We start from the raw sequence: 63,850 nt of genomic DNA on the forward strand, positions 1-63,850 counted from the left end.
GGAGAAGGGTAAAGGAACTGTTAGATTTGTTAAAGCTTTTTAATGGCTTATTACATGACTTGTGAAGGAAATAAGACACGGGCTGGCAGCGCAATCCTAGGAAATTTGTTTCCTTAACAAAGCTTGCCTGAAAACTTAGATAAGTGGAAGTGAAAGGGTTTTTAGAAGTTCACCTCCTATATTTAGTACCCTAAGGCAGGATCAGCTACTCATAGGAGATAGTTGTTTAACCTGTGTGGCTATGCACCTAATGATGGAGCTTCTGTGCCAACCTCAGGCACTGTGGTAACGTCACTCTTCTTAACAAAGTTTTCCTAATTTGACTATTCCTTGATGGGATTTAAATCCATTATTTCTTTTCAGCTCATTACAGACACGAAGAATTTATTCCCTTTGTCTTTGCTGAAGTCTTTTATGTATTTGAAGATTTGCATACATTCCTTGTTTCTCTCTCTCAATTGACCAGACCCTGTTCATTCGTTCTTTCCCTGTGGCCTCCGAGTCTGTGAATCATCATAAACCCAGAGATCACCTCCATCAGATCTTTTCTCGGCGCTTCCTAGCTCTATGTTTGTGGGGTTTTTTTTTGTTGGTGGTGTTGGTTTTTTGGGTTTTTTTTGGTTGGTTGTTTTTTAACCTGGAAGCAAAAGTGAAGTGATCTGAACCTTGGAAGTTCAGATCCGGAAGAGAAAATCCAAAGTCTTTGATATCTAAAGAATAAACCTTTACTCACAAGGCTGAATGTAAGGACAAGAGAGTGAGGAGGAAGGAGCAGCAGAGACAATGTGTAATGAACTGACCACAACCTCCATTCCCAGTCCACCTGTGCTGCTTGGGGGTAGGAGGTAGAGAAATCGGGAGTAAAGTTAAGCCCGGGAAGAAGGGAGGGGTTGGGGGAAGGTGGTTTAAGATTTGGTTTTATTTCTCATTATCCTACTCTGAGTTGATTGGCAATAAATTAAATTAATTTCCCCAAGTCGAGTCTGGTTTGCCTGTGATGGTAATTAGTGAGTGTCCTTATCTCGACCCCATGAGCCTTTCATCATATTTTTTTTTTTCTCCCCCATCCAGTTGAGGAGGGGGAGTGATAGAGCAGCTTGGTGGGCACCTGGTGTCCAGCCAAGGTCAACCCGTCACACTGTTCTTTTGAGAAGAGAGTTTTCTAGGAGTCCTGCCGAATCTGAAATCTCCATGTACCACAAATTTCTTCCTAAAGCAGTTGGTAGCGCAAGGCTTCTTTTTCAACTCTATACACGAATGCAGTGGTAGGTTCAGCGACAATTTTTAACCTAAACATTACAAGAAGTGGATTCATATAGCTGTCTTGTTCTACGCCATTGACTTTATAAAATATCTAACAAACTAATCTCATTTCATCCTGCAATGTGTTAAATTATTTTAAGTATAGATACCATTGAAATAGGATGGGCAGAATATTATCATAAAGTATATTATTTCAGCATCTTGCTTTACTACAAAAATTCTTCTGTATTACTTTTTCTTTATGTTCCACTTTATTGACAGAGATGTTATCTGACAAGTTTTATATGAGCTATCAACCTCCACTACATACAATTACATGGAATTATGATACTAAATTTGGTCAACAGTGTATACATCTGTATACACACAGCTCCTGAGACACACAGTAATCAATTAAATCCCAAATTTAGGAATCTGAAGATGGAATTTCCATATATTTTAGTCAACTTCACCTCAGAGCTTCTGTGTCCGGTAAAGGTGTAAATCTGAAAAGAAAAGCAAATTTGGGTAACAGGACTTGATGCAATCAGAGTGAAGGACAGTTGCAAAGAAATGGATTTCAAAGCAGATTCAAGAAATGTATGTTTGGAATAGGGAGACGAAGCACGATTCTATCATCTCATGACTAACAAAGCAACAGCAAACGCATCGATCAAAGGATGCTTTACAAGCATTACCAGTTATCGATGGGTGGTTCAAGAGCATGGGCGTTTTGTAGCATTCATTTGCAAACATTTGCATGTCATTATTTCAGTGCCGTTGAAGAAAGAGACCAACTGGCAACTAAAACACGGGAGGGAAATGGTCAAAAGCAAATAAGCCCTGCTTTGCGATTTACCTGCTTGCAAATCAAGAGAGTGCTATAAAGAGACTGAACCTGTTCAGCCCAGTAGGCTGGTCTTTGCCTTTTGGCAGAGAGAGTAGCAAGCTTTGTAGCAGGTGCTATGCAAAATCCCTTGATTTTTATTTCTAATCAAACAAAAAAGTAGGGCCGTTCCACCCAAGAAAAAAAAAGAATAAAAAGACCCTACTATTCTTTGGGTCAAGCAGCAGTGTTCTTCTGCCACATTGGGAAGGAAGGGAAGTCTTTTCCTGTAAAGGGAAAGGCTTGTATGCAAGTAAGCTTGCACGTTCTTTTCAATTATGTCAGTTGGCCTGCTGGAAGATCCTCCTGGCTCTTCCTACAAACCTTTCTGTAAAAAGGCATTTCTTAGTAGTATCACAGTACTACAGCGTTAAGAAAAAGCAAAGATGTGTCCTCTTAAGGCAAAAGCTCTACAAAATCTTTAATTTTTTAAAAAAAATCTTGTTTCTCACCATATAATTTCTGCTCAGACTTTCTATAGGAAGAAATGTCATCAAATTGTACTTTAAATACAGAGGCTTGTAGCAATCTGTGCAAATACTGCCTCCTGGCGACTCTTTGTATGGCTACACGATGGAGGAAGGTGGACTCTCAAATGGCTTCTCAAATTTGTATACACAGACAGAAATCAGAAGAGCAATTAATTTCTATTTAATTTCAGAACAGACTTAATTACACCTGTATTTGTTGCTTAACAAGGAAGTTTTTTTCTTTATAAGCACTGTCAAAGCTAATTACGTCTCCAGTTGTGCAACATTTCATTCTTATTTTACTGCCGGAATAAAAGGGCTGGACTGAAGTTTTTCTTTGAATATGGCTAGATCAGCTCTTTATTTTAAAAATACCTCTCTCCATGGTGGTCCACTTGCCTGGGTGACATAGAACATCTGCCTTGAAGGGATACCTTTCCTTCACTCCTGACAGGAGTCGCCTCCAGAGGCTGAGGGCTTGTGCCCCTTTTCCAATCGCTTTGTCAATGCCCCCTTCCCTAGAAAGGGATCCCAGCTGCTTGGCTTCCCTAGCCTCTAATTCCAGGCTAAAGGATGGGGGAGAGAATTGAAAGAAAAGGGGGAAAAAAAAAAAGGAAAATTTGTGGGTTGAGATAAAGACAGTTTAATAGGACAGAAATGGAAGGGAAAATAATAACATTAATGATAAAAGAATATACAAAACAAGTGATGCACAATGCAATTGCTCACCATCTGCTGACTGATGCCCAGCCAGTCCCCGAGCAGTGATTGCTGCCCCCCCAGCCAAATCCCCCCAGCTTATATACTGAGCATCATGTCATATGGTATGGAATAGCCCTTTGGCCAGTGTGGGTCAGCTGTCCTGGCTGTGCCCCTTCCCAGCTTCTTGTGCACCTGGCAGAGCATGGGAAGCTGAAAAGTCCTTGACAAGTATAAACACTACTTAGCAACAACTAAAACATCAGTGTGTTATCATCAACATTATTCTCATCCTAAATCCAAAACACAGCACTATGCCAGCTCATAGGAAAAAAAAAAATTAACTCTATCCTAGCCGAAACCAGGACACAGAGAAAAAGGTAAACCCAGCTGTGAGGATTGTTCTGTGCCAGGGAAGGAAAACGTCCTATATACATGTCAAGTGTGTGTCACAAATAAAGGCTGGCAAATGTGGGATCCAGCAGAAAAGAACCTACAAGATGTCCCTTCTAAATTTAAAACTGCAGCAGAGAACAAAATAGAAAAAAATTAACAAAGGTATTTTGGACTCTTGAAACTTTAAGCAAAGGGAAGAGTCTGCCAAAGCAGGACTCCCTGTAGCAAATCTCAAGATAATGCACTTCAGTCTCAACACACCATAACCATCCATATATGTCTGGAAACTAATAACACACTGGCAGTCTGGGCCCTAAATTCTATCTTTAGGCACTATCTGCCTGCCCTTCAACAAAAAACTTGAGACTTAAATAATGAAAATATTGATCAAATTCACTAGACACTCAATGGGAAAAGAAAAACTAGAAAAGTCGAGCTGAAATTTTGAAATTAATGACATTTTTTAGGAAAAATTTCAGCTCGACTTTTCTAGTGCATTAAAATATGTGGCGTTCAGACAATCCAGTGCTCACTGAAGAGCAGTACCAGAAGTAGAACTAAAGCCTTGTGGTTTACTCAGTTTCCTACAATAAAGCCATAAAAATATCATGTAGTTCTCCATCAGCTAAGTTCCCAGTGAATGAGTCTATGATCTGTGGGCAATTGCAGCACTTTGCTGAAGTTGCTGGCATGCTAATTATCTTCCACTCAGCCTATTTGAGGAAACAATTTAGAGGGACCCCTTTGTTTAGCGATGGCGAAAATTGCAGCAAATCAGTCCCACAGAGACTAAGCCACGCTGAGGGTGGGGCAACAGCTGAGCTGTAGGGTCCCATGGGTTCTCCTCGAGTATGGGAAGTAGCACAGATGTATGGGATTGATTTGAATGCAGAACATTATGTGTATGTATAGGCATGCATAAGTATACATGTTTTTAACAAACAGTGCAGTGAAGAGAAACTGTGCAGATGCAGACAAACAAGTCAGCAAAAAAAAAAGCAAGACGTGACCAGAGAAACAGCAGCAGGACCACTACCATGAACAAAACGAAAGCAGCTTTTGAGCTGTCTGTGCTGAAAAAGGCTTGGAACTGAGAACAGAGAAACTTGCTCTTGTTACTTGAGTTCAAATATACTAAAAGAAATACACAGCCTCTCTAAAAGCACTGGATTGCATTAAAAAATACCTAGCTACATCTTCCGTTTCTTCTTTTACTGGAAATAGCCCCTGAGATTCCTCCCAAACGGATTCATTATTCATGCTGAAACGGAGAAACAATATTAAGGTAGAAAATTTGGGAAGCCGTACAGGAATTGGAACTAAAATCTGAAATCAGAAGACTATCTGGAACGTCTCTGCAACCAGTTTAATTTCTGTGTTTTGGGTGTATGCTTTTGAAACTGAAAAAAGGAACGCCTTCAACTATCATTAATTTATCATTAAAAGTAGTAATATCTGACTCCACCTAAGCCAGATAAGCCTACCCTGAGTTCTGTTCAAGTGGCCCCTTAAACACTGTGGTCAAATTACACTGAAGCCAGTCTCTTGGTAATTGTTTAACAAAAGAAATATGTTGCCACCACCTATTGTCCCATTGCAGGTTGCCCTTTTTATACCTGCCTTTTCCCATACTTTTATTACACAATCAGGACCTATGTCTGGGAAGGACCTCAACAGATCAGGCAGGACATCCCATTCTCCCAGAACGTAATCCACTGCAGGTAACCTGTTCCTGCCAGATGTCCCTGCCATCTCTTTTCTGAAATGGCCAATAGGGATTTAATCATCACATTCACTTTTGCTTCCAGGTTAAAAAAAAAAAACAACCAAAAAACCCAAAAAACCAACACCACCAACAAAAAAACCCCACAAACATAGAGCTAGGAAGCGCCGAGAAAAGATCTGATGGAGGTGATCTCTGGGTTTATGATGATTCACAGACTCGGAGGCCACAGGGAAAGAACGAATGAACAGGGTCTGTTCAATTGAGAGAGAGAAACAAGGAATGTATGCAAATCTTCAAATACATAAAAGACTTCAGCAAAGACAAAGGGAATAAATTCTTCGTGTCTGTAATGAGCTGAAAAGAAATAATGGATTTAAATCCCATCAAGGAATAGTCAAATTAGGAAAACTTTGTTAAGAAGAGTGACGTTACCACAGTGCCTGAGGTTGGCACAGAAGCTCCATCATTAGGTGCATAGCCACACAGGTTAAACAACTATCTCCTATGAGTAGCTGATCCTGCCTTAGGGTACTAAATATAGGAGGTGAACTTCTAAAAACCCTTTCACTTCCACTTATCTAAGTTTTCAGGCAAGCTTTGTTAAGGAAACAAATTTCCTAGGATTGCGCTGCCAGCCCGTGTCTTATTTCCTTCACAAGTCATGTAATAAGCCATTAGAAAGCTTTAACAAATCTAACAGTTCCTTTACCCTTCTCCAAAATGTTACACAGAAAGAAATGGGAAATAAAGCTTTGTTGACTTTGCTTCTCAGTCTTGCGTGCTTTGCCTTTTTTTGGTTGCTTTGTGGTTTTTTGTTTTTTTTTTCCCCCAGAGAGTTTGGGGCTTCTGTAGTGATCAATAAAGCACCCTGTCAACTTATTTTCATCCCATTGTCAATTTCTTTCTAAGCCCAGCCTGTGATATGAATCAAATAGGGCTTGTATAGCTCCCCCCTTGTGTCAGCTCTTAGTTTGAATGACTTCAAAACTCCTTTTCAGTGTTTCTCATCATGATTAGTGTCTGTTAAAATTTGGCCCTTTTTAAACTGAGTATCTAAAATTAAGTGCTTAAAATCATATTTTATCATCTTCTTAAATACCATAGTTCTTAAATAGTCTGTTGTGAACTCATTCACTTCAATAGGAATTTTTATATGCTTGGACTGTTTTAAAAAAAAAAATCAGTCCAGCTGCTTACATATAGTATGATGGTCAAGCTGCATCCTTTGCCACAGGAAGTCTCTAAACTGGTAATGATCGTTCAAAACACTTATGTAGCAATTGTAGCTTGTATTTTAAGCCTCTTTATCATGCATATGTCTTTTGCATGCATGCATTTTGGTGGCGATCAAAGATCTGCCCCTTTTGTTTTGCAGATTTTGCGTTATTCTGTTTACGCAGGGAGAACTTCCGGAAGGGTTTAGGAAGAAGTTTAATGTAGTGCATATATACTTACATGGATGCTTTCCAAATAATCTACATTTTAAAATATCCACTTTCTTGATTTGTCTACTTTTGGCTTTCAGGCAAAAATTCCAGCTAGTAACTATTTCAATTTGTTGTAAGCATGATGAAGGCAGATGGCTTTCTCTAAAAATCTGTCTGCCAATAACAGTCTGAAAAGGATATTTGAAGTTTCCCACTAAAGTGTTGCATGTTTATAAGTTTCCTGAACTGCAGCATATCAACACGGATAGAAATAATGAAATAAGCTTATACATAAAAAGTAGCCCAACAAAAGCTTTCAACACTCTAACTTCAAGAATCATATTTTTCATAAAAGTAGTGGCTTTAATGTAGAATGGGTGGGAATGGGATTCTAGAGAGAAATCTGAAAGTTGTGTGGTAATTCACAAAAATTAACTATGGAAACGTGTCCTTTATGGTTTCCAAGTGTAGTGATATCCTTTGTAAGAAAACGCTTCTCAACAAATTCAGCGTACAGATGTCCTTGGGTTTTCTTAACTTAGGTGGATTAATCTATTTCCTAACAGGGTTTTTCATCTCTTCTTATAGCTAATTTTCTCTAGACTGAATCAATCAGCTTAAACAGAATCATGGAATGTTTTACTACGCTTATATACAGGAGTTATATTTTAGGAAGCTTCAGTTTTAAATGCTATTTTGAGATAACCAAGTGTTTCAAGTGAGATATCCAGAAATCAGCTGGATCATTTGAAAATTACAGTGGTTTACTGGAGATACGTTATTCTGTTTGAGCTCTCATGATTTAAGGTGTGAAGATAATACAATACTATTCCATCATATTACTTTTAATTTATTTGACTTTTCAAAATTTCAGAATAATCTCTTAACCGTTTTAGTCTCCAGAGAAGTAAATCTTGTGTACATGGTACCCTGAGACAAAAACAGTGAGTTATTTACCTGTCATTTTTCTTTCCTAAAAGTTCTCTGAACCTTTCTCCTGCATGTAAGAAATTCCTGCAAGAGCTCATTCTCATTTTCCTTATCTTTTGATTCCATTTATAAGATGCATTTTTCTAGTTCACTTTTATTCTCTTGAAGTCAAGAAAGTGGCTACAGATAACTGTGTGTCTGAAGCATTGGCAGCTTGTGTGTCCCTGAAGTAGCCTTCAACAAATCCTGAGGAAATTCCTACATAATCCCAAACTGAAAACAGACTCAGGAGTGGAAGTCCATGGATACTGTATTTATAGATGGCTTTTTCTCTTTTCACAGGTGAGTTGAGTCAATTATTACTTTCCACGTATTTCTGTGTCTACCCAGTTGATGGCACCTAGCTAACAAGAAGCTCAGTTGTTATGAGAATCCAAAACTCCTTCTGACTGTGTCTTCTCTAAACTATTCGTCCAGAGAAAGATTTTATTATCAGTTTGACATATTAATCTGTAATCACATTATTTTTGCATTTTGTCTCTTTCATTAGATGTTAACTGATAAATCAACGGGGCACTCATCTTCACAGATTTTTCTTGTGAAGCATGAGATGGTCTGTAGATAAATCATTCTAACATTTAGACAACTGCAGTGGATTGGAACAACTGTTTCCGAAAGAGCTCTTTCAGCTGTTGTTCACTTGTTGCTTCTTTCTGTTGCATCAGCTCTCTGGTTCCTTTGGTTACCCACCCCCCCCCCCCCCCAGCCATCTGGCTTTGAGACTGAAGGACAATATGGCCTGCCTGAAGCAGGCCTCAGATTCTCCCAGTATTCTCTTCTTGCCCTAAAGAAAGAAAAGGAAATATTACAAAACTTTCATTACTTTCACATTAATTCAGACCAAATGTTCATTTTGAAGAGGGATGAGAATTTTTGTAGCTCTCCTACTGCCCCTTTGCCCCTTTTACTGCTCCCAGATCAAATTTAATTCTTCAAAATTATTAACACAGAATGTTTACGGTTATATTTAGACCTCCATATTGGTTAAGCTAGTCTGCTGCATGGACCAATGTAAGCCTTTATAAGGAGGGTGCTGGTGTGCTTTCCAGTTCAGATATACATACCTTGCTCTGACCCAGGGTTTGGTATGCATGCTCAGGTTATTGCCCCAGCTGCCATGTTTCTCAGAAGCTTCTCGCAAAAATCCTCTTTCAGGAGCCAGCTCCTCAGCTATTGCTCGGATGTGATATGGCTCAAATCCACAGCAGCCTCCAATGAAATGAATTCCTAAATCATAGGCCTTTCTTGCATATTTTTGAACATCCCATCTAGTTACAATTCTTGGCTCCAGACCTGCAAAGACATTCATATCTTAAATTTTCACCATGCTCCAGTTCACCGCATTTTTTTGTAAGAAATCACATTATTGAGACACTTGCACACTATTTGCAAAACTGGTTGTAGATGTAGATGTTTGAGCTGTCTGAGCTAGAATTAATAATGCAAACTTTCAGGAGTCTAGCTTTTAGATTCTGTTATGCTTTGCTGAGCTATGCTTGTTGTAAGCTGCTTTGGCTTTGAAAAACAGCACCTAATATCTTCTGAGACTGATCAAGCCCTAAGTCACATGCTTGCCATTCTGCCAGAGTTCTTAGCTGAAGTACTGGAGCACTTTCAATGTTATGCCCACAAGTCCAAAGAGTTCTTAATGAACAATCAATATCTGGGAAATCTGATTACAGTACTCTAATCTGTGAAAGGAGAAGGTATCATCAGCCTACCTGCAACAGGAATAAGCCTGCTTGTTATTCCTCAGGAATGCTTACTACACTTTTTTCCATGACCAGCTAATGGCAGGCAGTTGTTTCGCTGACAGCTGGGATCTGTAGCTATTTCTTAGCCCATCCCTTACTTAGTTATAAGCCCATCCATAAGCAGCTTGCTGCCTCAAGCCACTTCCTTGTGGAAAGTTCTGTGTGTAGATGACTTAGGATGGCTAAGATGCAGCCTTTCTTTTGAACCCCTCTTCGTGTTGCAGGTTGTGGTAAGCAGAGCGGAGGGACGCCAGAGCTGAGAGGAAAGACGTGTGGAAGGAAAGGAACAGAAAGTGAGAAGAACAAGGAAAAGCACACCTGAAAGGGAAGGAGGCACAGGAGTTGCAGAACTGGAAAGAAAAGACCAGGGACTGGAGAAGAAACTTGAAGGAATAAAAATACAGGAATAAAGGAATAAAAATCCTCCCACTTCTTTATGCACATCTGCAGGAGATGAATCAGCTTGGTTATGAGGAGAGTGCAGCATGATGTCTGGGCACTGAACATTCCTCTAGGCAAAGAAGCCGTGGTGAGGTAGTAAGGTTCCAGCACCACAGCAGAAGTAGGATTCTTCTTCCTACATCCTGTCCCAGAAATGCCTAATATGCAAGAAGGTGATGCAAAGCAGATCTGCTCAAAGTCCAGTGAGTAGTTAAAGAGACAGAGTCAGAAAATAAAAAACAGAAGGGAAAAAAATGAAATGGTCTTAAACAGAAAATTATTGGTCTCAGAGGGAAAGACTGGACAACGGAAAAATAGATGGTCTAATATCAGAAGGAAAACCAGATTAAGCTATCTTAGAAAGCTGTTTAAATAAAAGTTTGTGTACAGTCCTGCAGATGTGAGAGAAAGCATCAGAAGCATCAATTCATGATTTCCTTGTCTCTCATATATCATTAAAAAGCTAATGCAAAATTGATACAAAACGATCAACAGTAAGAATGCAGCATCTTGCACTCAATTTATACCCGTATAAGCAACTAAACTCCAGGAGAACAGTATAGGGTGTTTCCCTGTCTTCTCCGTCACCCACCCTGTCACAATCAGTCCTTGTGTTTCAGGAGCATAAGGACAGCACCAACCTAACAGCTCTGAAGAAACATGGATAGACTCCGCCATAAGAACTGGCCACACATGGTGAAACATGGTGATTGAAAACAAGCAGTATGCTACGAAAAGAAGTTGCCACATAGATCACGTTTTGTGGGGTTTTCTTCCCCCCTCCCAAAAATGACTAACATTCTATTTTCCGTGCCTGTCAATGTACAGTATTTTTCTTGGCTTTATTCAGAATTAAATATCTCTAGCTTAACAGTTTATGTTATCATTTACAGTAAAAAGATATTGAAATTTTCATCAACTTCTGATGAGAAGATTGTAATGTGCGCCTAGATTTAGCCCCTCTGTACGTCTACTCTTGAGATAACTGGGTATGCTTTGACTGACCAGGACTTTTCTGTCTAAAACATTGTCCTTGCTTAACTGGTGACATTTGAGAGCAATTGCAGTAACACAGAAGGGAAAAACACAGAAAACTGGAAAAAGTTCTAAAGATAAATAAATACTGCTGGTATCTAGATGCTGGAGTTTGCCAATACAACATAGCCAATGCTTTTCTAGAAACTGAGATCTTGTTGGCCTGTACAGAGGTTATGTACGCTTCAAATACCTAAATGCCTCTTTGTGCATATTGCCTTCCACAAAAAGCAGAGTCAACTGGGTCAGTTTAACAATGATTTACCAAACTACTTCTCTGCCATCAAGTGATCAGTTGCTCCTTCTGGGTAGTGCAAACATTCACAGAACCAGGCTTCTCCAATTGACTCATGAAATTTCTGAAAACTGACATCTCATACAGTTTGCTTATAACATACAAACCAAGAACCATAACAAACCAAAGAGTGAATCCTTCAATTAACTTGATTACTTACTGCATCTGTTCTATCATTTTTGCTTGCAATCAGAGGAGTTATACGAAGGAATGAATAGGATAAATGAGTTCCTGACACTTTTAAACATCCCAGAGTATTTTCAGAACCCAGACATGTTGTTATTATCTAATGAATGCCTCAGGCTCATGCTTTATTCTTTTTCCTTCATTTACGTAGAGAGGACTTTTAAAATAAAATATCTTCCTGAAAATCACATCCATATCTTTTTTTTTTTTCCTAAAAATTCAAGTTTCAGTTGTTTTAATACCTTATTTTATAGGCTGATCTTGAAAAGAAGAATGTATGATATCTGAAAATGAAGGCATTTTTCTAATCAATTTTAAAATGTTTAGGCTGCTTTTTTCCTCTTATCTTAAGAGGATGTGACCTTCTACATCCCAGGTGGGAATAAGCCCTAAATACACAAGCCTTATATACACATAAAGTGGCTGAATCTTTCGGTCTTTTGGGTAGAATTTCTGCTGAGCATAAGAGTGATGAATCCATCTCCAAACTGCTAATCCATTTGTAAGCAACATCAAAGAACATATTCCCTCTTCTGCTTTCTCTCTAATCTCACTTATCTTAGACAGTTACACTTGCAAGACTGAACCATTATGAGTGCAAGAATCATGCACCTATACTAATGATCCAGCTCCGCATATGCATTATACATTAAATCCCTATGCAGGTAAACATTATAGGGCTCATGGGCTAGACGTCACAACCGAGAATGCTGGGGAGCTCCAGTCCAAAGGCATTTAAAGTCTGGGTTGTTTTTAGTGTATTTGCTCTTGTTAATTTCTTTGGACTATTTTACAGCTGTCCTGAACAAGGTTCTATAGCACAAGAAAAAAAAAAAAACAACATTTTTTTTTAATTGATTTAGGTTGTGGCACTTTAACTGTTTTCATCATAATTTCACTTTCAGTCACATGCTGTGATACTGCTGAAATACTCTCATTATCTGGATGATCTTTAACCCAATCCATCTATGCAGAATGCCAGACAGGATAATTGAGACTGATCCTATTGTACAGGAGGATGCCTTGCAGTTTCAGCTTTGCTAAAAGCTAGGGGAAAAAAAGGAACAGACAGTAAATAAATTTAAAAAAAAAAAAAAAGATACCCTTGTCTTACCAAAGGGAAATTCTGGAAGGTCAATAAATCCTTGCTTCCCACAATCAGGTGTATGGAAAGCAAGTGGTTGGGACATCAGGTGAGCTTTCAGTTTAGCAGCGTGCAAGCCCTCTTTCATCAGTCTCACAGTTTCCAGGGAGGTATCTGGGTCAAAATGGCAGTTGACTCCAACAATAGAAGCACCTAGGAGGAGGAAAATAAATAAGTTCAAGTCACATCTCCCTAGGAAGTGGGAGGTGAAAGTTCTTAGCCACAGCACTCCATAAGCAGAGCAGTCCATCTGTACACCAGCACTATGAACACAAGCGTCCTGGTTTCAGCTGGGATAGAGCTAATTTCCTTCCTAGTAGCTGGCATAGTGCTGTGTTTTGGATTTAGGATGAGAATAATGTTGATAACACACTGATGTTTTAGTTGCTGCTAAGTAGTGCTTACACTAGTCAAGGACTTTTCAGCTTCCCATGCTCTGCCAGGTGCACAAGAAGCTGGGAAGGGGCACAGCCAGGACAGCTGACCCACACTGGCCAAAGGGCTATTCCGTACCATATGACGTCATGCTCAGTATATAAGCTGGGGGGAGTTGGCCGGGGGGCAGGGATCGCTGCTCGGGGACAGGCTGGGCATTGGTCAGCAGGTGGTGAGCAATTGCATTGTGCATCACTTGTTTTGTATATTCTTTTATGATGATGATGATGATGATTTTCTCTTCCTGCTGTCCTATTAAACTGTCTTTATCTCAACCCACAGGTTTTACTTTTTTTTTCAGTTCTCTCCCCCATCCCACCAGGAAGGGGAGGAGGGTGAGCGAGTGACTGTGTGGTGCTTAGTTGCCGACTGAGGTTAAACCACGACAACAAGGTAGTTGGATTAGAGCCAGCCTCAACTCTCCTGAGGCTGATCATTCCATTTACATCTCAGTTGCACTCCTTACCTTCCTGATGAGGAATCACATCTCCCACCCTCATGCAGTTGCTTTTCTCATCAGTGCTCAATCAGTGAAGACTGATTATGTACAGCCACATATACAAATAGCTAACAGGTTCCTAACACAGGTTCTGCCTTTGGATTTCAACTCTTAACTCCAAAGGAAAAGAGTAGTTCAGAACAGATATAATAAAACCCCTGTATGGTCGGTCCATCATGCCCCTGATTAATTCCTTCTGCCCTTCCCTTTGTCCTGCAGAAAACACAGCATTTGATAGGCAATAAGATTAATTTTTTCATTCTCTTATTCTCTCATCCTGGATTTGAACTGTGCTCCACACATTTCTAAAAACATGAGCAGAGAATCAAAGGCGGCTTTGGATTCTGCTTATGTTTCATAATCCTGAGCCCAGAATTTGGGGCTGGGTCTGTAATCAACTTTGAATAGTTTTAGGATTTTGTTCTACTCAGTATCAGCTGCCTGTGGCTATTGCTCCCAATACCATCCTGGTTAATAAGGATTTTATAGCTGCATTTTCATACTTTTTTTTACAAGACTGCTCTAGTAAAGTACACATAGAAACTCTTCCACAGGCTCAAAACTTTCATCAAGTATAATTGGGAAGCTATCTACTTGAGATACACATCCATTTATCTCAATGATTAAGGACTTAACTTTGTTCCATACTTTTAAAGTGCAGATTAAAACAGATTCTTACCAGCCTTTACCAGTCGGACAGCACATTGTCCGGGGGGCACGCCATGCATGTCTCCTTCTGGACAATGCACATTGTAGCTGCAACTGGCTTCCTAGATTCTTTTAGGACTTCAACAGCCCAGACAGCTTCTTCAACATGTTCAAAATACTGAAAGAAATTAAAAGTGGACTACTTTCGTTTCTTGGAGATGAAACATAAACACATTAATCCAGACCCCAAATTCACCAGCAATACAATGACTTGATTCTTTTCTGATTTACACTAACAGAATTCAGTTGAGTTCACTGACCACACAGTTAAAAAAGGATTTTAAAAAGTCAGAAGGAAAACTAAATCCAAAATAAAAAGATACTCATGTTTCAGAATAAGAATGCCCATACAGGGGGTTAATCAGGGATTTATCCCTGAAGAACTATTTTCATCTAGAAAAGTCACCATGGGTTGGTTACTTACGGAGTACAGGAGGAAACAGGAACTAATCAAGATCACATTAATCTATCCTCTTTGTACTGGTACAGAATTTGACTTGACTGAGATGATAGAAATTTAGGGTTCAAGGTCCTATTCTAGGACGCTTGCAGATACTGCTGTGCATTTAGAAAACATCTGATTCTACTGGAATAAAAGTATAACAGAAAATTTTAAAGAAGGAAGCAATATATACTTGTATTCCCTAAAGTAGACTAGACATCTTAAAGTTAACACACTGTGCCAGCTGAAGGCATGTACTTTTTTACAGATTTACCTCTGCAATTAGGAAGTCAACATTCTTCTTCATAAAGCCATCTAGTTGCTTTCGAAAGGCTGCTTTAACCTCTGCTTTATCCTTGCAGCTTAAGTATGATGGTGTTTGACTGAGTCCTCCAGCCACTAAAGCATCACCTTCATTAGCCACTTCTCTTGCAATGTCACAAGCAGCTTCATTCACTTTCTGGCACTATATGAATATAGATTACATCATTTTTACCTGGTCAGAGATATGCATGTAATTTCAGAGCACAAAAAGGACAAAAGACTTCTTCATATTCATTTATAATTTAAATGTATTTTTCTATAATATTGATTAGGAAGATCAGCATTTTTCAAAAAAATAACAAACATTAAGAAACAGATTTCTTGCAACTTATAAGTTATCATATTATCAAACACTAATACAAAAACATATTACCTTTAATACATCTTACACAAATAGTCTATAAAAAAGCAAATATTTGGTGTGAAGCAGAATTTTTTTTTTCCTCTTAGAAAATAAGTTAGTTAGTTACACTTAAGTGTCTGCTTCTATTCTGAGATTTTGTGGATGGAAAAAAAGAGTAGTAATTTCAATTGATTTTTCATTCTGTTTCTTAATGTATTATTTTAGTATTTTGATAATTTTCAAAATTTAAGCTATGATATGATATAGAGTCATTTAAGGCACTTTTAAAAGGATGTCATTAATTACCTGATGTTAAAGTTACCAATTTAAGAATAGCAAAGGGAAACTTATCACTATATATGATTAATTAATCACCTAGACTGAAAGACACATTCCCTGTATACCCAAACCAGGATGACTAGAACAGCTTGTGAAAGAGGTTAAGCTGGGAAAAAAAGATTTTTGGAAAAGAATCATTATTTGGGATAGATAACAAGGACTGATTAGAGCAGGTTTCTTTGTGGCCCATGGGCTACTTAGAATCTACATAGGTTTCTCTCAGCTGAAGTTTTCCATGGCTGCCTCAAAACATCCAGATGATTTTTAAGGCTATTGCTGACAGAGTGTCTTCCACTTGCACTTCTGCTCAGGTACGTGTTTGGGAACACCAGGAGCTGGAGCCATAAACCAGTTAGAGCCTGGAGGAAACTGCTTCTAGAACTGGCAGCAAATCAAGCTTGAAAGTTTTGCTGCAATGCATTCCAGTTTCCAGTTGCTTTCCCAACCCCTCTTATCATTTTTCGTTGCAGCATGGCTAGTTCCAGAGGCACTATGTTTCTGGGATATCACTTCAGACATTTCGATGTTGCATCTATTGAATGTAAAGGTACAGCATTTCAGATAAATTTGGTCATATGACATTTTAATGTCTTAACCTCTTAATTAAGCCTCAAGTGTTTCCCTAGTGTCCAGATTGCTCTAGTTTCTGACTTGGGATATCTTCACATAAATATATTCCTTCCTCTCTGCGCCCTGGAGAATCTTCTCTATTTTCCAGAGGCTGAAATAATAGACAATAGGACCAAAGGGGAAAAGATCAGAGAAAACACCCAACGACAAATCTTCTAGTCTCAAAGGAACTATCTAGAAATGTTTGTGCCAGAAGTCCCAGTGGAGATGGGGCCTGCATCTAGTGAAGGCACCCAACATCCTACAACTCCTCTGTGTAGGGGGTAAGAAAACACCAACACAGTACTTCTGTTACTGTACCAGATTACCCTTACACATGAGAAGGGGAATACTGACCACAGTGTATACCTTGGATTTTTTAGTTGATATTTTATTGAAGACATGGTCCTAAAAAAACATTCAGTTCTTATTAGCAAGTCATTATTCTCCAGGATTCTTCACCATTTTTGCAGTTGATTTGTTTCTCTGGATGCTAAAGCATTTCTTTTTTTACAATTGATTTTGCTCTCTGTGCATTTAGTCCTCCCTATACTTTGTATGAAAACTCCAGTAAACTATCTCCTCAGATGGGAAAAATAAGATGTGGGCATCCTTTTTCCTCTCTTCATCTTTGCCCCATTTTGTTATTTTTTTTTTTTCTTTCCCCTTTAACCTTGTCTTTCTTACTATTCCAAATTCTGAAATTGCACCATCTCATTCTTTGGTCCTCAAATATAACCAAAACTGTTATGACAAACTGTGAAAATACTTGATAATTCTTTCTATTAAACCTTTTGAAATGAATACACTTATTTCATATCTCCATCAAAATAGTATTTTACTCACACTTATTTCCTCAGCTACATAATTGCCCCTGTTCTCTAGTTTGTCCTCACTGGCATAAAATGTGAATGCCTGCAGAACATTGGATCCAGCTCTGAGGAATTCCCGGTGAAGCTGACAAACTGCAAAGAATTAAAAGAGACAAAGAAGAGATGTTTGGTACAGTTATTACTATTATTATCCCAAAACTAAATGTTTATTGAATTAATGTTACTGTAAAAGAAGTGATACTGTGTTTACTAGAAGAGCCATTATGAGGGAGTAGAAGCAGTACCCCAGTCTGTGTAGAATTCCTTTCTTCCCACTCTTAGAACATTAGGTAGAAAACTTCCTTCTTAGTTATTCTCTGCTAAGAATGACTGAAGATTTCTATATTTAGTTCATCAGTAGATTCAGATGCTCACGTACCCAAGAGTCGGGCCACTGAAGAACATCAAAACAACCAGCAGGTGGATCGGGCTGCTAAGATTGAAGTGGCTCAGGTGGATCTGGACTGGCAACATGAGGGTGGATTGTTTATAGCTCGGTGGGCCCATGACACCTCAGGCCATCAAGGAAGAGATGCAACAGACAAATGGGCTCGCGATCGAGGGCTGGACCTGACCATGGACGCTATTGCACAGGTTATCCATGAATGCGAAACATGCACTGCAATGTGTACCTCAAGGGGATTTGATTTTGGGTGAAAATAGCCAATGAACTGAATGGTATGATGTTAATTGCTATATAATACTGTATGTCATCACTTCTATGGTGGCTATATGCTATATCAACAGAATCACAGTAAGAATCACCCAGATTAATGAAGAATGAACTTTGATGGAACCGAGCAAAGTGCAGCGGTGATAGAACCATAACTGGCTTCAGCATGCAACAACCCAACACCACACACCATCTCTCCTGCCCTATAGGACTGTTATGAGAGATGAAGCCCAAAGTCATGGACCGAATGAACTCAACGGACATTTTAGAGGGATGGCCCATGGACTAAGGGAATGATATCTGTGTGTACATATCAAAAGACTGGAAAAGTGGTGGTGATTAATTGGAATGTATTGGAAAGGATAGGACCTGGGCATGACATAGATGGTATAGAATAAGGGGTGGATACTGTCCTGGTTTCAGCTGGGATAGAGCTAATTTTCTTCCTAGTAGCTGGCATAGTGCTGTGTTTTGGATTTAGGATGAGAATAATGTTGATAACACACTGATGTTTTAGTTGCTGCTAAGTAGGGCTTACACTAGTCAAGGACTTTTCAGCTTCCCATGCTCTGCCAGGTGCACAAGAAGCTGGGAGGGGGCACAGCCAGGACAGCTGACCCACACTGGCCAAAGGGCTATTCCGTACCATATGATGTCATGCTCAGTATATAAACTGGGGAGAGTTGGCCGGGGGGCAGGGATCGCTGCTCGGGGACTGGCTGGGCATCGGTCAGTGGGTGGTGAGCAGTTGCATCATGCATTACTTGCTTTAATAATAATATTATTATTACTACTATTTTATTTCAGTTATTAAACTGTTCTTATCTCAACCCATGAGTTTTCTCACTTCCACTCTTCCGATTCTCTCCCCCACCCCATCAGGGAGAAGGGAGGGAGCGAGCAGCTGTGTGGTTCTTAGTTGGTGGCTGGGGCTAAACCACAACAACCCACAAAACAATAATTATAATAATTTCTAGAACACTACTTATCATGTAAAACAGAGTTAAAACGCTCAACAGCTTATAGCAAATACAGGAATAATTTATTCCCTAGATATTGTATAGAGACATGAGAACACTGCAGTTTCTATGGCAGATGTTTGGAAAAGCTTTCCTGAAGTCTTGGTTCATCATACCTCATTGTCTACAGACAATCTGTGTCATTAGGGAAACATGTTAATGTGTCACGAGAATAAAATTACTGCCTTCAGCTACAACAAACACAGCATTCTATGCCAGAGAAGCTCAAACGGTAGTCTGAGTTGCTAGAGTCAATCTGCATACACAGCAGCACATCTGCTTTCAGTGAAGGAACAGTGTGGTGTCCCTTGCTTTTCTCTACTAGTACCAGTATTTCATTTCTAATTACAGCCTTGGGTAACCACACTGTGATTTAACACAGCAGTCACAAAGAACTATCCAGGAACATAGATTCTAGCAGAGCTACAATTCAAAGAGTCCCTGGAATTTGCCTGAACTATCGGGATCAAATTTCAGTTTTACAGCCTTTACACAGTCAAAACATTCCTAGTGCAGAGAGTATTCTTTTTCCTACATCATTAAAACAGGCTACTGAGCCCAACTAAAAGGACTGTCTCTGTATGTTTCTAGTGTTCTGTAGTTTGTTTTTCTATTCGCCCCCATGAAAAATCATTGATGAACACTAGTCAGGAAATGTGAAAAGGAAAAAATAATCTACAAATATTTTCACAAATGCTTTATGACATTTCCATAATAAACTAGATTTATTTACCCCCATGGTTAGTGCTCTTTAAATATGGTTCCTGCATTCCTAGAAGAATGTTTGGGATTTGTGTGAATAAGGATGGAGACATTGGTAGGCAAATGAAACATAATCTAACACGTATGAATAAGGAACTTTATATCCCAAACTATCAGGTATGTGAACAGCAGACTCTTGAATGGGTCTGCATTTGGAGGGAAAGAATAGCATTATAAGTAAAGTATCAGCCTGAATCTCATTCAATCCCAGGCAAATCATTTTTACCACTAGAATACACTTAGTATTATCAAGCCCACAGTAGTCTGCATGATGCTATCAAAAACCCAAACCACTCTAATTTACTTCTTGTGTGACTTCTAGCATGTTACTGAAGCTATGTTTTCTTCCACTATTTGAGAAATGAGGTAACAGCCACATATGAGGCTAAACAATTATTAAATTTGATGCATTTTAGGAGTCAGACATACAACACTGAGTTTTCATTTCAATCTACCATGAGTTGGACATTTCACAAAAGACACAGACTTAAGCTAACAGCAGATGGGGGCAGTAAGTGCATATGCATATTGCTCAGTACAGAGCAGTAGCTCAGATACCTGATCTGGCTCAGAAGAAATATTTAGATCTCATTTCTAAACTTGTCAGTCTGGCAAAACTTCTCCTCTCTTGTAACGGAGATAATGGCCTTCAACTCACTTTTTTTTTTTTTCTTCTTTCTTTTTTTTTTTTTTTCCCTCCATCATTCCTTGCTGCAATCTCAGAACCTCCCTCATTCCTTACAAAGACAAGAAGGGCCGGTAGTTGTATGGTTTTTTACACCAGCTGGCTCAGACAGTTGGTCCTTCTGTTCTTTACACCTGCTTTCAAAATAACATGACCCTTGAGCATGCAGGAGCAAAGAGCAATAACAGAGGGGAGGCAGCACACTGCACTGAAAGAAATGAACACATTTCCAGTTAAGGGTGTATTTATAAATAGCCTACAAAGGGCTTATAAAAGTGTTATGTTACAGGCATGAGCAATATGTTCTAGCAAATCAGTAGGGGGCTAACCTATGACTACTGATCACTTGTTTAAAACAAATCTGTGTGCCAATTTAGCCTATTTAAGCCATCTGCAACTGCCTCTATGTAAGGTAATGTCTTGCATTCCCCATGGACCGAGACCTACACTTCCTGAGAAGGCATGTGGAGAGGGTCAAAGACTTTTGTGGTACAAAAGAAATAAGCAAAGGGGAAACAAAGAGCATGGTATAAGCGCTACGATTTGTAAGATGGAATGCGCAGGGGCAGAAAAAGGTACAGGTGGAGAGAAAGAGAGAGGTGATAGGATGTATTTTTGGGAGATGAGGTTCAACAAATTAGGTCATCACCCTTTAAACCTTTGCTGGAGCACTGCATTATCTAAGGCTGTCCATGACCCTAAGTTAGGCATGCTACACAAAGTAACACTTGAAGGCTGAGAAGGATTAGGGGAAAAAATAGGTAAGGTGTACAAAGCAATGTAATAGAGAGGGCTAAGATCTCTATTTCTCCTTCTCCTCTTCTTCCTTCTTCCCCCTTTATAGAGGAAAAAGACTAATTTGGAAGGACATACACTTAAGACAGAACAAAGAAAATTTTTTTCCCAGGACATTCTGAATTAGCTTGTGGGATTAACTGCACATGATATTACTAGGGCAAATGCTTTATTGTAATGAAGCATACATAAATAGATAATAGCACCTGCTTTTGCACTATTTATGCTAAACACTATAATCTTTATGCTGTAAGGCATAGAATGATTGCTCATTTTGCCCCCCTCCACTGTAGACAGTCACTCCATTAAATGGGATAGGCAGAAGTTGAGTTAACACCCTTGGCACAGCAACTGATGCAATTTTATTGCAATTCTTAGGTTCTTATGAGGTTTATCAATCCTCATTTCACAGTGGAGCCAGATACATTAAATACTCCTCTTCCATTCCATTGTTTATTAAAAGCTGCCGTTTTCCTGAAGGAATTAATAAACAAACTGTATTCATTTATAATGGTCAGAACACAACAAAACAGATAGTTAACTGCAGAATTTTTTGTCACAAGATGTTGTGAAGGATAAACTTGATATCAGCTCAAGGACAGACTGGACATGTCCATGAGAGAGAAATCACTGAATGTTATTAAATACAAAGATACCATATCTGTGTCAAAAAGTCCCTGGGTTACAAATTACTGAAGACTGGGAAAGCATTCTGGAGAGGTATCACTATATGTTTGCACTACTCATATTCTTTCCCAACCAACTGCTTTTGACCAGTGTTAGAGCAAGAATAAGGGGTACGATGATTAGGGGGTCTATAGATTCTTAGACTATTCTTAACAGTGTGTAATTCTACATTGTCAAGCAACCCACTACAGGTTCCTATATATTTATTATTTATCCAACCATGTTTACCTTCACTATAGAATCACCATTTCCCAGTAAAACTGACCTGCTTCTGGGTGTTCTACCGTTGCTTCGGGAGTCCAAGGCCTAGCTTTTACATACCCCCTCTTTTCAAGAGCAAAGACGAATCCTCCATCTCCAATCACAAATTCTCCAGCATCTAAACGCTCTAGAATACCCTGCAGAAAGCAGGAAGAAAGGTTAATAATTACAGTTCTTCAGTTTTGTGGGCTTCCTTTGTTGACATTTCCTGTATTTGCAAAGCAGATATAATTATTTGTGGGCTACCAGAAACATCTTTGCCATAATAATAAGAAGTAATCCATTTCCTTCTTGAAATTCTCTTTAAAGAATAGTAGGTGATCTGTTTTACAACATAAGGCGTTAATATATGCATATATATTACATAAGACTTTTAATTATTCAGTTTATTGTATTCCAGAGATATAGTCCCCAGAACTAGAAGTCAATGGTCTAATTCCATTCCTATGAAAGTAAAACACAGTCTCAAATTCTCCTGTAAAATATATGTGAAACTTTTTAAAATGAAACACTAGTATCACTGACCTCTTCATTAGCTCATTTGCTCTTTAGCTACAAATGCCATCATGACAGAGCCTCAGCACAAGTAGCTTGTGACACAAGATGGCACAACAAGCATCAAAAAAAGTAAGCATGTAACATTTTCCTAGCAAATAAGACACATCTCAGAATGCTGGCCTCCATTTTCTGACAGACTTTTCACTGGCCTGGGTTTCCTTACCTAGACTTACAAAATGAAAGAAAATCCTGCTTCTTTTGCACAGCCCAGAAATGTTTTAAGATGCCAAATTACAAACCTTACAGCACCCTGTGATTAACCTTGCTTCTGCCTTGAACTCTACACTAACACAAGGAAAGTGGTAATTATTTTTTTTTGTAAAATGAAAAACATGAATACAAAATATATTGATTGCACCTAATACATATTATTTTTTGTATTCCTTTCATTGCTTCATTGGATTGTTCAAATTTTCAAAAAAGTACCTTGCTGTTATACTAAATAGTACTAAATTCTGCCAGTAGATTACAAACATAATTCTATTTGACTTTAAAAAGTGGATTAATGCAGACCCATTACATTAACAAAGGTAGTGGGTACAGAAAAAGATTTTAAAAAATCAAAGGTAAGACTGAAATTGCTGTCCATAGTTATCTTTTCCTGATGGCCTACTAGCGTTTCAGTAGATGAAATTTGAGGGAGTAGGGGAAAAAAAAGCACCTTGCGGACATAGAGTTGAGTGTGTTTTTTTGTGTTGAGAGGAAGGGTTTTTTAACAATTAGCCTCCAACCTTTAGTAGATTATCTTTCTTGATAATTTCTCCTTCATTAATTCAATTATCTCACACCATACATCCAGGAAAGAAAAACACTTATAACATCTCAGCACTGCCCTTTAGGCAGCATGAGAGTATGCCTTTCCAACAAGAAGGTGCACTGTGCCAACTATGCCAGTTCCAGTACCAAGCATAGCAGTGTAAGGCTACTTGGAGGCCACAAAGCCTGGCTGAGAGGGTCGGCGTTTTTGGCCCAGGCACTGACATAGCAGCAAGGTGATGGGGCTTCTCTGCACAGTGTTGCTGTGCAGATATATGAGCTAGGCCAAGTGTTGGCTTGCAGATGTCTGCATCACATTCCATTGCACATTCTGGACTTTCCAAAATATTGACGTAATTAACTTTACAACGTTAAGAAAAAGTGCAAGCTTTTATCTTTATTTCAGCAGGACCAGGGCAAAACTCAATCTACAATACTCAGTCTCCAAAACTCAGTAATTTTCAATAAGTCTACAAGTCGTGCCTGTCTATTAGGGCAATTCTGTTGTAAGTGTAAATGTCAGGAGGCTTTGTAAAGATTGTGTTTGCAATTAACTAATTTGCAGTTGTAACAGAATGCCTCAAATGGGGCCAGAGAAAGGCACCCAAGGGATCACTGGTTGAGTCCCTGCTTCCTCTGCCTGCCAAGGAATCTTTTACAGACAGAGCCTGCTTCAGAAGTTTAATATGCAGAGAACAGGAGTGCAGAGGGGAAAACAAAAAAAAAAAAATCTTAAATGTATAAGCAACCTCAGTTGTTGCTTGTTAACTGAAGATTACATTACAATAGATACATGTTGACACAATATATAGATATATTTAAATGCACTACAATCAACAGGTTTTTTTTTTCAAGTCCCTTCTAGGATTTAACAGCAGTTTCCCTTCACAGTTCTAGCTTTTTTAAACTGCACTTTAAAATAATCTTCACTTTTGACACACAGAAGCAACATAAGCCATGACTGAATAGATTGTGGTATCTTAATATATAATATATTGTGATATATTAAACCTAGCATCAGGGCATCTAATAGCAGGTGACATAACTATAAAGCACAAAGTGCTTAAACTTACTTTGTCAGTTCAGATTGGCTCAAAATGGAAATAACTTTTTTGCAGACTTTATTATAGGTCTGATATCATCTCTTCACACCATTTTTACTTTATCTATACTGGATAAAATACCATTGGTTCAAACAGCATATAGCTAGCATGAGTTCAGCATCAACATTGTTTTGTTCTGCCCCAGAGAACTACAACTGTGTGCTCATGCCCAATCCAGATCAAAATTGTACTGTCAAGTGATCCAGTAGTACACAGATCTGGTATTAAATAACAAGAAATAGTATCTGTAAAAAGCTAACCAGGGCTTTTTTGAGCCATCTTTTCACTGCTTCACTTTTGCTACCATGAACAAAGTTGCACCACAGTCCATACATCTATCCACGGAAGGAGTGCAAATGACTGTATGAAGATATTCCCCCAACCAACTTTAAGAATGTAACCGAACCATATAAGTGAAAAGCCTGCTTGGTCTACCTATATCCTATCTTTCCATCGGTGGAGAGAAAAAAAGCATCTCAAAATAACTATTCAGATCTTAAGTGAGCCCTCAAGAAAGGCTTATCTCTGTCCATTGCCTGTAGGAGAACCTAGGGCAATTGCCTTCTGCTAGGTGTCTGAAGTTAGGTGGCATGTGCCAAAAAATAAGCAGCAGAACAAATACCTCCTCACCTCCTTCCTTTATAACTGAGCTACCTGAAAGGCATAGAGTTCATAGACTTCTTCCCATATCCTTCTGTTCTCTTACTCTAGACTTATATGCTACATATAAAACCAAATAAAAACAGTTCTGAGTAAGAAGTGTCCAGTGTCCTACTAATAATACTGTCCTTCCAAACAGAAGGTAGAATACATGATTCCACTGACCCTCCCAAGCAGCACTGCAGGGTAGCAGTACTGGTATATGTCAGAGAGTCTGATTTAGATATTGCTCAAATGTTTATCTTGATGGCCAGAATGGCTGATGCCTGAATAACCTTTTATACTGGCTTATTTCTTTAGCTAAATGAGAGTGCGAAGGGCATGCATATATTGGAGACTGCGCTCCTATTACAAACACTGTTGGTATTCAGTCATATAAATAAAGGGAAGAGCAATTTGGGGCTTTTAGAGTTGTCAGGACGCTGGAGACAGGAATCCCATCCAATGAAGGTTTATGCTTACAATATTTACAATTTTAATGTGTTGTGAGCACTGCTTAGTTTGCATATCAAATAATATTAAGCAAAATGGTTTTGAACTTTGGTGGCTTCAGTCTATGTGTTGAGAGAAATCAAGATTCTGTGAGCTGTTACAGCATTAAGTTGAATCTAATCTATCTATCTCATAACAGTGTCCAAATGTCTTTAATGGTTTGATGCTGAATAGGTATAGTTATTATTACGTCTTTACTTTAGCTTTTCACAATATGCCCTTACCCGCAGAAATACCGAGTACCTTACTTGGAGGTTAAGTGCGGTTTGCGGGTTGTGCCAGTTTTGCAGCAGCTCCCCAGGAAAGCCTCCGGGCAGGACCCCGAGGGGGCGGGAGAGGCGGCCGGGTACAGCGGAGCCCCAGCCCGACCCAGAGTCGAGCTCTGCCCTGTGCCGCTGGGAAGCTCCCGCCGCTCCCCGCCTGCGCGCCTCGCAGCACCGGCGCGAGGCTGCCTCTGCCCTACCGCGTGGTCCCGCTAGGGCAGCGCCCGCACCGCGGCAGGGGCACCCCTCCCAGCGCCCGCCGCTGCCCCCACGCCGGACAGGGGAACGGGCCCGCCGAGAGCAGGGGACCGGGGCCGAGCAGGGGAGGGAGGTGGGGGAATTATCCTTTTGCCCTGTTTCGTGGTCTTCCTGATCGGCAGCATTTTCCTCGCCAAAGGACGCTGGCTACCTGAGACTACCCAGACGACTCGGCACGAAGCAGAAGATAACCCGAGCGCTCAGCCCGCACTTTTATAACGCGGGGAGGAGGCGGGCCGCGGTGAGCAGCGCTGCGAGCGACACCCCCGGCCGGCCCGGCCCCTGCCTCCGCGGGGCGCCCTGGCACGGCCCGGGACTGACCCGCCCCCTCCCGCCACCGCCCCCGCCTGGCTCGGGGACGAGCACTGGGGGTGGGGATCGGGAGGCGCCCGGTAGCTCCTCCGGGCTGCCCCCTCGGCCAAGGGGCTGGCCAGCGCTCTCCATCCCTGCTGCGGGCGGGCTGCGCGCGGGATGAGCGCGGTGCTGCGGAGAGCCCTGCGACGGCTGCGACCTCCCGCCGCGGCGGCCGGCCCGACCCCCCCCCGCCGCCGCCGCGGCTGCCCTGCGGCCCCTCGGCGGCGGCGCGGGCACGCGCGGGCCGGGCCGGGCTGGGCGCGGGGGCGGTGAGGAGCTCCGGGCGGGATGCGGTGGGGAGGCGCTGGCAGAGGAGCTGTTAACGGTCACGGCTCTCAGCGCGTGGCCTCCGCGCGGGCGGTGCTGCCCCAGGGCGCGGCCCCAGAAGTGTAAAGCTATCTGGCGGGGGGCGGGGGGGGGAAGGTAAGGGGAATACAGCTCCTTCTGCCGGCCTGCAGTGCTCCACCAGGTGCCGGTCAGGGTCACCGGGCCGCGAAGGCCTCTCCTTGTGGGCAGGAGGTGCATTTCCCACCCCCCCCTCCCCCCGTGCCTCGCATTTCTCTGTCAAAGACCAGACTCAGCCCGGGGTAAGTAGCTGACCTGGTATAGAGAGATCCCTCCTGTTGTGTTCTGGGCCATAGCGATGAGCACAAAATGACCTATTTTACCTGGCACGAGCAAACATCTGGGTGAACCGCGTAGTTCACAGGAAAGGTGCTCCCCGGATTCTTACCAGGCTCCTGCGTTTGAAAGAAAACGTTTGAAAAGAGCTGAAAGTCATGTGATCTGATCTGATCTGAATTCTCTCAGTGCCAGGAGGCACACAAGGCGCGAACATCGTTCTTCCACTTCGATCGGTCTGCGGCTGCGTGCTCTGGAGTCCCAAGGGCCACAGCGCAGTCTTCTGTTGGTTTTTTCCTCAAGACACGACCGATCCAGTTCCATCTCCTCCTCCTCACTTCATTACTGATTTTCTCCATCTCCGAGTTGATGCTCGTCGTTTCTGCAGCTTTTTTTTTTTTTTTTTTTTTTCTTCTTCTTCTTCCGGGAGGAGGTAGTTGGCCTCCTGCCCAACCCCCATGACTTGGAGGGCCAGTGGTTTTTCTGTCAGGGTGGCCTTCCCTTAGGCTGCGCTGGTTCGCGGCACCTTCTTCAATTTTATCCGGTGCACCCTCCAGAGAGGGATCCCCTATCCACCACCCAGGGGACGCGCCTTCTAGCCGTGCAGCCCCAGCCGAAGGGAAAGTCATGTGAGGAAGTCTCAAATTCAAAGCATAAAAGAAGCACGAGAAAACCACGCTTGACCTTGATTAACTATCCTCATAAAATTTGATAGAGGAGCTGGGGTAAGTGTCTCGCATCTGGCTAGTAAACAGGTTACTGTTAACTTGCAAAAATGAATATGTAATCTCAAAAAAGAACACGTAGAAGTGTGTATGGGTCAAATACAGAAAACCTGTGGTGTCCAGTGCTCCCATTTATTTTCCTTTTCATTCGTTGCCGCATGGTGCATATTCCTCCTGCATTTGCATTTAACATGTCATATTATTTTAAAAGATCTTCATTCATAATACATGCAACTAATAGCTTTGATTTCTGAATGGAGGATGGGTGGAAGACTAGTTACACGTTAGACAGCCTTTTGCCAGAGGCGTTGCAAAAGCAAATGTACAAGGAGGGGGAGATAAAAATTGAGTATCGATTAAGTGTCCTGAAGGGAAAGATGATACTGTGGTTTCACAGTAGTTTGTACTGCTGCTGTACTAAGAGGTCCTACCTTGTCTTACATCCAAAAACATGGCTTTTTAAAATTTGGATAAATTTCCTGATCTGGCTTGCTGTCTGTGGGAGGGGCAGTAGAGAGGAGGATCAGACAAGACAGTGAGAATGGGGCTGCCTATGGCAGCAGTCCTGGTTTATGCTGGCTTAAAGGGGTTGTGAAACTGTAGCGTAGTGTAGTAGCAGGTGTGAGCCATTGACAAAACCCTGTTTCTATAGTGTTTTGACTCGAGCAAAGTAGAACATGTCAAAATAGACGGGATGTGAAAATATATATTCAGTTTTATTGTTCGTGAACACGTAGACTGATGTAGTCTGCTGACATTTGGCTTTAGAAATATTTTAAGGAGCTTTACTAAGCAGACATTTTTTTAAAGACTTTCTCTTTGTGTCGCATATACTATAGCACTTTTGAAATGCCAGGTTTTGACACTGTCATTTCAGGGGTACAGTTTCTCATTGAGAACTAGGTTCTACGCATAAGGGTATATTGGACAAATAACAAAGATTTAAAGTTGTGAGTGGAAGCAACCTTGCGTTGCTTTTTGTATTACTACTGTTTATGTATATGACCCTTTAAGAACATTTACTTTAAAAGAAGATAAGAATGACCAGGTTAGGTCTTAAGTGAGGTGTGTCACTTAGACTGCCAAGCAGGGACCAAGTTATATTATGATTGGAGCTATAAACAAAAGTGCAACTGTCTTTTTGTAACTGTCTGTAATTTTTTTTCCCGGGAGCGAAACCCCATCTCCTTTCTTGGGGAAAGACAGAGCAGACAGTGATCACTGGAAATGGTTGTGTTGGTGTGAGTCTAGCCTATCACTTGGCTAAGGCTGGCTTGAAGGATGTCATTCTGCTGGAAAAATTGGAGCTCACTGCAGGATCTATTTGGCATGCAGTAAGAAATGTTTTGTTAATCTCTCAGATTAACAGCAGTTTGTATATCTAACCGTGGTAGAAGTTTCATTACCCTTTATATTCCCTGGCTTTCCGGAGATTAACTATCATCTTGGTTATTTTATAGATCCAAACTTTAGCACCGAGTTCTGTATAGCTTTGCTGTATGAGTTTTGAAAAGTTGGTTCAGCTATCCATACTACACTTTTCTCATTTGTAAAAACTGGGACAAATACTGTATTTTGAAATTACTGTAAGGTAACTGTTAATATTATACATTTTTGGCAGTTAACTGGATTTAGACTTTAAACTTTAGTTTAACTTGAACTTTTTAAACTTAAGGTTTCATTTCTAAAGTAATATCTAGTTTATACGGTAGACTTTATCATTGGAAGTGGTTGCACTGGCATGCATAAACCAGAAATGTGAATTTTTGCATTATTGTATATGCAATTGTTTCTTTATATATGTGCCATCTTGAAAGAGAGGTGATCAAGAAGCAACGGTGGATGAATTGGCTGGCCAACTCCGACAATACGAAGAAAGTCTCTCTTCCTCCCTACGGGCCTGCATCTCGGCTGTGGAGAAACTGCCCGACGTGCTAGCTGAGCAATTGTCCCGGGAGTTCCAGCGATTCAAAGAGGACATGTCCTACTCCTCACCTGTACAGACCAGTATCTCAGCCAGTAGGAGTAAGCGTCCCTCTCTTCAAGGGAGACGATATAGTGGATATACACCACGGGCCACCCTGTGGTTTTAGCTGCGTGACCACGGCGAGGACATGAGGAAGTGGGATGGAAAAATCTACCTCGACCCGAGAGGCACGAGTATGTGAGTTGCAAGGAAAAACAATAACACAAGAGGGTTCTTCCAGGAAAATTGCTGCTCCAGTTTCCAGTGAGCAGCTCCCCAGACAGAGCAGAAGGGCTGATTTTGCTTCCGATCTTAATAAAGGGACTTTTGATTCGCATTGACAAGAAGTGAGTAACGAGTGCTGTGACCAGGACTAGAGGGGCCCTGCCTCCAGCCAGGTGGAGGAAAGGGACAACCGGGTGTACTGGACCGTGTGGATTCGATGGCCTGGCACATCAGACCCACAGGAGTAGAAGGCTCTAGTGGACACGGGTGCACAGTGTACCCTCATGCCATCAAGCTATGAAGGGGCAGAACCCATCTGTATTTCTGGAGTGACAGGGGGATCCTAACAGCTGACTGTATTGGAGGCTGAAGCGAGCCTAGGCGGGAACGAGTGGCAGAAGCACCCCATTGTGACTGCCCCAGAGGCTCCGTGCATCCTTGGCATAGACTACCTCAGCAGAGGGTATTTCAAAGACCCAAAAGGGTACCGGTGGGCTTTTGGCATAGCTGCCTTGGAGACGGAGGAAATTAAACAGCTGTCTACCCTGCCCGGTCTCTCGAAGGACCCTTCTATTGTGGGGTTGCTGAGGGTCAAAGAACAACAGGTGCCAATCGCTACCACAACAGTGCACCGGCAGCAATATCGCACCAACAGAGACTCCCTGATTCCCATCCATAAGCTGATTCGTCAACCGGAGAGCCAAGGAGTGAGCAGCAAGACTCGCTCACCTTTTCACAGTCCCATATGGCCAGTGCGAAAGTCTAATGGAGAGTGGAGACTAGCAGTAGACTATCGGGGCCTGAAGGAAGTCTCGCTGCCGCTGAGCGCTGCCGTGCCGGACATGCTAGAACTTCAATACGAACTGCAGTCAAAGGCAGCCAAGTGGTATGCCACCATTGACATCGCGAATGCGTTTTTCCCAATCCCTTCGGTGGCAGAGTGCAGGCCACAGTTTGCTTTCACTTGGAGGGGCGTCCAGTACACCTGGAATCGACTGCCCCAGGGGTGGAAACACAGCCCCACCATTTGCCATGGACTGATCCAGACTGCTTTGGAACAGGGTGGGGCTCCGGAACACCTGCAGTACATTGATGACGTCATTGTGTGGGGCAACACAGCAGCAGAAGAGGTTTTTGAGAAAGGGAAGCAAATAGTCCAAATCCTTCTGGAGGCCGGCTTTGCCATAAAACCAAGTAAGGTCAAGGGACCTGCACAGGAGATCCAGTTTTTAGGCATAAAATGGCAAGATGGGTGTCATCAGAGCCCAATGGATGCGATCAACAAAATAACGGCCATGTCCCCACCAACCAGCAAAAAGGAAACGCAAGCTTCCTTGGGCGTCGTGGGTTTTTGGAGAATGCGTATTCCAAATTACAGTTTGATCGTAAGCCCTCTCTATCAAGTGACCCGGAAGAAGAACGATTTCAAATGGGGCCCTGAGCAACGAGAAGCCTTTGAACAAATTAAACGGGAGATAGTCCACGCAGTAGCCCTTGGGCCAGTCCGGGCAGGACAAGATGTAAAAAAAATGTGCTCTACACCGCAGCCGGGGAGAACGGCCCTACCTGGAGCCTCTGGCAGAAAGCACCGGGGGAGACTCGAGGTCGACCCCTAGGAGTCGGGGATACAGAGGATTCGAGGCTGGCTATACTCCAACTGAAAAAACGATATGAGCAGCATATGAAGGGGTTCGAGCCGCTTCGGAAGTGGTCGGCACTGAAGCACAGCTCCTCCTGGTCCCCTCTACACGTCATGCAACTGATGCTACGTGGAGTAAGTGGGTCGCACTGATCACACAACGGGCCCGAATAGGAATCCCCAGTCGCCCAGGAATCTTGGAAGTGATCATGGACTGGCCAGAAGGCAAGGATTTCGGAATATCGCCAGAGGTGACGCGTGCTGAGGAGGCCCCACCGTATAATAAACTGCCAGAAAATGAGAAGCACTATGCCCTGTTCACTGATGGGTCCTGTCGTCTTGCGGAGAAGCATCGGAGGTGGAAAGCTGCTGTATGGAGTCCTGTACGACAAGTTGCAGAAACTGCTGAAGGAGAAGGTGAATCGAGTCACTTTGCTGGTCAATGTCCGACTTAAGCCAAATTTGGAAGAAACTAACATATGCAATCGGTATGTAAATTTGACTATGAGTCAATCATCTTATCCCCATAAATAGTGAGCAGCCCAAGAGCCCTTTAAGCTCTCCTGCACGGCAGCGAGCTGCACGCCAGGATCTCCCCTTGAGTAGGGACACCTCTCAAGGTTCCTCCTTGAGGTTGAGAGATTCCTTGCCACGACAGATCCTCGGTAAGTGACTAATAGCATGCTAAACTTTTGAAGTCTTAGCTAAGTGATATAAAGGATTTATTGCGCATATATAATCCTTTAGACATAAACCGTTGACCAAGTCTGGGACTAGGATTGGATCCAGCCGCACCTAGACTTCTCTCTGAGAAGGAGTTTAGAAAGCAAGGGAGTCCTCTCTGAACCTCATGACTCAATGGGAGGGTCTCCCTGACAGTCTTGTCTGACCCTGTCCCCATGCAGTAAATAATCAAGTATATCTTGCCATCAAATCTTGTTAAACCACTGTCGCATTTACTATCAAACTTTGTTATCAATAAACATATTGCTCTTACAAGTGCACTCTCACTCCATCCACGACAGTGATTTTAAAAAGCACAAGAACACTGTCATAAATTTTTTTTTTTTTTCACCAAAATATTCTGATGTTTGTCATTCTGCCCTTCTTTCATACAGATCACGGAAGCCCATGGATACTTATTGATTATCTTTATTATTTGCTCAGTCTCAAGGATACCCAGTGCATTTTGAGTCACTTGCTAGCCTCGCCACAGAAACTAGTGTATATCCAGCCTGTATGTAATTTCCCTGCTATTTCAGCTATACTATTGTCACGGATGAGTGGTTAGGCCGCTTAAAAATCACCATCAAAGATATTTGCAAATAGTGATTTTAATAGAAATTTATAAAAGTGTGATTTAACAGCGTTCGATGGCAAGGTTCGCTCTATTACTTATTAAATGAATGGAATATATATATAAAAATTGAAAGAAAGAGGAAATCGAGCCCGAAGAAAATACACGGAGGAGGAAAAGGGGAGCCCTCCCATTGAGTCACGAGGTTCAGAATGGGTGCCCTTGCTTTCTAAAGTCCTTCTCAGAGAGGAGCCTAGGTGCGGCTGGATCCAATCCTAGTCTCAGACTTGGTCAACGGTTTATGTCTAGGGATTATATGTTTAGCAGCAGTTTAAGGTTTGTTTGCAGCAAGGAGAGAATCACAAAAATTTAGCAATAACTAATCATTAATTAAACTAGCATCTACAAAGTGATTAAATGAGGTTTACTATAATAATTTGAATCGATTCACACACACACACAATAGGCCTAAATACTCATTATATGCGCAGTTAAAGGTGCCTATTGAAATATGCGCAGTTAAAGGCACCAATAAAAATTCCCCGCTGGGTTTAGTGAAATACTCACTTTAAATGACTGTCTCAATGGGCGAAAGTTGAACCTCGAGGAGCAAGGAGTGCCGGAGATCAGCTCATGCAAACTTAAGAGTTCGCAGCTCTGAGAGACGTCCCACTCAGAGGGAGAGTCTGGTGCAGCCCGCTAAGTTTAGCATGCTATTAGTCACTTACCGAGGATCTGTCGTGGCAAGGAATCTCTCAACCTCAAGGAGGAACCTTGAGAGGTGTCCCTACTCAAGGGGAGATCCTGGCGTGCAGCTCGCTGCCGTGCAGGAGAGCTTAAAGGGCTCTTGGGCTGCTCACTATTTATGGGGATAAGATGATTGACTCATAGTCAAATTTACATACCGATTGCATATGTTAGTTTCTTCCAAATTTGGCTTAAGTCGGACATTGACCAGCAAAGTGACTCGATTCACCTTCTCCTTCAGCAGTTTCTGCAACTTGTCGTACAGGACTCCATACAGCAGCTTTCCACCTCCGATGCTTCTCCGCAAGACGACAGGACCCATCAGTGAACAGGGCATAGTGCTTCTCATTTTCTGGCAGTTTATTATACGGTGGGGCCTCCTCAGCACGCGTCACCTCTGGCGATATTCCGAAATCCTTGCCTTCTGGCCAGTCCATGATCACTTCCAAGATTCCTGGGCAACTGGGGATTCCTATTCGGGCCCGTTGTGTGATCAGTGCGACCCACTTACTCCACGTAGCATCAGTTGCATGATGTGTAGAGGGGACCAGGAGGAGCTGTGCTTCAGTGCCGACCACTTCCGAAGCGGCTCGAACCCCTTCATATGCTGCTCATATCGTTTTTTCAGTTGGAGTATAGCCAGCCTCGAATCCTCTGTATCCCCGACTCCTAGGGGTCGACCTCGAGTCTCCCCCGGTGCTTTCTGCCAGAGGCTCCAGGTAGGGCCGTTCTCCCCGGCTGCGGTGTAGAGCACATTTTTTTTACATCTTGTCCTGCCCGGACTGGCCCAAGGGCTACTGCGTGGACTATCTCCCATTTAATTTGTTCAAAGGCTTCTCGTTGCTCAGGGCCCCATTTGAAATCGTTCTTCTTCCGGGTCACTTGATAGAGAGGGCTTACGATCAAACTGTAATTTGGAATACGCATTCTCCAAAAACCCACGACGCCCAAGGAAGCTTGCGTTTCCTTTTTGCTGGTTGGTGGGGACATGGCCGTTATTTTGTTGATCGCATCCATTGGGCTCTGATGACACCCATCTTGCCATTTTATGCCTAAAAACTGGATCTCCTGTGCAGGTCCCTTGACCTTACTTGGTTTTATGGCAAAGCCGGCCTCCAGAAGGATTTGGACTATTTGCTTCCCTTTCTCAAAAACCTCTTCTGCTGCTGTGTTGCCCCACACAATGATGTCATCAATGTACTGCAGGTGTTCCGGAGCCCCACCCTGTTCCAAAGCAGTCTGGATCAGTCCATGGCAAATGGTGGGGCTGTGTTTCCACCCCTGGGGCAGTCGATTCCAGGTGTACTGGACGCCCCTCCAAGTGAAAGCAAACTGTGGCCTGCACTCTGCCACCGAAGGGATTGAGAAAAACGCATTCGCGATGTCAATGGTGGCATACCACTTGGCTGCCTTTGACTGCAGTTCGTATTGAAGTTCTAGCATGTCCGGCACGGCAGCGCTCAGCGGCAGCGAGACTTCCTTCAGGCCCCGATAGTCTACTGCTAGTCTCCACTCTCCATTAGACTTTCGCACTGGCCATATGGGACTGTGAAAAGGTGAGCGAGTCTTGCTGCTCACTCCTTGGCTCTCCGGTTGACGAATCAGCTTATGGATGGGAATCAGGGAGTCTCTGTTGGTGCGATATTGCTGCCGGTGCACCGTTGTGGTAGCGATTGGCACCTGTTGTTCTTTGACCCTCAGCAACCCCACAATAGAAGGGTCCTTCGAGAGACCGGGCAGGGTAGACAGCTGTTTAATTTCCTCCGTCTCCAAGGCAGCTATGCCAAAAGCCCACCGGTACCCTTTTGGGTCTTTGAAATACCCTCTGCTGAGGTAGTCTATGCCAAGGATGCACGGAGCCTCTGGGGCAGTCACAATGGGGTGCTTCTGCCACTCGTTCCCGCCTAGGCTCGCTTCAGCCTCCAATACAGTCAGCTGTTAGGATCCCCCTGTCACTCCAGAAATACAGATGGGTTCTGCCCCTTCATAGCTTGATGGCATGAGGGTACACTGTGCACCCGCGTCCACTAGAGCCTTCTACTCCTGTGGGTCTGATGTGCCAGGCCATCGAATCCACACGGTCCAGTACACCCGGTTGTCCCTTTCCTCCACCTGGCTGGAGGCAGGGCCCCTCTAGTCCTGGTCACAGCACTCGTTACTCACTTCTTGTCAATGCGAATCAAAAGTCCCTTTATTAAGATCGGAAGCAAAATCAGCCCTTCTGCTCTGTCTGGGGAGCTGCTCACTGGAAACTGGAGCAGCAATTTTCCTGGAAGAACCCTCTTGTGTTATTGTTTTTCCTTGCAACTCACATACTCGTGCCTCTCGGGTCGAGGTAGATTTTTCCATCCCACTTCCTCATGTCCTCGCCGTGGTCACGCAGCTAAAACCACAGGGTGGCCCGTGGTGTATATCCACTATATCGTCTCCCTTGAAGAGAGGGACGCTTACTCCTACTGGCTGAGATACTGGTCTGTACAGGTGAGGAGTAGGACATGTCCTCTTTGAATCGCTGGAACTCCCGGGACAATTGCTCAGCTAGCACGTCGGGCAGTTTCTCCACAGCCGAGATGCAGGCCCGTAGGGAGGAAGAGAGACTTTCTTCGTATTGTCGGAGTTGGCCAGCCAATTCATCCACCGTTGCTTCTTGATCACCTCTCTTTCAAGATGGCACATATATAAAGAAACAATTGCATATACAATAATGCAAAAATTCACATTTCTGGTTTATGCATGCCAGTGCAACCACTTCCAATGATAAAGTCTACCGTATAAACTAGATATTACTTTAGAAATGAAACCTTAAGTTTAAAAAGTTCAAGTTAAACTAAAGTTTAAAGTCTAAATCCAGTTAACTGCCAAAAATGTATAATATTAACAGTTACCTTACAGTAATTTCAAAATACAGTATTTGTCCCAGTTTTTACAAATGAGAAAAGTGTAGTATGGATAGCTGAACCAACTTTTCAAAACTCATACAGCAAAGCTATACAGAACTCGGTGCTAAAGTTTGGATCTATAAAATAACCAAGATGATAGTTAATCTCCGGAAAGCCAGGGAATATAAAGGGTAATGAAACTTCTACCACGGTTAGATATACAAACTGCTGTTAATCTGAGAGATTAACAAAACATTTCTTACTGCATGCCAAATAGATCCTGCAGTGAGCTCCAATTTTTCCAGCAGAATGACATCCTTCAAGCCAGCCTTAGCCAAGTGATAGGCTAGACTCACACCAACACAACCATTTCCAGTGATCACTGTCTGCTCTGTCTTTCCCCAAGAAAGGAGATGGGGTTTCGCTCCCGGGAAAAAAAATTACAGACAGTTACAAAAAGACAGTTGCACTTTTGTTTATAGCTCCAATCATAATATAACTTGGTCCCTGCTTGGCAGTCTAAGTGACACACCTCACTTAAGACCTAACCTGGTCATTCTTATCTTCTTTTAAAGTAAATGTTCTTAAAGGGTCATATACATAAACAGTAGTAATACAAAAAGCAACGCAAGGTTGCTTCCACTCACAACTTTAAATCTTTGTTATTTGTCCAATATACCCTTATGCGTAGAACCTAGTTCTCAATGAGAAACTGTACCCCTGAAATGACAGTGTCAAAACCTGGCATTTCAAAAGTGCTATAGTATATGCGACACAAAGAGAAAGTCTTTAAAAAAATGTCTGCTTAGTAAAGCTCCTTAAAATATTTCTAAAGCCAAATGTCAGCAGACTACATCAGTCTACGTGTTCACGAACAATAAAACTGAATATATATTTTCACATCCCGTCTATTTTGACATGTTCTACTTTGCTCGAGTCAAAACACTATAGAAACAGGGTTTTGTCAATGGCTCACACCTGCTACTACACTACGCTACAGTTTCACAACCCCTTTAAGCCAGCATAAACCAGGACTGCTGCCATAGGCAGCCCCATTCTCACTGTCTTGTCTGATCCTCCTCTCTACTGCCCCTCCCACAGACAGCAAGCCAGATCAGGAAATTTATCCAAATTTTAAAAAGCCATGTTTTTGGATGTAAGACAAGGTAGGACCTCTTAGTACAGCAGCAGTACAAACTACTGTGAAACCACAGTATCATCTTTCCCTTCAGGACACTTAATCGATACTCAATTTTTATCTCCCCCTCCTTGTACATTTGCTTTTGCAACGCCTCTGGCAAAAGGCTGTCTAACGTGTAACTAGTCTTCCACCCATCCTCCATTCAGAAATCAAAGCTATTAGTTGCATGTATTATGAATGAAGATCTTTTAAAATAATATGACATGTTAAATGCAAATGCAGGAGGAATATGCACCATGCGGCAACGAATGAAAAGGAAAATAAATGGGAGCACTGGACACCACAGGTTTTCTGTATTTGACCCATACACACTTCTACGTGTTCTTTTTTGAGATTACATATTCATTTTTGCAAGTTAACAGTAACCTGTTTACTAGCCAGATGCGAGACACTTACCCCAGCTCCTCTATCAAATTTTATGAGGATAGTTAATCAAGGTCAAGCGTGGTTTTCTCGTGCTTCTTTTATGCTTTGAATTTGAGACTTCCTCACATGACTTTCCCTTCGGCTGGGGCTGCACGGCTAGAAGGCGCGTCCCCTGGGTGGTGGATAGGGGATCCCTCTCTGGAGGGTGCACCGGATAAAATTGAAGAAGGTGCCGCGAACCAGCGCAGCCTAAGGGAAGGCCACCCTGACAGAAAAACCACTGGCCCTCCAAGTCATGGGGGTTGGGCAGGAGGCCAACTACCTCCTCCCGGAAGAAGAAGAAAAAAAAAAAAAAAAAAAAAAAAGCTGCAGAAACGACGAGCATCAACTCGGAGATGGAGAAAATCAGTAATGAAGTGAGGAGGAGGAGATGGAACTGGATCGGTCGTGTCTTGAGGAAAAAACCAACAGAAGACTGCGCTGTGGCCCTTGGGACTCCAGAGCACGCAGCCGCAGACCGATCGAAGTGGAAGAACGATGTTCGCGCCTTGTGTGCCTCCTGGCACTGAGAGAATTCAGATCAGATCAGATCACATGACTTTCAGCTCTTTTCAAACGTTTTCTTTCAAACGCAGGAGCCTGGTAAGAATCCGGGGAGCACCTTTCCTGTGAACTACGCGGTTCACCCAGATGTTTGCTCGTGCCAGGTAAAATAGGTCATTTTGTGCTCATCGCTATGGCCCAGAACACAACAGGAGGGATCTCTCTATACCAGGTCAGCTACTTACCCCGGGCTGAGTCTGGTCTTTGACAGAGAAATGCGAGGCACGGGGGGAGGGGGGGGTGGGAAATGCACCTCCTGCCCACAAGGAGAGGCCTTCGCGGCCCGGTGACCCTGACCGGCACCTGGTGGAGCACTGCAGGCCGGCAGAAGGAGCTGTATTCCCCTTACCTTCCCCCCCCCGCCCCCCGCCAGATAGCTTTACACTTCTGGGGCCGCGCCCTGGGGCAGCACCGCCCGCGCGGAGGCCACGCGCTGAGAGCCGTGACCGTTAACAGCTCCTCTGCCAGCGCCTCCCCACCGCATCCCGCCCGGAGCTCCTCACCGCCCCCGCGCCCAGCCCGGCCCGGCCCGCGCGTGCCCGCGCCGCCGCCGAGGGGCCGCAGGGCAGCCGCGGCGGCGGCGGGGGGGGGTCGGGCCGGCCGCCGCGGCGGGAGGTCGCAGCCGTCGCAGGGCTCTCCGCAGCACCGCGCTCATCCCGCGCGCAGCCCGCCCGCAGCAGGGATGGAGAGCGCTGGCCAGCCCCTTGGCCGAGGGGGCAGCCCGGAGGAGCTACCGGGCGCCTCCCGATCCCCACCCCCAGTGCTCGTCCCCGAGCCAGGCGGGGGCGGTGGCGGGAGGGGGCGGGTCAGTCCCGGGCCGTGCCAGGGCGCCCCGCGGAGGCAGGGGCCGGGCCGGCCGGGGGTGTCGCTCGCAGCGCTGCTCACCGCGGCCCGCCTCCTCCCCGCGTTATAAAAGTGCGGGCTGAGCGCTCGGGTTATCTTCTGCTTCGTGCCGAGTCGTCTGGGTAGTCTCAGGTAGCCAGCGTCCTTTGGCGAGGAAAATGCTGCCGATCAGGAAGACCACGAAACAGGGCAAAAGGATAATTCCCCCACCTCCCTCCCCTGCTCGGCCCCGGTCCCCTGCTCTCGGCGGGCCCGTTCCCCTGTCCGGCGTGGGGGCAGCGGCGGGCGCTGGGAGGGGTGCCCCTGCCGCGGTGCGGGCGCTGCCCTAGCGGGACCACGCGGTAGGGCAGAGGCAGCCTCGCGCCGGTGCTGCGAGGCGCGCAGGCGGGGAGCGGCGGGAGCTTCCCAGCGGCACAGGGCAGAGCTCGACTCTGGGTCGGGCTGGGGCTCCGCTGTACCCGGCCGCCTCTCCCGCCCCCTCGGGGTCCTGCCCGGAGGCTTTCCTGGGGAGCTGCTGCAAAACTGGCACAACCCGCAAACCGCACTTAACCTCCAAGTAAGGTACTCGGTATTTCTGCGGGTAAGGGCATATTGTGAAAAGCTAAAGTAAAGACGTAATAATAACTATACCTATTCAGCATCAAACCATTAAAGACATTTGGACACTGTTATGAGATAGATAGATTAGATTCAACTTAATGCTGTAACAGCTCACAGAATCTTGATTTCTCTCAACACATAGACTGAAGCCACCAAAGTTCAAAACCATTTTGCTTAATATTATTTGATATGCAAACTAAGCAGTGCTCACAACACATTAAAATTGTAAATATTGTAAGCATAAACCTTCATTGGATGGGATTCCTGTCTCCAGCGTCCTGACAACTCTAAAAGCCCCAAATTGCTCTTCCCTTTATTTATATGACTGAATACCAACAGTGTTTGTAATAGGAGCGCAGTCTCCAATATATGCATGCCCTTCGCACTCTCATTTAGCTAAAGAAATAAGCCAGTATAAAAGGTTATTCAGGCATCAGCCATTCTGGCCATCAAGATAAACATTTGAGCAATATCTAAATCAGACTCTCTGACATATACCAGTACTGCTACCCTGCAGTGCTGCTTGGGAGGGTCAGTGGAATCATGTATTCTACCTTCTGTTTGGAAGGACAGTATTATTAGTAGGACACTGGACACTTCTTACTCAGAACTGTTTTTATTTGGTTTTATATGTAGCATATAAGTCTAGAGTAAGAGAACAGAAGGATATGGGAAGAAGTCTATGAACTCTATGCCTTTCAGGTAGCTCAGTTATAAAGGAAGGAGGTGAGGAGGTATTTGTTCTGCTGCTTATTTTTTGGCACATGCCACCTAACTTCAGACACCTAGCAGAAGGCAATTGCCCTAGGTTCTCCTACAGGCAATGGACAGAGATAAGCCTTTCTTGAGGGCTCACTTAAGATCTGAATAGTTATTTTGAGATGCTTTTTTTCTCTCCACCGATGGAAAGATAGGATATAGGTAGACCAAGCAGGCTTTTCACTTATATGGTTCGGTTACATTCTTAAAGTTGGTTGGGGGAATATCTTCATACAGTCATTTGCACTCCTTCCGTGGATAGATGTATGGACTGTGGTGCAACTTTGTTCATGGTAGCAAAAGTGAAGCAGTGAAAAGATGGCTCAAAAAAGCCCTGGTTAGCTTTTTACAGATACTATTTCTTGTTATTTAATACCAGATCTGTGTACTACTGGATCACTTGACAGTACAATTTTGATCTGGATTGGGCATGAGCACACAGTTGTAGTTCTCTGGGGCAGAACAAAACAATGTTGATGCTGAACTCATGCTAGCTATATGCTGTTTGAACCAATGGTATTTTATCCAGTATAGATAAAGTAAAAATGGTGTGAAGAGATGATATCAGACCTATAATAAAGTCTGCAAAAAAGTTATTTCCATTTTGAGCCAATCTGAACTGACAAAGTAAGTTTAAGCACTTTGTGCTTTATAGTTATGTCACCTGCTATTAGATGCCCTGATGCTAGGTTTAATATATCACAATATATTATATATTAAGATACCACAATCTATTCAGTCATGGCTTATGTTGCTTCTGTGTGTCAAAAGTGAAGATTATTTTAAAGTGCAGTTTAAAAAAGCTAGAACTGTGAAGGGAAACTGCTGTTAAATCCTAGAAGGGACTTGAAAAAAAAAACCTGTTGATTGTAGTGCATTTAAATATATCTATATATTGTGTCAACATGTATCTATTGTAATGTAATCTTCAGTTAACAAGCAACAACTGAGGTTGCTTATACATTTAAGATTTTTTTTTTTTGTTTTCCCCTCTGCACTCCTGTTCTCTGCATATTAAACTTCTGAAGCAGGCTCTGTCTGTAAAAGATTCCTTGGCAGGCAGAGGAAGCAGGGACTCAACCAGTGATCCCTTGGGTGCCTTTCTCTGGCCCCATTTGAGGCATTCTGTTACAACTGCAAATTAGTTAATTGCAAACACAATCTTTACAAAGCCTCCTGACATTTACACTTACAACAGAATTGCCCTAATAGACAGGCACGACTTGTAGACTTATTGAAAATTACTGAGTTTTGGAGACTGAGTATTGTAGATTGAGTTTTGCCCTGGTCCTGCTGAAATAAAGATAAAAGCTTGCACTTTTTCTTAACGTTGTAAAGTTAATTACGTCAATATTTTGGAAAGTTCAGAATGTGCAATGGAATGTGATGCAGACATCTGCAAGCCAACACTTGGCCTAGCTCATATATCTGCACAGCAACACTGTGCAGAGAAGCCCCATCACCTTGCTGCTATGTCAGTGCCTGGGCCAAAAACGCCGACCCTCTCAGCCAGGCTTTGTGGCCTCCAAGTAGCCTTACACTGCTATGCTTGGTACTGGAACTGGCATAGTTGGCACAGTGCACCTTCTTGTTGGAAAGGCATACTCTCATGCTGCCTAAAGGGCAGTGCTGAGATGTTATAAGTGTTTTTCTTTCCTGGATGTATGGTGTGAGATAATTGAATTAATGAAGGAGAAATTATCAAGAAAGATAATCTACTAAAGGTTGGAGGCTAATTGTTAAAAAACCCTTCCTCTCAACACAAAAAAACACACTCAACTCTATGTCCGCAAGGTGCTTTTTTTTCCCCTACTCCCTCAAATTTCATCTACTGAAACGCTAGTAGGCCATCAGGAAAAGATAACTATGGACAGCAATTTCAGTCTTACCTTTGATTTTTTAAAATCTTTTTCTGTACCCACTACCTTTGTTAATGTAATGGGTCTGCATTAATCCACTTTTTAAAGTCAAATAGAATTATGTTTGTAATCTACTGGCAGAATTTAGTACTATTTAGTATAACAGCAAGGTACTTTTTTGAAAATTTGAACAATCCAATGAAGCAATGAAAGGAATACAAAAAATAATATGTATTAGGTGCAATCAATATATTTTGTATTCATGTTTTTCATTTTACAAAAAAAAATAATTACCACTTTCCTTGTGTTAGTGTAGAGTTCAAGGCAGAAGCAAGGTTAATCACAGGGTGCTGTAAGGTTTGTAATTTGGCATCTTAAAACATTTCTGGGCTGTGCAAAAGAAGCAGGATTTTCTTTCATTTTGTAAGTCTAGGTAAGGAAACCCAGGCCAGTGAAAAGTCTGTCAGAAAATGGAGGCCAGCATTCTGAGATGTGTCTTATTTGCTAGGAAAATGTTACATGCTTACTTTTTTTGATGCTTGTTGTGCCATCTTGTGTCACAAGCTACTTGTGCTGAGGCTCTGTCATGATGGCATTTGTAGCTAAAGAGCAAATGAGCTAATGAAGAGGTCAGTGATACTAGTGTTTCATTTTAAAAAGTTTCACATATATTTTACAGGAGAATTTGAGACTGTGTTTTACTTTCATAGGAATGGAATTAGACCATTGACTTCTAGTTCTGGGGACTATATCTCTGGAATACAATAAACTGAATAATTAAAAGTCTTATGTAATATATATGCATATATTAACGCCTTATGTTGTAAAACAGATCACCTACTATTCTTTAAAGAGAATTTCAAGAAGGAAATGGATTACTTCTTATTATTATGGCAAAGATGTTTCTGGTAGCCCACAAATAATTATATCTGCTTTGCAAATACAGGAAATGTCAACAAAGGAAGCCCACAAAACTGAAGAACTGTAATTATTAACCTTTCTTCCTGCTTTCTGCAGGGTATTCTAGAGCGTTTAGATGCTGGAGAATTTGTGATTGGAGATGGAGGATTCGTCTTTGCTCTTGAAAAGAGGGGGTATGTAAAAGCTAGGCCTTGGACTCCCGAAGCAACGGTAGAACACCCAGAAGCAGGTCAGTTTTACTGGGAAATGGTGATTCTATAGTGAAGGTAAACATGGTTGGATAAATAATAAATATATAGGAACCTGTAGTGGGTTGCTTGACAATGTAGAATTACACACTGTTAAGAATAGTCTAAGAATCTATAGACCCCCTAATCATCGTACCCCTTATTCTTGCTCTAACACTGGTCAAAAGCAGTTGGTTGGGAAAGAATATGAGTAGTGCAAACATATAGTGATACCTCTCCAGAATGCTTTCCCAGTCTTCAGTAATTTGTAACCCAGGGACTTTTTGACACAGATATGGTATCTTTGTATTTAATAACATTCAGTGATTTCTCTCTCATGGACATGTCCAGTCTGTCCTTGAGCTGATATCAAGTTTATCCTTCACAACATCTTGTGACAAAAAATTCTGCAGTTAACTATCTGTTTTGTTGTGTTCTGACCATTATAAATGAATACAGTTTGTTTATTAATTCCTTCAGGAAAACGGCAGCTTTTAATAAACAATGGAATGGAAGAGGAGTATTTAATGTATCTGGCTCCACTGTGAAATGAGGATTGATAAACCTCATAAGAACCTAAGAATTGCAATAAAATTGCATCAGTTGCTGTGCCAAGGGTGTTAACTCAACTTCTGCCTATCCCATTTAATGGAGTGACTGTCTACAGTGGAGGGGGGCAAAATGAGCAATCATTCTATGCCTTACAGCATAAAGATTATAGTGTTTAGCATAAATAGTGCAAAAGCAGGTGCTATTATCTATTTATGTATGCTTCATTACAATAAAGCATTTGCCCTAGTAATATCATGTGCAGTTAATCCCACAAGCTAATTCAGAATGTCCTGGGAAAAAAATTTTCTTTGTTCTGTCTTAAGTGTATGTCCTTCCAAATTAGTCTTTTTCCTCTATAAAGGGGGAAGAAGGAAGAAGAGGAGAAGGAGAAATAGAGATCTTAGCCCTCTCTATTACATTGCTTTGTACACCTTACCTATTTTTTCCCCTAATCCTTCTCAGCCTTCAAGTGTTACTTTGTGTAGCATGCCTAACTTAGGGTCATGGACAGCCTTAGATAATGCAGTGCTCCAGCAAAGGTTTAAAGGGTGATGACCTAATTTGTTGAACCTCATCTCCCAAAAATACATCCTATCACCTCTCTCTTTCTCTCCACCTGTACCTTTTTCTGCCCCTGCGCATTCCATCTTACAAATCGTAGCGCTTATACCATGCTCTTTGTTTCCCCTTTGCTTATTTCTTTTGTACCACAAAAGTCTTTGACCCTCTCCACATGCCTTCTCAGGAAGTGTAGGTCTCGGTCCATGGGGAATGCAAGACATTACCTTACATAGAGGCAGTTGCAGATGGCTTAAATAGGCTAAATTGGCACACAGATTTGTTTTAAACAAGTGATCAGTAGTCATAGGTTAGCCCCCTACTGATTTGCTAGAACATATTGCTCATGTCTGTAACATAACACTTTTATAAGCCCTTTGTAGGCTATTTATAAATACACCCTTAACTGGAAATGTGTTCATTTCTTTCAGTGCAGTGTGCTGCCTCCCCTCTGTTATTGCTCTTTGCTCCTGCATGCTCAAGGGTCATGTTATTTTGAAAGCAGGTGTAAAGAACAGAAGGACCAACTGTCTGAGCCAGCTGGTGTAAAAAACCATACAACTACCGGCCTTTCTTGTCTTTGTAAGGAATGAGGGAGGTTCTGAGATTGCAGCAAGGAATGATGGAGGGAAAAAAAAAAAAACCAGAAAGAAAAAAAAAAAAAAAGTGAGTTGAAGGCCATTATCTCCGTTACAAGGGAGGAGAAGTTTTGCCAGACTGACAAGTTTAGAAATGAGATCTAAATATTTCTTCTGAGCCAGATCAGGTATCTGAGCTACTGCTCTGTACTGAGCAATATGCATATGCACTTACTGCCCCCATCTGCTGTTAGCTTAAGTCTGTGTCTTTTGTGAAATGTCCAACTCATGGTAGATTGAAATGAAAACTCAGTGTTGTATGTCTGACTCCTAAAATGCATCAAATTTAATAATTGTTTAGCCTCATATGTGGCTGTTACCTCATTTCTCAAATAGTGGAAGAAAACATAGCTTCAGTAACATGCTAGAAGTCACACAAGAAGTAAATTAGAGTGGTTTGGGTTTTTGATAGCATCATGCAGACTACTGTGGGCTTGATAATACTAAGTGTATTCTAGTGGTAAAAATGATTTGCCTGGGATTGAATGAGATTCAGGCTGATACTTTACTTATAATGCTATTCTTTCCCTCCAAATGCAGACCCATTCAAGAGTCTGCTGTTCACATACCTGATAGTTTGGGATATAAAGTTCCTTATTCATACGTGTTAGATTATGTTTCATTTGCCTACCAATGTCTCCATCCTTATTCACACAAATCCCAAACATTCTTCTAGGAATGCAGGAACCATATTTAAAGAGCACTAACCATGGGGGTAAATAAATCTAGTTTATTATGGAAATGTCATAAAGCATTTGTGAAAATATTTGTAGATTATTTTTTCCTTTTCACATTTCCTGACTAGTGTTCATCAATGATTTTTCATGGGGGCGAATAGAAAAACAAACTACAGAACACTAGAAACATACAGAGACAGTCCTTTTAGTTGGGCTCAGTAGCCTGTTTTAATGATGTAGGAAAAAGAATACTCTCTGCACTAGGAATGTTTTGACTGTGTAAAGGCTGTAAAACTGAAATTTGATCCCGATAGTTCAGGCAAATTCCAGGGACTCTTTGAATTGTAGCTCTGCTAGAATCTATGTTCCTGGATAGTTCTTTGTGACTGCTGTGTTAAATCACAGTGTGGTTACCCAAGGCTGTAATTAGAAATGAAATACTGGTACTAGTAGAGAAAAGCAAGGGACACCACACTGTTCCTTCACTGAAAGCAGATGTGCTGCTGTGTATGCAGATTGACTCTAGCAACTCAGACTACCGTTTGAGCTTCTCTGGCATAGAATGCTGTGTTTGTTGTAGCTGAAGGCAGTAATTTTATTCTCGTGACACATTAACATGTTTCCCTAATGACACAGATTGTCTGTAGACAATGAGGTATGATGAACCAAGACTTCAGGAAAGCTTTTCCAAACATCTGCCATAGAAACTGCAGTGTTCTCATGTCTCTATACAATATCTAGGGAATAAATTATTCCTGTATTTGCTATAAGCTGTTGAGCGTTTTAACTCTGTTTTACATGATAAGTAGTGTTCTAGAAATTATTATAATTATTGTTTTGTGGGTTGTTGTGGTTTAGCCCCAGCCACCAACTAAGAACCACACAGCTGCTCGCTCCCTCCCTTCTCCCTGATGGGGTGGGGGAGAGAATCGGAAGAGTGGAAGTGAGAAAACTCATGGGTTGAGATAAGAACAGTTTAATAACTGAAATAAAATAGTAGTAATAATAATATTATTATTAAAGCAAGTAATGCATGATGCAACTGCTCACCACCCACTGACCGATGCCCAGCCAGTCCCCGAGCAGCGATCCCTGCCCCCCGGCCAACTCTCCCCAGTTTATATACTGAGCATGACATCATATGGTACGGAATAGCCCTTTGGCCAGTGTGGGTCAGCTGTCCTGGCTGTGCCCCCTCCCAGCTTCTTGTGCACCTGGCAGAGCATGGGAAGCTGAAAAGTCCTTGACTAGTGTAAGCCCTACTTAGCAGCAACTAAAACATCAGTGTGTTATCAACATTATTCTCATCCTAAATCCAAAACACAGCACTATGCCAGCTACTAGGAAGAAAATTAGCTCTATCCCAGCTGAAACCAGGACAGTATCCACCCCTTATTCTATACCATCTATGTCATGCCCAGGTCCTATCCTTTCCAATACATTCCAATTAATCACCACCACTTTTCCAGTCTTTTGATATGTACACACAGATATCATTCCCTTAGTCCATGGGCCATCCCTCTAAAATGTCCGTTGAGTTCATTTGGTCCATGACTTTGGGCTTCATCTCTCATAACAGTCCTATAGGGCAGGAGAGATGGTGTGTGGTGTTGGGTTGTTGCATGCTGAAGCCAGTTATGGTTCTATCACCGCTGCACTTTGCTCGGTTCCATCAAAGTTCATTCTTCATTAATCTGGGTGATTCTTACTGTGATTCTGTTGATATAGCATATAGCCACCATAGAAGTGATGACATACAGTATTATATAGCAATTAACATCATACCATTCAGTTCATTGGCTATTTTCACCCAAAATCAAATCCCCTTGAGGTACACATTGCAGTGCATGTTTCGCATTCATGGATAACCTGTGCAATAGCGTCCATGGTCAGGTCCAGCCCTCGATCGCGAGCCCATTTGTCTGTTGCATCTCTTCCTTGATGGCCTGAGGTGTCATGGGCCCACCGAGCTATAAACAATCCACCCTCATGTTGCCAGTCCAGATCCACCTGAGCCACTTCAATCTTAGCAGCCCGATCCACCTGCTGGTTGTTTTGATGTTCTTCAGTGGCCCGACTCTTGGGTACGTGAGCATCTGAATCTACTGATGAACTAAATATAGAAATCTTCAGTCATTCTTAGCAGAGAATAACTAAGAAGGAAGTTTTCTACCTAATGTTCTAAGAGTGGGAAGAAAGGAATTCTACACAGACTGGGGTACTGCTTCTACTCCCTCATAATGGCTCTTCTAGTAAACACAGTATCACTTCTTTTACAGTAACATTAATTCAATAAACATTTAGTTTTGGGATAATAATAGTAATAACTGTACCAAACATCTCTTCTTTGTCTCTTTTAATTCTTTGCAGTTTGTCAGCTTCACCGGGAATTCCTCAGAGCTGGATCCAATGTTCTGCAGGCATTCACATTTTATGCCAGTGAGGACAAACTAGAGAACAGGGGCAATTATGTAGCTGAGGAAATAAGTGTGAGTAAAATACTATTTTGATGGAGATATGAAATAAGTGTATTCATTTCAAAAGGTTTAATAGAAAGAATTATCAAGTATTTTCACAGTTTGTCATAACAGTTTTGGTTATATTTGAGGACCAAAGAATGAGATGGTGCAATTTCAGAATTTGGAATAGTAAGAAAGACAAGGTTAAAGGGGAAAGAAAAAAAAAAAAATAACAAAATGGGGCAAAGATGAAGAGAGGAAAAAGGATGCCCACATCTTATTTTTCCCATCTGAGGAGATAGTTTACTGGAGTTTTCATACAAAGTATAGGGAGGACTAAATGCACAGAGAGCAAAATCAATTGTAAAAAAAGAAATGCTTTAGCATCCAGAGAAACAAATCAACTGCAAAAATGGTGAAGAATCCTGGAGAATAATGACTTGCTAATAAGAACTGAATGTTTTTTTAGGACCATGTCTTCAATAAAATATCAACTAAAAAATCCAAGGTATACACTGTGGTCAGTATTCCCCTTCTCATGTGTAAGGGTAATCTGGTACAGTAACAGAAGTACTGTGTTGGTGTTTTCTTACCCCCTACACAGAGGAGTTGTAGGATGTTGGGTGCCTTCACTAGATGCAGGCCCCATCTCCACTGGGACTTCTGGCACAAACATTTCTAGATAGTTCCTTTGAGACTAGAAGATTTGTCGTTGGGTGTTTTCTCTGATCTTTTCCCCTTTGGTCCTATTGTCTATTATTTCAGCCTCTGGAAAATAGAGAAGATTCTCCAGGGCGCAGAGAGGAAGGAATATATTTATGTGAAGATATCCCAAGTCAGAAACTAGAGCAATCTGGACACTAGGGAAACACTTGAGGCTTAATTAAGAGGTTAAGACATTAAAATGTCATATGACCAAATTTATCTGAAATGCTGTACCTTTACATTCAATAGATGCAACATCGAAATGTCTGAAGTGATATCCCAGAAACATAGTGCCTCTGGAACTAGCCATGCTGCAACGAAAAATGATAAGAGGGGTTGGGAAAGCAACTGGAAACTGGAATGCATTGCAGCAAAACTTTCAAGCTTGATTTGCTGCCAGTTCTAGAAGCAGTTTCCTCCAGGCTCTAACTGGTTTATGGCTCCAGCTCCTGGTGTTCCCAAACACGTACCTGAGCAGAAGTGCAAGTGGAAGACACTCTGTCAGCAATAGCCTTAAAAATCATCTGGATGTTTTGAGGCAGCCATGGAAAACTTCAGCTGAGAGAAACCTATGTAGATTCTAAGTAGCCCATGGGCCACAAAGAAACCTGCTCTAATCAGTCCTTGTTATCTATCCCAAATAATGATTCTTTTCCAAAAATCTTTTTTTCCCAGCTTAACCTCTTTCACAAGCTGTTCTAGTCATCCTGGTTTGGGTATACAGGGAATGTGTCTTTCAGTCTAGGTGATTAATTAATCATATATAGTGATAAGTTTCCCTTTGCTATTCTTAAATTGGTAACTTTAACATCAGGTAATTAATGACATCCTTTTAAAAGTGCCTTAAATGACTCTATATCATATCATAGCTTAAATTTTGAAAATTATCAAAATACTAAAATAATACATTAAGAAACAGAATGAAAAATCAATTGAAATTACTACTTTTTTTTTCCATCCACAAAATCTCAGAATAGAAGCAGACACTTAAGTGTAACTAACTAACTTATTTTCTAAGAGGAAAAAAAAATTCTGCTTCACACCAAATATTTGCTTTTTTATAGACTATTTGTGTAAGATGTATTAAAGGTAATATGTTTTTGTATTAGTGTTTGATAATATGATAACTTATAAGTTGCAAGAAATCTGTTTCTTAATGTTTGTTATTTTTTTGAAAAATGCTGATCTTCCTAATCAATATTATAGAAAAATACATTTAAATTATAAATGAATATGAAGAAGTCTTTTGTCCTTTTTGTGCTCTGAAATTACATGCATATCTCTGACCAGGTAAAAATGATGTAATCTATATTCATATAGTGCCAGAAAGTGAATGAAGCTGCTTGTGACATTGCAAGAGAAGTGGCTAATGAAGGTGATGCTTTAGTGGCTGGAGGACTCAGTCAAACACCATCATACTTAAGCTGCAAGGATAAAGCAGAGGTTAAAGCAGCCTTTCGAAAGCAACTAGATGGCTTTATGAAGAAGAATGTTGACTTCCTAATTGCAGAGGTAAATCTGTAAAAAAGTACATGCCTTCAGCTGGCACAGTGTGTTAACTTTAAGATGTCTAGTCTACTTTAGGGAATACAAGTATATATTGCTTCCTTCTTTAAAATTTTCTGTTATACTTTTATTCCAGTAGAATCAGATGTTTTCTAAATGCACAGCAGTATCTGCAAGCGTCCTAGAATAGGACCTTGAACCCTAAATTTCTATCATCTCAGTCAAGTCAAATTCTGTACCAGTACAAAGAGGATAGATTAATGTGATCTTGATTAGTTCCTGTTTCCTCCTGTACTCCGTAAGTAACCAACCCATGGTGACTTTTCTAGATGAAAATAGTTCTTCAGGGATAAATCCCTGATTAACCCCCTGTATGGGCATTCTTATTCTGAAACATGAGTATCTTTTTATTTTGGATTTAGTTTTCCTTCTGACTTTTTAAAATCCTTTTTTAACTGTGTGGTCAGTGAACTCAACTGAATTCTGTTAGTGTAAATCAGAAAAGAATCAAGTCATTGTATTGCTGGTGAATTTGGGGTCTGGATTAATGTGTTTATGTTTCATCTCCAAGAAACGAAAGTAGTCCACTTTTAATTTCTTTCAGTATTTTGAACATGTTGAAGAAGCTGTCTGGGCTGTTGAAGTCCTAAAAGAATCTAGGAAGCCAGTTGCAGCTACAATGTGCATTGTCCAGAAGGAGACATGCATGGCGTGCCCCCCGGACAATGTGCTGTCCGACTGGTAAAGGCTGGTAAGAATCTGTTTTAATCTGCACTTTAAAAGTATGGAACAAAGTTAAGTCCTTAATCATTGAGATAAATGGATGTGTATCTCAAGTAGATAGCTTCCCAATTATACTTGATGAAAGTTTTGAGCCTGTGGAAGAGTTTCTATGTGTACTTTACTAGAGCAGTCTTGTAAAAAAAAGTATGAAAATGCAGCTATAAAATCCTTATTAACCAGGATGGTATTGGGAGCAATAGCCACAGGCAGCTGATACTGAGTAGAACAAAATCCTAAAACTATTCAAAGTTGATTACAGACCCAGCCCCAAATTCTGGGCTCAGGATTATGAAACATAAGCAGAATCCAAAGCCGCCTTTGATTCTCTGCTCATGTTTTTAGAAATGTGTGGAGCACAGTTCAAATCCAGGATGAGAGAATAAGAGAATGAAAAAATTAATCTTATTGCCTATCAAATGCTGTGTTTTCTGCAGGACAAAGGGAAGGGCAGAAGGAATTAATCAGGGGCATGATGGACCGACCATACAGGGGTTTTATTATATCTGTTCTGAACTACTCTTTTCCTTTGGAGTTAAGAGTTGAAATCCAAAGGCAGAACCTGTGTTAGGAACCTGTTAGCTATTTGTATATGTGGCTGTACATAATCAGTCTTCACTGATTGAGCACTGATGAGAAAAGCAACTGCATGAGGGTGGGAGATGTGATTCCTCATCAGGAAGGTAAGGAGTGCAACTGAGATGTAAATGGAATGATCAGCCTCAGGAGAGTTGAGGCTGGCTCTAATCCAACTACCTTGTTGTCGTGGTTTAACCTCAGTCGGCAACTAAGCACCACACAGTCACTCGCTCACCCTCCTCCCCTTCCTGGTGGGATGGGGGAGAGAATTGAAAAAAAAAGTAAAACCTGTGGGTTGAGATAAAGACAGTTTAATAGGACAGCAGGAAGAGAAAATCATCATCATCATCATCATCATAAAAGAATATACAAAACAAGTGATGCACAATGCAATTGCTCACCACCTGCTGACCAATGCCCAGCCTGTCCCCGAGCAGCGATCCCTGCCCCCCGGCCAACTCCCCCAGCTTATATACTGAGCATGACGTCATACGGTACGGAATAGCCCTTTGGCCAGTGTGGGTCAGCTGTCCTGGCTGTGCCCCCTCCCAGCTTCTTGTGCACCTGGCAGAGCATGGGAAGCTGAAAAGTCCTTGACTAGTGTAAGCACTACTTAGCAGCAACTAAAACATCAGTGTGTTATCAACATTATTCTCATCCTAAATCCAAAACACAGCACTATGCCAGCTACTAGGAAGGAAATTAGCTCTATCCCAGCTGAAACCAGGACGCTTGTGTTCATAGTGCTGGTGTACAGATGGACTGCTCTGCTTATGGAGTGCTGTGGCTAAGAACTTTCACCTCCCACTTCCTAGGGAGATGTGACTTGAACTTATTTATTTTCCTCCTCCTAGGTGCTTCTATTGTTGGAGTCAACTGCCATTTTGACCCAGATACCTCCCTGGAAACTGTGAGACTGATGAAAGAGGGCTTGCACGCTGCTAAACTGAAAGCTCACCTGATGTCCCAACCACTTGCTTTCCATACACCTGATTGTGGGAAGCAAGGATTTATTGACCTTCCAGAATTTCCCTTTGGTAAGACAAGGGTATCTTTTTTTTTTTTTTTAAATTTATTTACTGTCTGTTCCTTTTTTTCCCCTAGCTTTTAGCAAAGCTGAAACTGCAAGGCATCCTCCTGTACAATAGGATCAGTCTCAATTATCCTGTCTGGCATTCTGCATAGATGGATTGGGTTAAAGATCATCCAGATAATGAGAGTATTTCAGCAGTATCACAGCATGTGACTGAAAGTGAAATTATGATGAAAACAGTTAAAGTGCCACAACCTAAATCAATTAAAAAAAAATGTTGTTTTTTTTTTTCTTGTGCTATAGAACCTTGTTCAGGACAGCTGTAAAATAGTCCAAAGAAATTAACAAGAGCAAATACACTAAAAACAACCCAGACTTTAAATGCCTTTGGACTGGAGCTCCCCAGCATTCTCGGTTGTGACGTCTAGCCCATGAGCCCTATAATGTTTACCTGCATAGGGATTTAATGTATAATGCATATGCGGAGCTGGATCATTAGTATAGGTGCATGATTCTTGCACTCATAATGGTTCAGTCTTGCAAGTGTAACTGTCTAAGATAAGTGAGATTAGAGAGAAAGCAGAAGAGGGAATATGTTCTTTGATGTTGCTTACAAATGGATTAGCAGTTTGGAGATGGATTCATCACTCTTATGCTCAGCAGAAATTCTACCCAAAAGACCGAAAGATTCAGCCACTTTATGTGTATATAAGGCTTGTGTATTTAGGGCTTATTCCCACCTGGGATGTAGAAGGTCACATCCTCTTAAGATAAGAGGAAAAAAGCAGCCTAAACATTTTAAAATTGATTAGAAAAATGCCTTCATTTTCAGATATCATACATTCTTCTTTTCAAGATCAGCCTATAAAATAAGGTATTAAAACAACTGAAACTTGAATTTTTAGGAAAAAAAAAAGATATGGATGTGATTTTCAGGAAGATATTTTATTTTAAAAGTCCTCTCTACGTAAATGAAGGAAAAAGAATAAAGCATGAGCCTGAGGCATTCATTAGATAATAACAACATGTCTGGGTTCTGAAAATACTCTGGGATGTTTAAAAGTGTCAGGAACTCATTTATCCTATTCATTCCTTCGTATAACTCCTCTGATTGCAAGCAAAAATGATAGAACAGATGCAGTAAGTAATCAAGTTAATTGAAGGATTCACTCTTTGGTTTGTTATGGTTCTTGGTTTGTATGTTATAAGCAAACTGTATGAGATGTCAGTTTTCAGAAATTTCATGAGTCAATTGGAGAAGCCTGGTTCTGTGAATGTTTGCACTACCCAGAAGGAGCAACTGATCACTTGATGGCAGAGAAGTAGTTTGGTAAATCATTGTTAAACTGACCCAGTTGACTCTGCTTTTTGTGGAAGGCAATATGCACAAAGAGGCATTTAGGTATTTGAAGTGTACATAACCTCTGTACAGGCCAACAAGATCTCAGTTTCTAGAAAAGCATTGGCTATGTTGTATTGGCAAACTCCAGCATCTAGATACCAGCAGTATTTATTTATCTTTAGAACTTTTTCCAGTTTTCTGTGTTTTCCCTTCTGTGTTACTGCAATTGCTCTCAAATGTCACCAGTTAAGCAAGGACAATGTTTTAGACAGAAAAGTCCTGGTCAGTCAAAGCATACCCAGTTATCTCAAGAGTAGACGTACAGAGGGGCTAAATCTAGGCGCACATTACAATCTTCTCATCAGAAGTTGATGAAAATTTCAATATCTTTTTACTGTAAATGATAACATAAACTGTTAAGCTAGAGATATTTAATTCTGAATAAAGCCAAGAAAAATACTGTACATTGACAGGCACGGAAAATAGAATGTTAGTCATTTTTGGGAGGGGGGAAGAAAACCCCACAAAACGTGATCTATGTGGCAACTTCTTTTCGTAGCATACTGCTTGTTTTCAATCACCATGTTTCACCATGTGTGGCCAGTTCTTATGGCGGAGTCTATCCATGTTTCTTCAGAGCTGTTAGGTTGGTGCTGTCCTTATGCTCCTGAAACACAAGGACTGATTGTGACAGGGTGGGTGACGGAGAAGACAGGGAAACACCCTATACTGTTCTCCTGGAGTTTAGTTGCTTATATGGGTATAAATTGAGTGCAAGATGCTGCATTCTTACTGTTGATCGTTTTGTATCAATTTTGCATTAGCTTTTTAATGATATATGAGAGACAAGGAAATCATGAATTGATGCTTCTGATGCTTTCTCTCACATCTGCAGGACTGTACACAAACTTTTATTTAAACAGCTTTCTAAGATAGCTTAATCTGGTTTTCCTTCTGATATTAGACCATCTATTTTTCCGTTGTCCAGTCTTTCCCTCTGAGACCAATAATTTTCTGTTTAAGACCATTTCATTTTTTTCCCTTCTGTTTTTTATTTTCTGAATCTGTCTCTTTAACTACTCACTGGACTTTGAGCAGATCTGCTTTGCATCACCTTCTTGCATATTAGGCATTTCTGGGACAGGATGTAGGAAGAAGAATCCTACTTCTGCTGTGGTGCTGGAACCTTACTACCTCACCACGGCTTCTTTGCCTAGAGGAATGTTCAGTGCCCAGACATCATGCTGCACTCTCCTCATAACCAAGCTGATTCATCTCCTGCAGATGTGCATAAAGAAGTGGGAGGATTTTTATTCCTTTATTCCTGTATTTTTATTCCTTCAAGTTTCTTCTCCAGTCCCTGGTCTTTTCTTTCCAGTTCTGCAACTCCTGTGCCTCCTTCCCTTTCAGGTGTGCTTTTCCTTGTTCTTCTCACTTTCTGTTCCTTTCCTTCCACACGTCTTTCCTCTCAGCTCTGGCGTCCCTCCGCTCTGCTTACCACAACCTGCAACACGAAGAGGGGTTCAAAAGAAAGGTTGCATCTTAGCCATCCTAAGTCATCTACACACAGAACTTTCCACAAGGAAGTGGCTTGAGGCAGCAAACTGCTTATGGATGGGCTTATAACTAAGTAAGGGATGGGCTAAGAAATAGCTACAGATCCCAGCTGTCAGCGAAACAACTGCCTGCCATTAGCTGGTCATGGAAAAAAGTGTAGTAAGCATTCCTGAGGAATAACAAGCAGGCTTATTCCTGTTGCAGGTAGGCTGATGATACCTTCTCCTTTCACAGATTAGAGTACTGTAATCAGATTTCCCAGATATTGATTGTTCATTAAGAACTCTTTGGACTTGTGGGCATAACATTGAAAGTGCTCCAGTACTTCAGCTAAGAACTCTGGCAGAATGGCAAGCATGTGACTTAGGGCTTGATCAGTCTCAGAAGATATTAGGTGCTGTTTTTCAAAGCCAAAGCAGCTTACAACAAGCATAGCTCAGCAAAGCATAACAGAATCTAAAAGCTAGACTCCTGAAAGTTTGCATTATTAATTCTAGCTCAGACAGCTCAAACATCTACATCTACAACCAGTTTTGCAAATAGTGTGCAAGTGTCTCAATAATGTGATTTCTTACAAAAAAATGCGGTGAACTGGAGCATGGTGAAAATTTAAGATATGAATGTCTTTGCAGGTCTGGAGCCAAGAATTGTAACTAGATGGGATGTTCAAAAATATGCAAGAAAGGCCTATGATTTAGGAATTCATTTCATTGGAGGCTGCTGTGGATTTGAGCCATATCACATCCGAGCAATAGCTGAGGAGCTGGCTCCTGAAAGAGGATTTTTGCGAGAAGCTTCTGAGAAACATGGCAGCTGGGGCAATAACCTGAGCATGCATACCAAACCCTGGGTCAGAGCAAGGTATGTATATCTGAACTGGAAAGCACACCAGCACCCTCCTTATAAAGGCTTACATTGGTCCATGCAGCAGACTAGCTTAACCAATATGGAGGTCTAAATATAACCGTAAACATTCTGTGTTAATAATTTTGAAGAATTAAATTTGATCTGGGAGCAGTAAAAGGGGCAAAGGGGCAGTAGGAGAGCTACAAAAATTCTCATCCCTCTTCAAAATGAACATTTGGTCTGAATTAATGTGAAAGTAATGAAAGTTTTGTAATATTTCCTTTTCTTTCTTTAGGGCAAGAAGAGAATACTGGGAGAATCTGAGGCCTGCTTCAGGCAGGCCATATTGTCCTTCAGTCTCAAAGCCAGATGGCTGGGGGGGGGTGGGTAACCAAAGGAACCAGAGAGCTGATGCAACAGAAAGAAGCAACAAGTGAACAACAGCTGAAAGAGCTCTTTCGGAAACAGTTGTTCCAATCCACTGCAGTTGTCTAAATGTTAGAATGATTTATCTACAGACCATCTCATGCTTCACAAGAAAAATCTGTGAAGATGAGTGCCCCGTTGATTTATCAGTTAACATCTAATGAAAGAGACAAAATGCAAAAATAATGTGATTACAGATTAATATGTCAAACTGATAATAAAATCTTTCTCTGGACGAATAGTTTAGAGAAGACACAGTCAGAAGGAGTTTTGGATTCTCATAACAACTGAGCTTCTTGTTAGCTAGGTGCCATCAACTGGGTAGACACAGAAATACGTGGAAAGTAATAATTGACTCAACTCACCTGTGAAAAGAGAAAAAGCCATCTATAAATACAGTATCCATGGACTTCCACTCCTGAGTCTGTTTTCAGTTTGGGATTATGTAGGAATTTCCTCAGGATTTGTTGAAGGCTACTTCAGGGACACACAAGCTGCCAATGCTTCAGACACACAGTTATCTGTAGCCACTTTCTTGACTTCAAGAGAATAAAAGTAAACTAGAAAAATGCATCTTATAAATGGAATCAAAAGATAAGGAAAATGAGAATGAGCTCTTGCAGGAATTTCTTACATGCAGGAGAAAGGTTCAGAGAACTTTTAGGAAAGAAAAATGACAGGTAAATAACTCACTGTTTTTGTCTCAGGGTACCACGTACACAAGATTTACTTCTCTGGAGACTAAAACGGTTAAGAGATTATTCTGAAATTTTGAAAAGTCAAATAAATTAAAAGTAATATGATGGAATAGTATTGTATTATCTTCACACCTTAAATCATGAGAGCTCAAACAGAATAACGTATCTCCAGTAAACAACTGTAATTTTCAAATGATCCAGCTGATTTCTGGATATCTCACTTGAAACACTTGGTTATCTCAAAATAGCATTTAAAACTGAAGCTTCCTAAAATATAACTCCTGTATATAAGCGTAGTAAAACATTCCATGATTCTGTTTAAGCTGATTGATTCAGTCTAGAGAAAATTAGCTATAAGAAGAGATGAAAAACCCTGTTAGGAAATAGATTAATCCACCTAAGTTAAGAAAACCCAAGGACATCTGTACGCTGAATTTGTTGAGAAGCGTTTTCTTACAAAGGATATCACTACACTTGGAAACCATAAAGGACACGTTTCCATAGTTAATTTTTGTGAATTACCACACAACTTTCAGATTTCTCTCTAGAATCCCATTCCCACCCATTCTACATTAAAGCCACTACTTTTATGAAAAATATGATTCTTGAAGTTAGAGTGTTGAAAGCTTTTGTTGGGCTACTTTTTATGTATAAGCTTATTTCATTATTTCTATCCGTGTTGATATGCTGCAGTTCAGGAAACTTATAAACATGCAACACTTTAGTGGGAAACTTCAAATATCCTTTTCAGACTGTTATTGGCAGACAGATTTTTAGAGAAAGCCATCTGCCTTCATCATGCTTATAACAAATTGAAATAGTTACTAGCTGGAATTTTTGCCTGAAAGCCAAAAGTAGACAAATCAAGAAAGTGGATATTTTAAAATGTAGATTATTTGGAAAGCATCCATGTAAGTATATATGCACTACATTAAACTTCTTCCTAAACCCTTCCGGAAGTTCTCCCTGCGTAAACAGAATAACGCAAAATCTGCAAAACAAAAGGGGCAGATCTTTGATCGCCACCAAAATGCATGCATGCAAAAGACATATGCATGATAAAGAGGCTTAAAATACAAGCTACAATTGCTACATAAGTGTTTTGAACGATCATTACCAGTTTAGAGACTTCCTGTGGCAAAGGATGCAGCTTGACCATCATACTATATGTAAGCAGCTGGACTGATTTTTTTTTTTAAAACAGTCCAAGCATATAAAAATTCCTATTGAAGTGAATGAGTTCACAACAGACTATTTAAGAACTATGGTATTTAAGAAGATGATAAAATATGATTTTAAGCACTTAATTTTAGATACTCAGTTTAAAAAGGGCCAAATTTTAACAGACACTAATCATGATGAGAAACACTGAAAAGGAGTTTTGAAGTCATTCAAACTAAGAGCTGACACAAGGGGGGAGCTATACAAGCCCTATTTGATTCATATCACAGGCTGGGCTTAGAAAGAAATTGACAATGGGATGAAAATAAGTTGACAGGGTGCTTTATTGATCACTACAGAAGCCCCAAACTCTCTGGGGGAAAAAAAAAAAAACAAAAAACCACAAAGCAACCAAAAAAAGGCAAAGCACGCAAGACTGAGAAGCAAAGTCAACAAAGCTTTATTTCCCATTTCTTTCTGTGTAACATTTTGGAGAAGGGTAAAGGAACTGTTAGATTTGTTAAAGCTTTCTAATGGCTTATTACATGACTTGTGAAGGAAATAAGACACAGGCTGGCAGCGCAATCCTAGGAAATTTGTTTCCTTAACAAAGCTTGCCTGAAAACTTAGATAAGTGGAAGTGAAAGGGTTTTTAGAAGTTCACCTCCTATATTTAGTACCCTAAGGCAGGATCAGCTACTCATAGGAGATAGTTGTTTAACCTGTGTGGCTATGCACCTAATGATGGAGCTTCTGTGCCAACCTCAGGCACTGTGGTAACGTCACTCTTCTTAACAAATTTTTCCTAATTTGACTATTCCTTGATGGGATTTAAATCCATTATTTCTTTTCAGCTCATTACAGACACGAAGAATTTATTCCCTTTGTCTTTGCTGAAGTCTTTTATGTATTTGAAGATTTGCATACATTCCTTGTTTCTCTCTCTCAATTGAACAGACCCTGTTCATTCGTTCTTTCCCTGTGGCCTCCGAGTCTGTGAATCATCATAAACCCAGAGATCACCTCCATCAGATCTTTTCTCGGCGCTTCCTAGCTCTATGGTTGTGGGGTTTTTTTGTTGGTGGTGTTGGTTTTTTGGGTTTTTTTGGGTTTTTTTTGGTTGTTTGTTTTTTTTTTAACCTGGAAGCAAAAGTGAAGTGATCTGAACCTTGGAAGTTCAGATCCGGAAGAGAAAATCCAAAGTCTTTGATATCTAAAGAATAAACCTTTACTCACAAGGCTGAATGTAAGGACAAGAGAGTGAGGAGGAAGGAGCGGCAGAGACAATGTGTAATGAACTGACCACAACCTCCATTCCCAGTCCACCTGTGCTGCTTGGGGGTAGGAGGTAGAGAAATCGGGAGTAAAGTTAAGCCCGGGAAGAAGGGAGGGGTTGGGGGAAGGTGGTTTAAGATTTGGTTTTATTTCTCATTATCCTACTCTGAGTTGATTGGCAATAAATTAAATTAATTTCCCCAAGTCGAGTCTGGTTTGCCTGTGATGGTAATTAGTGAGTGTCCTTATCTCGACCCATGAACCTTTCATCATATTTTTTTTTTTTTTTTTTCTCCCCCATCCAGTTGAGGAGGGGGAGTGATAGAGCAGCTTGGTGGGCACCTGGTGTCCAGCCAAGGTCAACCCGTCACACTGTTCTTTTGAGAAGAGAGTTTTCTAGGAGTCCTGCCGAATCTGAAATCTCCATGTACCACAAATTTCTTCCTAAAGCAGTTGGTAGCGCAAGGCTTCTTTTTCAACTCTATACACGAATGCAGTGGTAGGTTCAGCGACAATTTTTAACCTAAACATTACAAGAAGTGGATTCATGTAGCTGTCTTGTTCTACGCCATTGACTTTATAAAATATCTAACAAACTAATCTCATTTCATCCTGCAATGTGTTAAATTATTTTAAGTATAGATACCATTGAAATAGGATGGGCAGAATATTATCATAAAGTATATTATTTCAGCATCTTGCTTTACTACAAAAATTCTTCTGTATTACTTTTTCTTTATGTTCCACTTTATTGACAGAGATGTTATCTGACAAGTTTTATATGAGCTATCAACCTCCACTACATACAATTACATGGAATTATGATACTAAATTTGGTCAACAGTGTATACATCTGTATACACACAGCTCCTGAGACACACAGTAATCAATTAAATCCCAAATTTAGGAATCTGAAGATGGAATTTCCATATATTTTAGTCAACTTCACCTCAGAGCTTCTGTGTCCGGTAAAGGTGTAAATCTGAAAAGAAAAGCAAATTTGGGTAACAGGACTTGATGCAATCAGAGTGAAGGACAGTTGCAAAGAAATGGATTTCAAAGCAGATTCAAGAAATGTATGTTTGGAATAGGGAGACGAAGCACGATTCTATCATCTCATGACTAACAAAGCAACAGCAAACGCATCGATCAAAGGATGCTTTACAAGCATTACCAGTTATCGATGGGTGGTTCAAGAGCATGGGCGTTTTGTAGCATTCATTTGCAAACATTTGCATGTCATTATTTCAGTGCCGTTGAAGAAAGAGACCAACTGGCAACTAAAACACGGGAGGGAAATGGTCAAAAGCAAATAAGCCCTGCTTTGCGATTTACCTGCTTGCAAATCAAGAGAGTGCTATAAAGAGACCGAACCTGTTCAGCCCAGTAGGCTGGTCTTTGCCTTTTGGCAGAGAGAGTAGCAAGCTTTGTAGCAGGTGCTATGCAAAATCCCTTGATTTTTATTTCTAATCAAACAAAAAAGTAGGGCAGTTCCACCCAAGAAAAAAAAAGAATAAAAAGACCGTACTATTCTTTGGGTCAAGCAGCAGTGTTCTTCTGCCACATTGGGAAGGAAGGGAAGTCTTTTCCTGTAAAGGGAAAGGCTTGTATGCAAGAAAGCTTGCACGTTCTTTTCAATTATGTCAGTTGGCCTGCTGGAAGATCCTCCTGGCTCTTCCTACAAACCTTTCTGTAAAAAGGCATTTCTTAGTAGTATCACAGTACTACAGCGTTAAGAAAAAGCAAAGATGTGTCCTCTTAAGGCAAAAGCTCTACAAAATCTTTAATTTTTTAAAAAAAATCTTGTTTCTCACCATATAATTTCTGCTCAGACTTTCTATAGGAAGAAATGTCATCAAATTGTACTTTAAATACAGAGGCTTGTAGCAATCTGTGCAAATACTGCCTCCTGGCGACTCTTTGTATGGCTACACGATGGAGGAAGGTGGACTCTCAAATGGCTTCTCAAATTTGTATACACAGACAGAAATCAGAAGAGCAATTAATTTCTATTTAATTTCAGAACAGACTTAATTACACCTGTATTTGTTACTTAACAAGGAAGTTTTTTCTTTATAAGCACTGTCAAAGCTAATTACGTCTCCAGTTGTGCAACATTTCATTCTTATTTTACTGCCGGAATAAAAGGGCTGGACTGAAGTTTTTCTTTGAATATGGCTAGATCAGCTCTTTATTTTAAAAATACCTCTCTCCATGGTGGTCCACTTGCCTGGGTGACATAGAACATCTGCCTTGAAGGGATACCTTTCCTTCACTCCTGACAGGAGTCGCCTCCAGAGGCTGAGGGCTTGTGCCCCTTTTCCAATCGCTTTGTCAATGCCCCCTTCCCTAGAAAGGGATCCCAGCTGCTTGGCTTCCCTAGCCTCTAATTCCAGGCTACGGGATGGGGGAGAGAATTGAAAAAAAAAGGGGAAAAAAAAAAAAGGAAAATTCGTGGGTTGAGATAAAGACAGTTTAATAGGACAGAAATGGAAGGGAAAATAATAACATTAATGATAAAAGAATATACAAAACAAGTGATGCACAATGCAATTGCTCACCATCTGCTGACTGATGCCCAGCCAGTCCCCGAGCAGTGATTGCTGCCCCCCCAGCCAAATCCCCCCAGCTTATATACTGAGCATCACGTCATATGGTATGGAATAGCCCTTTGGCCAGTCTGGGTCAGCTGTCCTGGCTGTGCCCCTTCCCAGCTTCTTGTGCACCTGGCAGAGCATGGGAAGCTGAAAAGTCCTTGACTAGTATAAACACTACTTAGCAGCAACTAAAACATCAGTGTGTTATCATCAACATTATTCTCATCCTAAATCCAAAACACAGCACTATGCCAGCTCATAGGAAAAAAAAAATTAACTCTATCCTAGCCGAAACCAGGACACAGAGGAAAAGGTAAACCCAGCTGTGAGGATTGTTCTGTGCCAGGGAAGGAAAACGTCCTATATACATGTCAAATGTGTGTCACAAATAAAGG

General features: G+C 41.5%; 2 pseudogenes across 2 annotated transcripts; one reads left to right on the plus strand and one right to left on the minus strand.

Moving 5' to 3' along the window:
- Positions 1 to 8,414: 8,414 nt before the first annotated feature.
- On the minus strand, positions 8,415 to 26,359 carry LOC309601750 (betaine--homocysteine S-methyltransferase 1-like; annotated as a pseudogene). The gene is made up of 8 exons: positions 26,321 to 26,359; positions 22,149 to 22,281; positions 17,237 to 17,355; positions 15,050 to 15,241; positions 14,305 to 14,451; positions 12,662 to 12,844; positions 8,901 to 9,129; positions 8,415 to 8,620 (listed from the first exon to the last, which is right to left on the minus strand). The product of its transcript is annotated as a betaine--homocysteine S-methyltransferase 1-like (transcript).
- Positions 26,360 to 39,858: 13,499 nt separating this feature from the next.
- LOC309601751 (betaine--homocysteine S-methyltransferase 1-like) lies at positions 39,859 to 57,793 on the plus strand (annotated as a pseudogene). Its single transcript has 8 exons — positions 39,859 to 39,897; positions 43,936 to 44,068; positions 48,862 to 48,980; positions 50,976 to 51,167; positions 51,766 to 51,912; positions 53,375 to 53,557; positions 57,085 to 57,313; positions 57,594 to 57,793. The product of its transcript is annotated as a betaine--homocysteine S-methyltransferase 1-like (transcript).
- Positions 57,794 to 63,850: the final 6,057 nt, after the last annotated feature.

Source organism: Platalea leucorodia (genome assembly GCF_965183815.1).
Source record: "Platalea leucorodia genome assembly, chromosome: W".
NCBI lineage: Eukaryota > Metazoa > Chordata > Aves > Pelecaniformes > Threskiornithidae > Platalea > Platalea leucorodia.